The sequence below is a fragment of the Haliotis rubra genome, unplaced genomic scaffold (genome assembly GCF_003918875.1).
Source record: "Haliotis rubra isolate DU_JTF1 unplaced genomic scaffold, ASM391887v1 Scf185, whole genome shotgun sequence".
Taxonomy (NCBI): domain Eukaryota; kingdom Metazoa; phylum Mollusca; class Gastropoda; order Lepetellida; family Haliotidae; genus Haliotis; species Haliotis rubra.
Genome location: NW_025765836.1, coordinates 965158 through 1037246, shown reverse-complemented (window position 1 = coordinate 1037246; position 72089 = coordinate 965158). Strand labels below are relative to the sequence as shown.

The 72089-nt window shown below is 39.8% G+C and overlaps 2 protein-coding genes and 1 long non-coding RNA gene across 3 annotated transcripts; 2 read left to right on the top strand and 1 right to left on the bottom strand.

The window, feature by feature from the left end:
- The first annotated feature begins 14892 nt into the window (after nt 1-14892).
- LOC124273865 lies at nt 14893-32398 on the top strand. The gene is made up of 3 exons (XR_006897761.1): nt 14893-14981; nt 30607-30616; nt 31956-32398. It is a non-coding gene; the product is annotated as an uncharacterized LOC124273865 (long non-coding RNA).
- On the bottom strand, nt 25373-35968 carry LOC124273863. The gene is made up of 11 exons (XM_046709185.1): nt 35892-35968; nt 33606-33688; nt 33113-33217; nt 32410-32529; nt 29842-30044; nt 29476-29621; nt 27516-27670; nt 27088-27163; nt 26833-26983; nt 26295-26424; nt 25373-25969 (listed from the first exon to the last, which is right to left on the bottom strand). The coding sequence occupies exons 1-11, from the start codon at nt 35951-35953 to the stop codon at nt 25806-25808; spliced, it is 1395 nt and encodes a 464-aa protein (XP_046565141.1). The 5' UTR covers nt 35954-35968; the 3' UTR covers nt 25373-25805.
- Nucleotides 35969-40380: 4412 nt separating this feature from the next.
- Nucleotides 40381-69438, top strand: LOC124273858 (protocadherin Fat 4-like). The gene is made up of 23 exons (XM_046709178.1): nt 40381-40444; nt 44242-45237; nt 46311-46376; nt 46620-47878; nt 48320-48427; nt 49274-49396; nt 50024-51487; nt 51981-52170; nt 53119-53207; nt 54251-54391; nt 54817-54940; nt 56245-56580; nt 57475-57620; nt 57825-57993; nt 58968-59197; nt 59880-60059; nt 60876-61011; nt 61186-61310; nt 61636-61760; nt 64904-65080; nt 66156-66321; nt 66472-66539; nt 68238-69438. The coding sequence occupies exons 2-23, from the start codon at nt 45213-45215 to the stop codon at nt 68350-68352; spliced, it is 5562 nt and encodes a 1853-aa protein (XP_046565134.1). The 5' UTR covers nt 40381-40444; nt 44242-45212; the 3' UTR covers nt 68353-69438.
- Nucleotides 69439-72089: the final 2651 nt, after the last annotated feature.

The following is a 72089-nucleotide window of genomic DNA, read 5'->3' as shown; positions in this document are numbered from 1 at the left end:
AAAACAGGATACAGATTGCCAACCACTGAAGGTAGATCACCATACTAGGGACCATGGGGACTTACAGTACATTGGCTTCCTGCATGGGCCCTAGCTGGATTTGCATCATCCCTTCAGCCGTTAGCTATTGAGACAAATTTAGCCATATATTAAAATCACACATATTCTAAGATTAAAAAGTGGAGTGCTTCAATTTAACTTGAATGTTTTGGGACTTACGTACCCTCTCAGGAGGTCAATAAATTTACAGCACTTTAACCCCGTTTGAGGATACAGCCACTAACAATCTGAGTTAATTTAAACTTCCAATCATAAAATATTTATCTATTTACGAATTATTCAACAAATCTATTTCGTTTAAACATGCTAAAACAAAATGAGAACTGGTATTATTTAAAACATCCTTCATAGTTCGTGATTTGAAATAGTTATCCCTTATGGTGGAATATTTAATACAGTCAAGCAAGAGATGCTTGACGGTGACTCTTTCATCACAAAGGATACAAAATGGAGGGTCCGCACCTTTTAACAGGTATTCATGAGTATATCTAGTATGGCAAATACGACATCGTCGCATGATGACCTCTTCAAATCTGGACTGACAACCCAAGTAGGTGTAACCAATAAAGGGTTTTATTGCATGTACTTTATTGATACCTACTTGGGTGTACCACTTCTTCTACATCACGGATGTAAGTTCTAATGCTAGCTTTGTAATCGGAGTTTAGAATAAGAAGTGGTGTCACAGATTTGTTGAGTGCTGCCTTAACAGTAAAATCGGCCATTGTGTTCCCAGAAATACCAACGTGACTGGATAACCAACAAAAGACGATGTCGTATTGGCCAGTCGCAAGATCATTATATAATTCAATAACTTGGATTTAAAGTGGATGTTTACAAGAAAGATTTTTAATAGCCTGAAGAAAGAGAGTCGGCAAAGATTATATATTGTTTGTATTTAGGGTGTGTATTAATATATCTTAAGGCTGTTCATATGGCTTTAGCTTCTGCTGTGAAAATAGACCTGTTATCAGGCAATCGAGAAGATATTGTTCTGGATCCAATGACAGAGGCACAAGCTACTGCGCCACCATCCTTGGATCCATCTGTAAAAAAGGATTTATATGCATTATATTAATTTCTTAATTCACTAAATTTTTGTTTATATTGTAATTCAATAGTTTCTGATGTTTTAAATGTGGTTAATGTTAGGTCAACTTGAGGCCTAACCAATTGCCAAGGAGGAGAAGAAAGAAGGATGGAAGGAGCTATATTTTCCAGCGCATCGCGGGCAGCAGAAATTAATGGTTTAATTTCTTAGCCCAAGAGGCGGAATTGAAAATTAACACCACTTTACTAAGGATCATGGGAATTTACAGTGCTTTTGCTTTCTACATGAATTCCAAGCAGGATTTACGCCATCCCTTTGGTTATCAATGGCTGTAGGTTATGCTAGCCAATATTTAAAAAAACTCAATCAAACTTCTAATACTCTAGACAATATTATATATTTTGATCAACAATAGACTTATGTGTCACAGGAAGAAAGACACTATTTGTACACTACTTTAAACCCTCTTAATGTCACTACCATCTACGGTCTCAGTTGATGATAATATTAATCTAATTTTTTTAAACACACATCGATGTCCAAATTTAGTTGAATTTCTCTAAAAAGTTCCTTTAAAGTATTGGAATGATAATATAGATCCCTATTAATATATACTGAGTCAAAAAAGAAACTTCACAAAATGTAATTTGAAAAATAATGATTAATTTTTCTCTGATGATACATCTATGTATCCGAAATGGGATCCCTATCTTTCGACTCTAGAAAAACGGTAGCAAAACCCACTCAAACCCATCCATTCGTCGTGCAAATGACGTTAGTGCCAAATCAGGTTTTGCACGTGCAGTCGATTATGGCAAGAATTGAAAAAACACTTTTAAACCACAGTTCTAACGGTACTTGAAATGCCACGATTGTCAAATGTGCAACGTGAACGTGTTGTTGGCATGTTGCAAGCAGGAAGATCAGTTATTGACGTCGCAAGAGCAATGGGATGCAGCCGTCGTACTGTGTATGACTTGCGAGGTCGTCTACAACAAACGGGCACCACTTCTGATCGCCCAAGGTCGGGTCGTCCACGTGTGACGTCACGAGCAGAAGACCGTCAGATCGTCCTACGTCACCTACGTGACAGATTTCTGCCGGCTACACGAACCAGGACTGAGATGTTTAGAGGTCGACTGTCCTCACAGACCATTCGAAATCGGTTGCGGGCTGCCAATCTCAATTCTCCACGTCCATATCGTGGGCCAATATTGACGCCGTTTCATCAACGTCAACGTCTGCTGTTGGCCCAACGTCACCTCCGATGGACCCAGAGAGACTGGAATCGAGTCGTCTTTAGCGATGAATGCAGGCTTACCCTCAGATTCGCGGACGGCAGGCATAGAGTCTGGAGACGACGTCGTGAACGGTATGCCCAATGTTGTGGACAGGACGTCGACAGACTCGGGGGCGGAAGTTGCATGGTGTGGGGTGCTTTAGGTGGGAACAACCGTTCCCGACTTCTGGTCATCCGTGGAAACCTCACAGTTTCTGCTTACCGCGACCAGGTGCTCACCCCTGAACTCGTTCCTTTCATGGCGGCTAATGGCCCAGGTCTACAGTTCCAGCATGATAATGCGGCCGAATACCGCGATGTTGACACGAAATTTCCTTCAAAACGCTGGAATCAACGTCATGGACTGGCCATCGAGGTCCCCTGACCTTAATCCAATAGAGCACATTTGGGATCCACTTGGAAGAAGGCTTCTTGGTCTTAGGAACCAACCTCAGAATTTGCAGGAACTTGGCGCTGCCTTGCAAGAGCAATGGCGCAGAATCCCCAACCACGTGTTCACAAGCATCAGGCAGTCGATGAGGAGACGGTGTTTGGCAGTGGTGAATGCGTGGGGTGGCCATACACTATATATTGAACTGAGAAATTTCGCATTTTTATTCTTGTGACTTGACATTCTGTATACCCATGTTTTGGAACGGCGGTGTAGCCTAATGGAACTGATTATGGCACTGTCAGTGTATCGAGTACATCACACAGATCTCAGCAATGAAATAATAACAATTTAACCATCTTACCATCTCTTAATCTTTTATACTGCCCTGAAGAAAGAATGTGAAGTTTCTTTTTTGACTCAGTATAGTTAGACTGACTACTTTTTGAACGCCCCTCGTATCTTCAGAGTTATGTGGCCTTATTTTTATACTTTGAATAGTAACTGACTCTCTAGTCCCATCGGTAAGGGTTCATGCAGATAAATTACAGGAATATGCGAAGAATCTCAGCCTATATGAACGTCCTCTGTGACCACAAAGGAACAAGCTCCCTTGTCAGCTGATCTGTTTGCATTTTCCCCGGAATGTTTGGGTACATGTATGTGGGGATTCGAATGACTCATTTTTACTACCTATCAGTTTATGAAAATACTTAAGTGTTATATCCCTATTTGGTGTCCATTTCATAATCATACTTAGAAAAGGTGACTACCTTCAAGTTCAAGGTCGAGGTTTTGGAAAGGTGGATTGTTATGTGTGATATTTGGTGTTGATGTTGCTCGGGTGAGAATTATGAATGCATCCAACATAGAAAATGCCAGGTAAAAACAATTAATGGTCATATCACTGTCATATCACTTTAAATATGGATTATGTATACAGTAACAGTCTGGATCGGCTTAAGGAACTTCATATTGCAATTTTGTAGGCGTCCGGAGAGGGGAAAGTTACTGGTTTCGTCAACATGCTTTATATGAAATGGCGTTACAAGAAAACCTTTGCGGTTACCCAACCTTGTGCACGGTAGTAGGGTCCAGCCGACTCGGAGTCAGTAGTATGTGTCTGAGAAAGATAGTCGGGTTAAAACTGTCATCTCAGTGGGACGTGCTCATGCAGACGTGTGTCGTACAAGGACGTTCTGGTCGTTGGTTCGAAGCCCACATTTGTCCTGACTATGATCTTTGATTTGTTAGGACCAAAGCAGCGTTTGTGGCTTTTAGAAATGTTAAACATATCCTCCTACTAGCATCAAGCTTACACCGCGTGTTTTATGTAAGTATTGCTCAAATTTTCTAATTCCTGAATGCATAGCAGACTTCAGGACAGTTTGTCAGCGCAAAAATACACGTCACCTGATGTTCACTGAGAAAATAATCAGAGAGGGGCTAATAATAATCACACTTGAAATTGGGCCTAGTGGTATTTACTTTGCTTTTTGAAACGTTTTTTCTCCCTTTATTTTATAGACCCACCGACCTCCCACATTGATCCCATTTATTGGGAGAATCACATATCATCTTTATTACCTTAAAAATGTTTCCGGTTTAATATCGATTACCAATATACTTTCAACAGCAAACAACCCAATAACCCAATGTGGCACAATATACATTTTGTAAGTGTTAGGCTTGAAAACATACATATACGATAAGTTCGAAGCTCAAAACGTAACCAACAGATAGGTAGTATCTATTTATCAGACATGCAGATTATATGGCTCTGCTAAATTCAAATTAACAACCGAACGTTCACACGTAAAATTGATTCTGGTCCGACGACCAAAACATCTTGTAGTTGTAAACAGAAGCTTAGTGGTTGAATATACAAGCGATCGCTGGTGTATCTTTTAAGCCGTTCATAGAGGTCGATGAATACAGACATTACCATGAATACTTTTGATGTTAAGCGCGAGTTCGTAAGTGGCTGTGATGCATCAGTGTGATTGCTTAGTGAAGCTAGATAACAATCAAAGGGCGACAGCGTAAGAGGCAGTGTAAAGTTTTCCTCATTGTACATTTTACATTTATCGCTTTAACACCTGGCTGATGGGACCATAACATTTATATTTTGTTGTAGAGAGAGGCACACCCACACTGCAAATATACAGGTTTTGAGAATGCCTTTATACATCCGTATATATTTACAAGGACATAACAAAGTATAAAGCTATATTAGAGTGTGTGGGAATGTTGTGTAAGTTTTCAGTTCAAACGGTTTATTAGTCATTTGATAGTGGTCTGTGAGAACTCAGTTTGAATCTAATCATAATCACAGAATAACTAGGTGCTATTAAATTGAGTGATTAAATTCGGACCTGCTAAATTCTTCGTTTTCATGAAATGGAGATAGACGACACGGGTTGGTTATAAGTAGTTTTATTACAAGGTTTTCTGACAAGGCTGATGTGATGTACAGTATGAAGCATGAAACTGGACGATTCGAAATCGATGCTGATTTCTTGTTGCCTGAGGACTTCATGGCGCCTAAATGAATCCTAACGCCTAACGCGCCCCCAAAAAACTTCACAACAACCTCACAGCTGGACAGAAAGTTCAAATTTAATAATAGCAGTAATGCCAAGATATAATTGTTTTTGTTCTCTTTGGAACTAGTGGTTATTCCGCGCTAAAATTGCTATATGTTCGTAGTTCATCATCATCAAATCTCTATTACGTATGAAGGCCCGAGGCTCATACACAGATTAATATACATATTCCAAATATGTATGAATGGGTTATCGGATATGGGGAACAATTTCTGAAAATTCAGAGCATTTACCTGTCTACCTGCATAGAATATTTTACACCCCCAATAAAATATATTATGCTGCGTTTACACTAGGCCACGAGGGCCACGATTCGGATTTTTTAAAAGTCGTAACTCATCTTATAAAGCGTGAGAGATCGCAGATCGCAACAGATCTCCATGATCGTGAGGCATCTTGAGAATCGTGGCAAAATATTAAACATGTTTAATATTTTGCCACGATCATGCCGATAGTTTTAGCCATCGTTTCAGAACGTGCAACTGCGTAGTAGAGTGTGGGCATCGGAATAAAACGTGTAAGAGGGTGAGAAAGCGTGAAAAAGCGCAATGGAGCGTGTCGGGATGATCGTAATAGTGAGTGAGTGAGTTAATATTTAACGTCACATCGGCAATATCTCAGCCATATCGTGACGAGGACATATTTCACATTGAAATGGAATATATGTATATGATAAAAACCTATCTACGAAGGACAGTAAAATAACTAGTATATTACAATTACAACTAAAACTAGTGTGGAAAGTTAAAACTAATAGCACTATAAGGACAATACAATATAAAAACTGGCTATAGATGATCGTAATACATCGTAATACATCACATGTTCGTTCCTATGTCCCACGATTCTACCAAGATCTAGTGCGATTCTATAAAGATCTATTACGATTCTATTAAGATCTCCTTCTCTGTGTCACGTTGTACACAATCTATCTCGATCTTATACGATTCATTTCATTTCTATGAACTCTTTAACACTCTCTATTTCGCTCCCTTGTGCTGCGACACGTTCTTCTGCGTTTGTTGTGCTTTCCTATAAATTGTGCCACGCTGCTAGACGACATTCACAGTGATCAAACTGCAAGCCGTATCACACTATTTTATTGTCATTTTCATTGTAGAATATAGGAGATGGGATCGAAAAAGGGCAAGGGCAAAGGAAAGGGCTCCAACGTGGTTTAAACATATTTCTATTCATAAAAATTAATTGGGATTGGTGAACAAGCTTTACAGCTTATATTAACACCGCTCCCATACAACATATAATACAAAGTTTAAATGAAGCATGTGCCGTCATCGATATTGACTATCATATAAATAATATATGTATACATATTGCATCAGACCCGTGAAGGTCCGGGTTAGAATGAGCCTTCAGTAACCCATGCTTGTCGTAAGAGGCGACTAATGGGATCGGGTGGTCAAGCTCGCTGGCTTGTTGACATGTCATCGGTTCCCAATTGCGCGGATCGATGCTCATGCTGTTGATGACTGGATTGTCCTGTCCAGACTCGGTTATTTACAGACCGCCGTCATATAGCTGGAATATTGCTGAGTGCGGCGTAAAACTAAACTCACTTACTCACATTTTTCATCAAATATAAATACAACTATCATCTAAGTAAACATAAATAGAGAGTTACGGTTTAATGTGTCTACCAAGCCATGTGTAGTAATATAGAACAATTAAGAGAAGGTTATTGTTAAGTTAAAAAAAATTCTGTGAAAAGTTAAAGCCTTGTGTCTTGATGATAAAATCGTGGACGGATTCACCAATTTTCTGGTTTTCACAGTAAGTGCTTTATTTCCGTTCATAATGATATCCAGGTTATAACCGGTAGTATAATAATATATATTAGTTCTTATCTGAAGATAGTTACCGCAAGTAACAAAATAGTGTAGGGCGTTTTCACTCTGATATCCACAAGAGCAACAAAGACTGTCTATTAAATGCCTTATATACTTATCGGCGTTTAGGTCGCTACAACTGAGGCGGCAGTGAACGATTTGACAAAATCGAGTGCCATGATTAAGGTCAAAATAAATCATTTTTTCGGTTTTTTGTAATTAGCTTTTTATAATCTGAGAGACTACTTGACTTTTTGGAATTTGGTAGACCATTCCATAAATTTATTGTGTCTGGTAAAAAGGAACGCATGCTGTCCGAGAATCGTGTTAAAATCTTGTTTAATCGCCCTTCTTCGTCTAAACAGAAGGTAACAAAAGGTAGCATATCGTTATGAACGTCTCAAAACGTACGGCGTAAAACTAAACTCACTCAAAACGTACAAAATCGCAACACATCGCATACTCAAATCGTGATGGTCGTGAAAAGTCGCTACAGATCGTCAAATATTCGCAACAGATCTTCATACAGCGTAACTGATCGGATATCCAATCCTAAGAATGGGTAACAGATCCGGTAAGAAATCGTAAAAGAGCGCCAAGAAAGGGGAAAATATACAAAATGCTCCACGATTATGAAGATCTACTAAAAATCGATCACGAAGTTCTTTATAAGCCGGACATTTCAGCAAAAATGATATTCATCTGCTATATCTTCTTTACATGCAGGACAATTTCTTGTGCATCAATATTTTGCCATCTTCCTTTCTTTATACTTTACAAATAAGACACCTGCTCTGTATTTGATCAATATTTTACGGAATTTCTATTCCAGATTGATGAGTAGACATCCCTTTGTAGCTTGCTAAAGGGGGGCTCTTATTTTCTGACTATAACTTATATCGTGAACTGTTTTCAAGAGTAGATGTCCAATAAAAGCACACTGATCACCTCCATCTTGTGAAAGCCTGACAAATCCGAAACCGGGTCAGCATAGTAGATTGTGGATGTCAGACGCCAATGTGTGGTACTCAGTCGTATCTAAATAATATAACATATGTCTTTTTCGGAATTCGGCCACCATGCATTGTCGTTAATTTAGACAATTAATATAAACTGGAAACCCTCCACATTCTCATATACTATTGCATTTGGTGTTTGCGGACCGGCATTTAAGAATATTTTACATCCTTGTAAGTTAATCTTTTCATGTAACTATATATTTTAACCCACCTAAACTTCTGACCCATGCAAATATTTAGGCTGAATTCAGGCTGTCAAATATTTTCAAAATACTTCCTTAGGTACTAGTCCCTTTTTCCTTAAGTTAATAGGTAATTCCATTAAAGCCTTCATATTACGAACTGAAAGTTTAAAGACTGCTAGTTTAGGACTAAAATTGAACACAAAAAGGTATTTCGTAGGTGTTTCAATTTTACTCCCTATATAAAGTTTTCCTAAGCAGCTAATTTTCTACTTATTCTAAACACTAGAATTGTAGATTTATCTAAATTTACAATTAACCCCCACAGTGTTTAGCTGGAAGTGAATACCACCAATAGTATCTGGCACAAGAATTACGTCATCCGCAAATGACAGAATTAGAATTTCAAGTACATCTGGAAACAATTGGACTCCACGTTAACCACAATATGCGATTTCTACAAAAGGTTCACTCATAAATAATGAGAACCTCAATGGACTCAAAACACATCCCTGCCACAAACCGAATGGACATCTAAAATGTTCCATTAACTCCGTTAACTCGGATTATACTCTGACACATAATTTCAATGTTTTATATAAGCTTAAGCTTGTAACGTTTACGCCATATGATGAGATCAATGTCCAGAATGTATCTCTATTTACAAAAGCTTGTTTAAAATCAATAAAACAACGTATATATGTTTCCTTCTTCTACGCATACATTTTCTCGATGATAGCATACAATGTATGAAAATACGGTCAACACCTGAATAGCCCTGCCTAAATCCAGCTTGATATTCAGAAACTCTATCTATAACATCTGCCAGTTTTGTTAGTCTTTCGTGCAAAACACAAGAATATATTTTTCAGAGTGATAAAGCGACTGAACTGAATAACTGATTAAGGTCAGTTTCATGGTATACCGCATTTGTTTTTATAAATAGTCATGAACATCCAACAATGCAGAAATTCAATCATCTGTTGCTAACTCCCATGATGATAGCGCGATTACATGATTACAAGGAAAATTATTTATTTGAGGATGACAGAACTCTGAAGCGGATTCTTCTAGATAGGATACTGTGTACCAAAAGTAAGGTTGACGGACTATAAATCGTTTCCATATTCAAAAGAAATATTTTTTAAAACTGATTTACAAAGGTACGTGGCAATACCTATCAAACAACAATGATAGCAGGTGTTCGTGCAATGGCGTGCGTATCCTGCTCCACCGTTGGCATCTGCCCCAAGCACACGCAACAGCTAGTCCGTTGTTTGGTACAAAACGATGTTTTTTGTAAAAGGAGGTGCGATGTGATTCACGTCAATTGTCGTTAAACGTAAACAAGTTATTAAATGTGAATATACACATGATCACATATCGCTTTACATAAAATGTGGTATCACAATAGATTTCACTTTAAACTTATGTTTAATATCAGTTGCAGAATCACGTTAAATACACTTTTCCAGTCACACATCCAGACACTGCGCATAAGCATTCCTACAGAGATCCGTAAACAAAGGCGTATCCAGTCATATACACAATACACACATTTTATTACTTTGAGATTTTTCACAAGATACTCCATTCAGTAAAAACGTTAAAATTATTCGCAGATATCTCACAGGGATTTCCTCTCATTAACATACCTTTCTCGTCTTCAAACAGGCTTCAAACATTTGTATTCAGAAGCCGCTGTCACAGGGCGACAAACAAATACTTCTTATTATGATGATTGATGGTCATTAAAATGTTTAATAGGTGTTCTGCCCATTGTGTAAATGGGCAGAACACCTATTAAACATTTTAATCGGCGAGGTGTACTCGCCGATCACAATCTCATAAAGTAGGAAAATATAAGGCCGAATAAAATTCTTAACTTCATGGTGAACGATATGCCTTGAACATAATAGTCCAGCCAATGAGAGGTGAACATTTAGAGCTGTGTAAGATTCCACCATTACCTTTCGTTAATTGACATACTTTTGGCAATTCATTTTATGTAAATTAGAAGAGTGGCGGGTGCTATCGATAGAGTAGGACATGCTTACCCCTTTCACGAAAACCTGATCTTATCAATGATTTTAATGATCTATTCAATGATTTTAATGATCTATTCCTTTAATTTTCACCAGGGGCGGTGGGGTAGCCTAGTGGTTAAAGCGTTGGCTCGTCACGCCGAAGACCCGGGTTCGATTCCCCACATGGGCACAATGTGTTAAGCCCATTTCTGGTGTCCCCCGCCGTGATATTGCTGGAATATTGCTAAAAGCGGCGTAAAACTAAACTCAGTCAGTCAGTCAGTTTAATTTTCACCACTATTTTAATTTTCGCACCACTTTTAATAAAATTTTCCCAACACTTTTCTGTCTGGCGAATTATGTGATTTGTTTCTCTCTGGTGTTCACGTTTTATATGTAAAAAAATATGCAATACTAATTATCTGTTTCACATCCTGTAATTGTTTTTCATAAACTTTGTATTCATCCCATGGCATATACATGTACAAACATTGAATATGAATATAATACACATTAATATAGTTGTAATAGTTATGCATATTCAAATAGTAATAGTACTAATGTGTGTCAAAGATGTGCACTAAAGCATCCCCTATCTGTAGAAACAGAAAACTGTTAATGGTCTGGCATTTACATGTACAGAGGGTGAATATGAAACACACGGGTATCTTGGTAATAGTTGCACATATTCAGATAGCAATAATACTATAAGGTGTGTCGAGTATGTGCACTAAAGCATCCACTTTCTGTAAAAGCAGAAAACTGTTAATTTGACAATACCTAATTTAGGAGTTTGATCACAATTTTGAAATCAAGTGTTTGTGTGAGTCGTAGGCCTTTTCTTATATTTTGTTCAATATGGACCTGAAGTTCTTTCTATTCGTAACCCGCCATATAGCTGGAATATTGCTGAGTGCGGCGTAAAACTCAACTCACTCACTCTATTCGTGACCTTTTCTCATTCATGCCACGTGGTAACTTAATTCATATGTAGAATGTCACTAACCACTTGTGATTCTGTGAGAGGCTGTATCCTACCTTGGAGTTAAGAAGAGGAGGATCCATATTTGTTTATCTACAAGGAAATCAACTGAGTTGCTAAGTGTTGAGCTTTAATATAAAAACAGTTTACTGAGATTTGATATTTGCTGAATGGCGGGGTACACGTATTTCACCTGCTGTTCGCCTTTGATAGTACCAATGTGGATGTCTGAAATCAATATAAGGTGCGCCCGAATGGTCACAATAATCAATTATTATGATATGAATATAAAAAGGTATATGTTGGCTAAAACTTATAGGTGTCACGGTACTTTCTTCCATGTATATATTATTAGTTACGGTGTTTGAAAGGGTGAACGGGACTGTAAGACCCTTGTAAATTTCGTATTCCCTGAGCGCAGTCGTAGGAAATACCTAATTTACAAGGGTCATACAGTACCGTGCATCCTTACAAAACACCGTGTAACGAATTTATTACCCTTAAGACCTCATTATTTAGCTTATCATTAAAACCCAACATTCATCTCGGCAGAATGAATCGCAAAACGTTTAAAGGGAGAGAAGTCGGGATGGCTTAGTTTATAATGAAAATGATCGAATTTGAGGTTTTGTTAAACGACAAGTGAAATACAGAAACGTTTTAGTTTTGAGATATTTTCATTGACACAAACAAATAAGTAATTATGGCAAATTTTTTATTACAATTCCATCTAAGGTAAAAGTCATTTGTACAACCAGTGTAGCGTGTCACTCGACAGATTTGAGGGGTGTACGGTACGGGTGTATGGTACGTACACCCGAGCAAATCCGCCTACATGGTTTCGTTTGATTTGGCTACTGACCAACCAGAATTCGACAAATTCATGACAATATGCTAATATATAAAAATTTGAAAATGAGTTCCGAAGAGTGTATAGGCAAGTGATGTAAGGGTTTTCTCAAGATTTGTCATTTGTCTCGAACATACCTTCGTATAGTGAGTACAGTGGTTGATATCGACTATAAAAATAACAGAAACATCAGTCTCCATGTCATCGACATATACGGCGTGTTTAGTTAAAGTAACAGCATCAGACGAAACTTTGTTTACAAATTCAGATTCCAAGAACTTTCAACAGTTTCAATTCCTGTATGAACACCATTTCAGCCTAGTTGTTCAATAAAAGGGTTATGCATGTTGCAGATGTCCACGACTTCTGACTGCCACTCGTCATACTGCTACCACACTGTTGGTCACACAATCACAGGTGAATTAATAAAAAAGGATACACATGTCGGTTACTTGTATCACAACGTTTGACTTGTAATCTGATATCTTGTCCCTTTATCTTCTGTACTGTATTCTATGGTCAGTGTGTGAGTGAGTGAGTGATGGGTGAGTAGAATTAAACTATTCAGGTCTTAGACGTTTACTACTTCCGATAACCCAAATCTCGGGCCAAATCGGGATTCACACCCTATTAGAAGAGCTGTTTAGGAGGGCCACGCAAATGTACAAATGTACTAGCCAATCCTTTAACGATTAACCTCAGTCTTTCACGCAATAAATTTGCAAGGAATTAATGATACAGTAGGTATTGAGACATATTGAACTGAAACCATGGGGATTCTCAAAATAACGCGGCATTTGCTGGAGTTTTTGCAAAAGCACAACCAACATTTGATTTTTCAACTTTCAATAGCGCGGTGCCACATGACAAATTTGAGGATAACCTTAATCTATGGGATATTTTTTGCTAATCGTAGTGGCCTTACATATAGTTAGATATATATCTTCAGGAATCAGGGCTTCACAGACAACATCAAGGCAAAATTTCGGGAAAAACATTCAAACATGAAGAAGGCATCCCTATGGTCACCAACTGAGCTTCTTGATGATCTGGGTATTTTTAGCTGATGAATCTGAATATCTGCTCAAATTGGAAATTGCAAACACATCAGCTTGGCTGAGAAGTTTAACTTAATCCACACCCATTTTCTAATATCGTTAAACCGCAAAATAGCAACTTTACTTCCACTGACTTTTAGCTAAACCACTCCATCTGTTTCAAACAAGGTTGTATGGCAAGAGGGAACGCTATAACTTTCCTGTAGTCAAGTCTCCCCTCCTTTCGAGCAATATTCCAACGGCTTCAGGCATTGGTGTCTCGCTTTCATTACGTTAGAGGTACAATCGAGCATGGCCTCAGTTTTCAAAGTGAGGCAAAAGTACTCAAAGTGTAGAAGAAGCTTTTAAACATTCAAACTTTAGTAAAGATGTTATTAAAGACATGTGGAGAACATTTCCACATTTCCCGATTCCGACTTTTGTTTATACCATATGTTAACGAAAGTGTGTTCCTTTCCGGTGAACAAGTGAGAGCATTTGATTTTGTTTGTGAGGGTGAAACCAGGCTGGCAGGATATGCTCAACTTTTTCGTGATATTCATCCATACATGCAAAAGCCCTATAATATAGTCGACTCGGACAATCGCCTCTCATTTGAAATTTATTATGAATATGGAAGCATCTATTTCATTTTTCGTAGGAAACTAGGAATCCTTTTTTGTCAAAATACCTGGTAACGTCTCTGATACCATTCATGTAATTGTCACTGCTACTATATCATCCATGTGGCATATGCTTCGACACATCATTGTGATTCATTACTCCCTGGCGTTATTTTCTTTTTTTTCTGCTATTGGAGGTCTGGTTGAATTTCAAGCGTAAGTAAATATACACAGCTAAAGTAACGCCCTCGTATGAAGATCAAGATTCACACTTGAGAACTGAAATGTCTGCGACGACTGAACAATTGTGTACCCATGCTAAAGTGCAAACAGTCCAAATGGTTCCAACTTTGTGGAGAATATGGTAATAAACACGTTTACTCACGGTTTTGTATTTGTGTGGCAGTGTTGTGATATTACACGTTATTCACGCACAAGAAAATTCAAGGCCAGATGTTATTCTAGTCAATAATATGTATACGTCAGTGTAAAGTAGTATGCAGTATGTTTGCGCTTACATCAAGAGTCATAAACCCATATTTATCGGTTACAAATCCTTGTGTTGTCTCGTAGTCAAATTATACAAATACTGCAGCTGTACCTGACTCTCGTTCACCCTCAACGCGTGTTGAATAGAACATTATCATATGAACAGTATTATCATGTAACATTTACAACAGCAAAATCACCTCACTCATGAGGCCAGATCCTGTCGGAGTGTTACAGTGGTGTACAGGAAGATTGTAGTATGGAGGTCTTCCATTCCCCCCAAACTCGGTGTCGGCTCGGTACTCAAACCCACCGCCCTTAGAATATGAGAACCCTCAGACTAACTTGGTATCTTATGACATGCCTGTAGCACTCATTTTAACAAATTCCTACCGCACACCTGCATTGGCAAAGGGAAAAGTATTTTCATGAACAACACAAAAATTATATTTTAACCATTTATTGAATCCCTCGGTTGATTAGATATTCCACATACATTTATAACCCAAATAATAAGTCACATGGTGATCACAAGAGAGTGAACGTTACGAACGTAAATTGCGCAGATGTACATAGCGAACGAAAATAAATGACATTTCTTTGTTATTAATAATGTACAAGGTTATCTGAAATGTTTCATATACCATGACATATCTGAAACAGAAGACTGTAGTATATTTGAATAACTATTCAAGTTTATATTTTATTCAGAAAATGAACGATGTGTTCAAATGCAAGAATGCAACATTTCTGTAGCATGATTTTGTCTGTGAATGCACAAAAGAAATCCAGGGCCGAAACAAAAGAATAATTTAACAACACACGGAATTTAGAAGCCTTTATCAGAAAACTGTGAAAATACAAGAGCTGAAATAGTTTTTATTCTTAGCGTTAGAAAAGTTATTATATTCGGTATTGGTAAAAGAAACAGTCCGTCATGTTATCCTTGCATGTCCATAACAGGTGCCCGCCTGTTGATGAGCCAAACGCCAAGGAGAAGACAGACTCCAAGGAGGACGAGGACAACGACAGCCAGACCAATCACTGCGGCTGTTAGATTGATGGCACTAGTCTGGGCAACAGCATCTTGAGCAGCACTCTTCACTGGAAGGAGATAGTTTCATACATAATAATTTGTGTGAATAAGATTGATACATTCAGGGTGTTATGGGCCCTCTTAGCAAAAAGAATAATGTTTTAGATTTTCCTTTTCGAATGATGTTTACAAAGAATACAAACAATGTAATGCACGTCTGGAATAAACAGTCTTGATTATACAGAGAATATTCAGTCTAGAGTGTCTGCCTCACCGATTCCATTGAGTGTAAAAGGCAAAGTAACGGTGAAATTTGTATGGCTGGATCACTGAAAACAAGTGTTCTCCAAGCTACTGAGCATGCCCTGCTCTTCTGATATTACCATTAACTGATTCGTCCGCGTTGATAATGACTTACCCTCCGATGCTGCAAATGGGTCGTTGACTCTGATATATGTCACAACCGTATTTTGTTCATTTGAGTTATTTCTCTCTTTTTACGCCCTACACCGGAACCTCCCTCACTACAGGTTACCTACAACAAAAATAAAATTAAAAATAAAATTAGAAAGTCAATAAAAACTGTTCAATCTGTATTTTACCGACACAATCGTTATATACTAAGAGAAACAAATAAAGGATCACAGGAAAATTCAAGTGTTCATTTAATAATTTCCAGTTTTCATTACCAGCTTTGAATAGCGCTGTGGTCATGAAAACTGGAAACTATTAAAGGAACGTTTGAATTTTCCTGTCATCCTTTTTTTAATTTTATCACTTGTAGATATTCTTGTTTAGAACAAAGATTTAATCCATGGGTGAGTAAGACACGGTCACCCAGATTACACATCATACACTTTGTGTCGTCATTAATCTGTTTCCATGACATTATCTGGCTCAGAAGCCCAGTCATTGACTATCAGTTTCCGTTTTTAATCCACTTTACCCAATATAACAGTAACTTCGTATCATGTACATGTGCACTTATAATACCGCTGCGCATTCGGTCGTTCTGCATCAAGTTAAAATTTAGGTTTTGGCTGCGAGCAATGAATGTTATCGATAGTAAAATTCATTCATTTGTTCATTTTTGATCTAAAACATACCGGTTTGCAATGAAATCGACTTCATTAGATCCGCTGTCTTTGGCTTTGCACGAGAGTACACATATTGCAGCAAAATCTGTTTGTAACGTTGTAATTTAGGAGTACCATGATATCAGCATGTAAGATATATCATAAGATATATATCTAGATTTCTCAGATGATAATGAGACATGGGCCCTCATTAAAGGCATTTCAATCTTTCCATAAATTGAGAACAAAATATTAAACTCGGGCTTAAAAACACGTCGGTATTTCTATAAAGTTACGAAAACAATAAACTTCTTCAGGGCCTTGGATGATGAATATGTTTTAACATATACAGAAGTATTCCTGTGTTACTAAGCAGAGAATGACATTCAGAGAGGTTGTGATGATGTAAATATACATGATATTAAATAACGTATACCAGATGGCAGAATCAACTGTGAATTCCATAACCCTCCAGATCCAGTAGACCCAGTAGCAATAGGGGCGTCAACACCGTTCTTCATCACAACTGTCACGACATTAGCCCCGGCAGGGTCTGAATTAGCGTTCGCTGTAAGCAGTCCACTGAAATGAGGACGTTTGAAAAATTGATGAATACAAAGTTCTAATATGACTTATGATTAAGAAATGTCCTACCCTATTAACATTGGCATACGCTTTTATCTTTCGATTTGTGTGTATCCGGTCAAATCAGGTTTCAAATGTAACGCTGTTGTCTTGAAAGCCAGAGCAGGGCTGACCTGGCTGATTGTGTGTCACTGTTTTACAAAACTGTATATGGTTGCTCATCTAAAAATCCACCAGATGGATTATCATAGGTCGCCGTAGTATAGGTGGGACAATGGTGATTGCAGCCTCAACCACTCATATGAACTGGAAACTAAGAAAAACTTAGCTTTGTTTGTGTTCATACGGTTTAGAAATTACCGTGACAAAAAGTCTTGTGAGACCCCTTTAAACCAGCAAAATAGAACACAGACAAGTCTCTAATATTCAGTTATATGCTGAATAAAACAAGGTTACAATGAATGACAGTACATATTCCTAATACAAATCAATTTGGGCACAAATCAAAAATATTGGGGCACAAATCTAAAATATAAACTAACCAAAGTCTTGATATTTCTGGTAAACAGATGTACGGATTGAAGATTGTTGACACCTGTTGAAAGGTGAATGTAGACGAGTAGTAGGTCAGATCAATGTAGACGAGTGGAAGGTCAGATCAACGTAGACGAGGCCTCGAGGTTCCTCGGGGAATGTCGAACGCGTGAATATCCGACTTAGAATTGATCTTCAGGAATCCATGCTTGCCATAAGAGGCGACTAACGGGATCGGGTGGTCAGGCTCGCTGACTGAGTTGACACATGTTATCGTATCCCACTTGCGTAGATCGATGTTCATGCTGTTGATCCCTGGATTGTCTGGTCCACATCCGATTATTTACAGACCGCTGTCATATAGCTGGAATATTGCTGCGGCGTAAAACTAACTAATTCAGTTAAAACGTCGATGTAAGCAGACAGACGAGCGTAATTCGAATGTAGTAGTCCCAACGTACATCTCAACAACCACCGCTTATATACCTGCAACACAGTTCTGGAGAAATCCAGAAAAATCTACGCCACAACACATTGATCGAATCGCTTCTCGATGCTTTGGCGGAAGCATAACAAAGGGCAGGTAACTAAACGGGTGAAAATACACAGCCTAGAAGTTCATATGCGAGTTCAAATCATACTCGGCGCTTTCAACTTTTGTGACCCATAACAACCAAAAGCTAATTAATGTGACATTTGTATTAACAAAAACACATCCTCATAACAATGTGTTGTTTAATTTCTCTCTCTTCAGCTATATGACGGCGGTCTGTTTGGAGTGTGTCAGGACGTAATCAATCCATTGATTATCATCTTGAGCATAAGATGCCATGCAACCCGTGAAGGTTCGGATTAGAATTCAGCAATTCCTAAGATGCGACTTACCACGACTGACTGCTTATCCTAAGATGCGACTGACAGCCTCGGCAGGTCAGACTCGCTCATTTGGTTGATAAATGCGCCGTTATGATACAATCACCCCCTCGCTCATACTTGTCAGAAAGAAGAGAATCCACCTATTTCATCGTTTTTTCCGGTACTTATGTTAAATAAACCTTGCAATGACAGGCTCATCCACAACTGATGGCCACATTTTTTGTAACATTGAAGTATGTTAATAAGACAATGAGAAGAAATTATACTCACGTTTCTGTAAAGGACAGGAGTTCGCTGGTAACTGTTTTCTTCGCACCGCCGCTGCAGAATACGACCAGTCCAGTCGAGTCCAGTGAGATACAAGGGTTCGCACCGGCAAATCACTGTAAAACACTTAGTGGCCACGCCATCGGCATCCTGAAATGTATTATTATATGACCTCTTTAATTTATTAAGAAATGGCAAATGATTAATATGCATTTTTCAGATTCAGGAAGTATGGTGCCGTATACATATGCATTACTACATCACGTTGTCATTCATCTCTATGAATGATAATTATTTCATGCGAGCATAATAGCTACAACAGTCGTTCCAAACCGTTGTTTCTGTCGGCGGTTCACAGTTAGTGGCATCTGTCAGGGATGCTTCCAGGAAGTCTCCCGTCCAGCCTGTTGGTCCACCGGTGGGCACAGTCGCAGAAAAGCTGTAGGTGCTCCAAACCCCTTCACATAACACGTTGGGGTACCCGCTACGTTGACGTTCAGAATGTGTAAGCCAGCTGCCGAACAACTGAAATCCACTGCAATTCCACAGGAAAAGACTGAGTAAACGTTCCTGTGACTGGTCGTTAGTCAATAGATAAATCACAATCCTAATTATATCACAGCGTACTGTCATTCAGATGCCACGTCATGGAATGAATTGAATACTGTTCACAATGGCAGTAAAACCCGAGCCTGTTAACGTGAACAATTGATGCTTCCAGTGACTGCATCAGGTTTTATCTTTGCCGTCAGAACAGTGTCTGTCAAGGAAGCCATTCGACTAGGTCTCATAAAACCACTTGTTATCCCTATTGCTACACAACCTAAACTAATTCACGCTTCGACAACACTTGGAAGTGATGGGTTATTCAGGCTTAGAATCTACCATATGTGAATCGCTACAGCTTTAATTTATGAAGCATATATTTCGTTCAACACCTGAAGGGGTGAATAAACGAATGTCTCATTTAGTAACATATTCATGACCAAGGTGTACAAGGTACAAAATGTTATACATAGAAAGTCATTAGCTATGTATTTCTTATCAAAATTGTGTCTTATTTATCTAAAACATCCAAAGCAATTTCATTGATAAGCAGAAGATGAAACGTGTTAACTGTCTGATGTTTACGTTGTTGACAATGTGAAAATGGTAAGGTCGTTCATGCTCTGACGCAAAAGACTTTGGCTGTAAAGATATAATCACTGTCATAATCATGTACCGTGGTTAACTGTTCAAGTGTAAGATATATTGGCGGAAGGTGTACTTACATGTTTTGTACTGGCAATTGGGTCCATAGAACCTCTCCGAGCAAACACACGAGTCATCGTGAAGGCATATTGACCCGTTGTTATAACATGGACATTCCAAGACAATAGTTTCAATTAGTCTAACATCTGAAGAACAATGTTTCAAATATTTAAAACTTTTAACCTACAAATAGTAAAAGAAAACCATTTCTGGTCCCTCCAGAAGATAATCATTGAGTGATATGCCACGATGCTAGGCACTACAGTCAAATACTACACGTATATTGTCCCTTTTCTTGGGGTGGTACACCCAATGGTGAGGTATGTACCAAGAACTTCTTGACTCATTTCTCACATCATACACTTCGACTAGTTCAGCATGGTGATTCTTGAGAGGTTTATCGTTGAAACTCTTATAATCACTCTGAAAATGTTGGTCTCTCACAAAACGTCGCTTAAGCTGTTGGAGTCTATTTAAAGCAATAGTTCTATTGTTTGGTAAGATGGGATCTGATCCCTTGAACGGCAAAGGCATTTCGTAATGTCCATCAGGTCCTTGATGTATGCCATTCTCCATTGTTGACAGAAATTCCTTGTCATCTAATGACAATGGGTCACCTGAACACTTTCTGTCATTGAAATCCATTTCCATCATCTTGGATACATCGGCTAGATATACCGGTACTTCCTTGATTGAATTCTTGTAAGATATACACACTCTCTTGGTTTTCTTCTCTGGTTCAGACTGTAACGCACATGGAACGACCACGATGACTGAATCCAACCACTCCACAGTGGTCAATATCCTTATGATGAACAGTTCCAACTATTCCCCAACCTAAGTCTGTTTTTTCTTTGTCCATAGGGATCTTCGTCATTGACTGGTGGAACTACTTCCTTTGGCATGAGTGCACGTGGGCAGTTGTAGCCTATCAACAAACAAACCTCTACATCACATAGAGGTTCGCTTTCCAGATGCTGCAGATGAGACCACATTCTCACTTTACTTGGACTTGGCATGTGCTGTCTATTTGCTGGCATAATGTCTCTGGTGTATGCCGGAGCCAAATTGATTTGCTCACGCTGATTAAAACCACGAATTTGTAGACCACTTATCTTCTGACTGTTGATAAGCTGATCTTCTGCCATCATTGTGGACAACATCAACTGGCAATGACTTACAAGTTTGTCCAGCATGAATGCAGTGTCCGACTGGATGTCCAATAGGGCATAGACTAAACGTTCATATTCAGGCCTATCACGATGCGATACCCACACAGGCAGTATCACAGAACACTGATCAACTTGTCCGCTGTCAACATGACCACTCGCATGACTATCACTGGATTTTGTTGACTCACTTTCAACCTGACTGCTTTGTGTTGTTGTTTCCTTTGCTTTGGTTTGATGAGAGCGTTGAGGCAAAGATGATTCTTTCTGACGGATATTTCCATGAAAGGGTGTCGGGTGGTACCTTCCACAAATGGAGTATTTACTTCTCTTTTGGACAGTTTATAAATCTGTGTCCTGATTTCAAGCAAGCAAAACACAAGTTTCTTTCCTGTGTAAAATCCTTCCTTTGCTGCATGGATATAACCATATATGCTTTACAACTGTCAATATCATGATTGTTCTTGTTACAGCACAGTCATGCTGCGCTAACTTGTGAAGTCTGAAAAACTGTCCGTTTCCTAGATACGGACACAGGATACACGGGATAGTGTGACAGGGTCACACATAATGTCCGATTCTTTCCTTATAAAGGAAACAACTCCTTGAATCGGGGAAGAGAATGCCTCTGATCCCTCCAATTTGCAACAATTCTAACGATAAGTTAGCCACTCAGGTAACAATTCCAACGATAAGTTAGCCACTCAGGTTACCTTGTAATAATCTTTTGATTTTCTCTCTCATCATTCCAGATGTTCAGTGTATTCAAAGACTGCATGGCGATCAAGCACTGACCAAGGCAATCCGAGAGTTTTCGCAAAGCTAAACCGTCTTTACCCTCAATCTTGGGCCATGTATCAAGTTTGTCTCCGAATGCATTGGCGATCACAAAGGGGCTGCCAAATCGTTTCTCTAACAAAGATTTTGCTTCTTTGTATGACTCACTAGTGTTCAGTAACAGAAATCCTCCAACACACTCCTTTGCAGGCCCACCTAAATATTTCTGTAGATAGTAGATGCGTTCTGCAGGCTACACACCTCTACTTTCAATTAATGTCTCAAATGCACGTTTCCAACTGACGAAAGTGATTGGATCACCCGTAAATACCTCAGGTTCAGGGATAGGAAGCCTTCCAAAGGGAGACTTGATCAGCAAAAGGTTTTGTGATTTCTGCAATGTTCAATGAATTGTCATCATGTCTGAATTCAGGAGATAAATGAGGAAGTCTAGTGGACACAGGAGGTGCAGGGCTAGGTTTCCAATTACTCTCTCTAGTTCTAGCTGTAGCAACATGAGGTTCTATAGTGGGAGTCTCGACTGGATAAGAAATCAGGGGATTATTTTCTATATAATCTTTCACATACTCTTCTGCACTTCGTTCTTTCTGAGCCATATTAACGGCCCTAAAATGTATTCCTGGGTCAGATATTGTAGAACATTTCAACGTTGTTGTTTTTTACCGAACTTCATGGGTATGTAAATCTAGTCTTGGATTAGTGTATTCCAAGAAGTGAGCATTGAAAAGGGGGGCAGGGGGGAGAGAAAGAGGCAAGATCCAATTAAACATTGATCAAGAACGAACTCAACTAATCCGTTTATGGATGATATTTGTGTTTAGTCAGCATGTTCGTGTGTTTTGTGTGCTCTCAGTCAAACCTGAACCTATTCGCAAACACCTGGGTTTATCACTGACTTTCAGTGACCCAGTCTTATAATTATCATCTGTAATTTGCCTATGAATGACAGCTGTCGGTAAATAGTCTAGTCGAGACCAATTAATGAAGCTATAATTGAAATCATGGGCTTCGATCTGCGCCACTGGGATACGTTGGAATGCATCATCCAAGTCGGTGACCCTGACCACCCGATCACCACTTACGCCCAGCAAAGGGTTGCAGAAGGCCAATTCTAACCCAAATCTCCACAGAGGGCTATTGGACAAACCAATGTTTATAGTTACACAGCATGAATCTGATATTTATAACCCAATGTCGAGACGTCAACCATTTTGAAGTTCTAATCATCCGATTATTTAAAGTACTGAAAAAGTGAGGATGAATGTGTTTATGAAACAAATATTTGTATTGCTCCTTGGAGATAACTCTTCTTCTTCATAACTCGTCAATTCTAGTTAATAGAGTCGTTCCTAAAATCTATACGTTTGTCTTCGATGGTAAGAATAAAGGGATTTACTAAAATGTCCATTTTCACCATGAAGGGCCATTCTGCCACATTTTATACCAGTCCTTTAAACGAATAAATATCGCTGTCTTGCTCGTTGGCACTTAGTATCAACACACGAAGTTATAACTTATTTTCAATTAGTCCATCCATATGTTTTGCCTTTGCATGTGGATTCTGTGTTGACAGACATCCGAGAGTAATAATTCTTTGGCGCTGAACGTTTGAATAAATTCTTGTGAAAAACTATAATATTTCATATTATAACACAAGGTAGTGTAAATATACATTGGGCAAAAGAGATTTGTACAAAATCAGGAGGATAGAGACGTAGTATAGAGCAGCGGTCACACAGTAAAAACCCTTTCGTCCGGAGGCTATATCTTTGGGACATGATGGAAGCGTTTGTTGGGGCCGACTACTTTGTTGTGGGGGAGGGGCGGGAGTGGCCTGGGTTACGTATATTGTCAGCTACAACTGCAAATTCATCCTATTGTCGTTTATCAGCTTCGTATCACTGATTTTGGGAACCTGCTTAACTAAGGACTCTCTAAAAAAACTGAAGCTGGCACGTCGTGAATAATAAAATACTGTGGAAATTAAAGCGTCGAAAGTCTTTCCACATTCATAGGAAGTCTCTGCCAAAAGCATAGTCGATTGTACAATTGTGACTAAAGCAGAGCAGATATTTGTTTCAGCAGTATTGTGATGTATGATGTTGTTTGTAAACAAATCGGGTCTTATCCAGACAATCCAGTGATTGTCACCATGCGATCCGATGACAGAGCATGGTGACAATGAAATAGTGATGATACCAGGTGTTTGCGAAAAGGTGAGCGTATCCCCAAGCTGATCTTTTGGCTGGCTGGCACGTCATCGTTCTCTCAGTACAAAGGTCTATTAGGTACTATGCCGCATTTAAGATGAATATTTCAGGGCTTTATTGCAACTAAACGTGCATTCATTTGAAAATGTAACCCATCAGAATCGAGTGTGTGATTACCACTGTGAGCTGCCGTGCTATATCTACACTGACACAGTTTTCACTCCCAGTAGTCAGGAATGTCTGTGATCTGCAAGGCTAGCTATAGAGTTTCAAACGCTTACGTAACATGTGGGCTTGATTATTTAATCAGACATCTGTGAATACGATTTTATTGGAAACGGTATCCTCCAAATCAACCCGGTTTTATGGTTATCATTGCTGACATGTGTCAGAACATCGGAAACTATACATGTAGTCGTCTTTCAGGACAATCATCGTGCTTTCTTTAAAGCACCCCACAGGCTTTTGATGAAAAGGATTCTGGTAGGTTAGTTATGCGGTGTTCAGGACCTGGAGGTATTGTGTTATCCTCACACCCGGTGTTTAGGTTATGTGACCACAGCACTAGGAAACATCTTTAATGTTAAGAAGAATGGTGTTTTATGAGTGAATGAGTTAAAATTTAACGCCACATGGGCAATATTTCAGCCATATAGTGACGAGAAAGGTTTTGCATAAACAATAATATAAGTTGTTAAATAATCAGTCATCGAAGGACCGTAAAATAACTAGAGTATCACAGATGGTGTCTAGAACTAGCATGGAAATCTATCACCATTACAGTTATAAAGACAATAAAATATAAAAACAGGCTATAGTTCGCCAACAACCGTAGGTAGATCACCATACTAGGTAATGGTGTTTTATGAAACTCCTGAGTGAATGGGTATGGTTTTACGCCGCTTTTAGCAATATTCCAGCAATATCACGGCAGGGGACACCAGAAATGGGCTTCACACATTGTACCCGTGTGGGGAATCGAACTCGGGTCTTCGACGTAACTAGCGAACGCTTTAACCACTAGCCTACCCCACCGCCCCATGAAATTCCTCAGAAATTGTATGAATATCCACTACCTACACAAATTGGTAAAGATGAATATAATTGTTAAAAACGACACAACATTCCATTTCCATTGATTTAATCCCTGATCAAGCATTTCACGTACATCCACAGACCCATGAGGACCACAATTTGTTTAAAATACATTATGCTAAAAATATAAATGACGATAATCACCTATGCATTGTAAGCAAACAAATGATTAAAAATATATGATAGGTATAGCTTAAAATATTGTACAAATACATCTCCGGAAAATGTATCACGCTTATACAGTGACAGATGAACCAAAATTACACTTTCTAAAGTGCAGTCGAGTTTATAAATGTTTCAAGAAATGTGTAATGAGATAACAAACATGCTGTTCTATTCCCTTCTTTACCAGTGACTATACAGGCAGAGAAACCAATATGAAGTAGCTTCAGCTCACGGTAGATTTCGCATATTATACGTATATTCTATATATTCACAGCTGGCATAAGAAAACAGTCAAACATGTTATCCTTGGATATTCTTAACAGGTGCCCGCCTGTTGATGAGACAAACGCCAAGGAGAAGACAGACTCCAAGGAGGACGAGGACAACGACAGCCAGACCAATTACTGCGGCTGTTAGATTGATGGCACCACTCTGTGCAACAGCGTCTTGAACAGCACTCTTCACTGGAAGGAAATAGTTTCATACATAATAATGTGTGTGAATAAGATTGATACATTCAGGGTGTTATGGGCACTCTTAGCAAAAAAGAATAATGTTTTAGATTTTCTTTCTTTTCGAATGATGTTCATAATGAATACACACAATGTTATAAGCGTCAGCGTCAGAGAATTACCAGTATGGATTATCTGCCGCACCGATTCCGTTGAGTGTAAAAGGTAAAGTAGCAGTGAAAATTGTATGGCTGGATCACTGAAAACCAGTGTTCGCCAAGCTTGTGAGCATGCCCTGCTCTTCTTAACAGGTTCGTCATTGTTGATAATGACTTACCCTCCGATGTTGCAAATGGATCCTTGACTCTGATATATGTCACAACCGTTTTTTGTTCTGTTGAGTTAGACGAGGCGGTTATTTCTCTCTTCTTACGGCCGAAACCGGACTCTCCATCAGTACAGGTTACCTAAAAAACAAAAATATAATTAGAAAACAATAAAAACTTGATCGATCAATCTGTATTTAACCGACACAATCGTCATAGTTTGATGTATATATCTACAATCTGGAAAAATAGTGAGGAACCTACATAAGCAATGTATCAAAGAGTGCTGAAATATTTTTCTTGTCGTTTTACGAATTTTCAGATATGTTTGAAGCTTCGACACATGTATATTTTCGAGTTTAGAACAAACATTTAATCCATCGCTGAGTAAGACAGTCACCCAGATTGCACATCATAAACCTTATGTCGTCATTAGTCTGTTCCCGTGACATTATCTGGCTCAGAAGCCCACTTACTGACTATCAGTTTCCATATTCAATCCACATCACCAAAAATGACAGTAACTTCGTATCATGTACATGTACTTACCAATGCGCATTCGGTCATTTGTCTGCAGATAAGAACTGAACACTCGTAAGTGACGGTGATACTTCCTGTGAATTTGATAGCTTCTGTCTCAATTATGACTGGACTGCCACCTGTACGCGAGGTGCCTTGAACAAAAGTCTTTGTGGGACAACTGCAGTAAAAGAATTCAAGTGAAAATTTAGGCTTTTGATGCGAGAAATGAAAGTTATCGATAGTAAAATTAATTTATTTGTATACTTTTGATCTATAACGTACCTGTTTGCAATAAATTCAACTTCATTAGATCCACCGTCTTTGGCTTTGCACGAAAGCACACGTATTGCAGCAAAATCTGTTTGTAACATGTTAGAATCATCGAGGTAGTCAATGAAATTTAGGAGTACCATCATATCAATATGCAAGATATATCATACTTAATATCTGGATTTCGCTGATGATAATAAGACAAGGGCCCACATTAAGGTCAGTTCAATATTTCCCTAAAGTAAAAAAACCCGTATTAAACGTAGGCCAAAATACACGTCAGTATTTCTATAAAGTTACGAAAACAATAAACCTAATCTGGGCTTGGGGTGATGAATATGTTATGACATACACAGAGGTATTCCTGTGTTACTAACCAGACAATGATATTCAAAGAGGTTGCGATGATGTAAATATACATTATATAAAATCATGTATACCAGTGGCAGAATCAAGTGTGAATTCCAGTTTAACAGTCGAACCGATATCAACTGCAGACCCAGTGATGATAGCGGCGTCAGTACCGTCCTTCATCGCAACTGTCACGACATCAGCCCCTGCAGGGTCTGCATTGACGTCTGTTGTAGACAGTCCACTGAAATCAGTTGAGTTTAAAAAAATACTGAATTCGAATTGTGTTGACACCATGTAACCTTTTTTAATGAACAGTTCATTACACAAAAATCGCTTTAATAGTAGTCAACTATGATATTGTATTGCCAGGGCTGCTTTATATTCATTTATATAAAGAACAGTATATAACAGTTCGGTTGATCTTTTATACAAATTGTGTAAATCCAGCTAGGGTCCATGCAGGAAGCAAATGTACTGTAAGTCCCCATGGTCCCTAGTATGGTGATCTACCTTTAGTAGTTAGCAATCTACAGCCTGTTTTTATATTGTATTGTCATTTCTAGTTCCAATATTTTAGATTTAATTGCTAGTTTTAAATGGATATCTGTGATACACTAGTAGTTTTACTGTTCTTCGTCAACAGGTTTTTTAATTTCTAACTTTATTCATCTTTAATATAATTTTAAAATGTTCTCGTCACGATATGGCTGAAATATTGCCGATGTGACGATAAATATTAACTCACTCACTTTTATACAAATTCTAGATTTATTATAATTCAGTTGACTGCGAATGTATGTCAGTTTTGTGTGCAAGTCTGCAGGTGAGGAAGGATTGTGGTTTTGTTGAGACATGGGGCTGCTACAAATGCACTATCTTTTACGAATACTTTATGGTTACTATCTAGGAATTACAATAACAAGCATGTCATGCAATTTGCTTAGGTTGAAACATTTAAATGATTGCTATCAAACACACACACACACACACAAAATGTAATAAACAATTCCGCTTATCGGCTAATGACAGTGTCGCGAGGGGTCCGCTTTGTATAGAGTGGCTCAATGCATTCTTAAACAATTTTTTTACCAATGTATAACGCTGTATTTTTTGCATTTAAATGTAATGAGGTGAGACTTGAATAAACTGTCTGCCTGTTTTCAAAATAACAGAAGTCACGTGCATGGCGTGGATATATTTCATTTTTGCGTATCTCACTCAGATAAATAATGAACTGTTCCAAGTGAAAACACTGTCTTCAACACATTCGTAAATATTCCACTCCAGTGACCACAAACAATGCATTAAATTACAGAATACGCGAATGAATTGTAAGAGAACTAATTTTAACAGAAGAAATCGTAAAATGTGGGCCACATCAGGACATCAGAACCAAAATCAAAGAGTGGACATTGGATCAGGATTTTACAGGTCGGATCCTCTCGGTGATGCATCATCGTGCACCGACAGTGTTCATTGCTGATCATGCAGTTAACAACTGGGCGTGTTATTCAGAGGTAGCCGTTTTGTAGTTGGGCTGTTGCTTGTGGCGGCTTAAAACAACATTCACAAACTCACGCCCTTCTGTCAGATGATACTCTTCACGACGATTAAAGAATTGATGAAGTTGTTAATGATAAGGCAGACAATATTAGTGATAAGTGAACACTGCATAACATATTTTGTCGGTAATACAGCAAGGTACTATGTTGAGCAGTTTGTACAACATCTCTATGTACTTATCGAGATAATGAAAACATATATTGTTCGGAGGTTTTTCAACATAACATAACTTTATACTTTACAAAGCATTAACTTTGGAATATATTATATATTTTAAAATAATATAAATGTGTAAAGGTTTGTAATTGCGAGAGCGGCGACAAGTAATAATCACTTGCTCGCTCGCTTCCTATTTGGCTCTGATCCGGTACTTAGGTTTGACTCTCAACAATAACTTTGCTGTGACGTATTAGTTCTCTTGTAACTGTTGATTTTGTTTCTTTCAAGTATGTTTCTAAGACAAAAACACGAAATCACACTCACTTTTCTGTCAAGGACAAGAGCTCGCTGGTAACTGTTTGCTTTTCATCGCCGCAGCAGAATTGGGCCTCAAAGTCGACTCCAGTCAGATACAGGGGTTCGTACCGGCAAATCACCGTAAAGCACTTAGTTGCCACGCCATCGGCATCCTGAAATGTATAATTATATGACCTCCTGTTGAATTTATTGATAAATGTATTATTATATGACCTCCTGTTGAATTTATTAATATGCATATTTCTGATTCAGGGAGGATGGTGCTGTGTACGTATGCATTACTACATCACGTTGTCATTCATCTCTATGAATGATAATTATTTCAGAGTATTATAGCATGAGAGTATAATAGGTACAACAGTCGTTCCAAACCGTTGTTTCTGTCGGCGATCCACAGTTAGTGGCATCTGTCAGGGATGCTTCCAGGAAGTCTCCCGTCCAGCCCGTTGGTGCATCGGTGGGCACAGTCGTAGAAAAGCTGCAGGTGCTCTCAAACCCCTTCACATAACACGTTGGGGTACCCGGTACGTTGACGTTCAGAATGTGTGAGCCAGCTGCCGAACAACTCACATCCACTGCAATTCCATATGACTGAGTTAATATCTCATTAACCCCACTATATCACAAGGTTTTGCGTACCATATAAAGCTGCCATGTCTCTGAATAACATGCATTTATAGGCTGAACTATTATGTCAAAATACATTTAGGAAAGATCATTCAAAATTATATGAAAAAACGAATCAGATTCTAACAGTTAACGTATTTTGTTTGCTAACACAAACATATTTAAGCTGTTCTATGATGTTAGTAAACATTTCAAAACATACAAAGTTCACCTTTCTCTGAAGGAAGAACCACAATCAATGTTTATTGACGGCATTTCGGGCGCAGAACATTTAAGACATTTATAGATAACCCGACACTGCAGTTGTAGAGTCACCTTCATATTTGTGAACAGGGAATCTAGGAACTCCTATCGTCATGTGTTAGTGTTCGTCACGGAGAGTCCTTGGATGGATGACCGTGCCTGACAGCTTGACTCCTGAGAGTATCTAGGACTTCTGTCCTGCCCCACATTGAAGCACCTAATGTGGTCATAGAGTGAGTTTGTTCAAAATTGCCTCTGTTCATCCAGCAGAAAATCGGTACCCGGCGGTATAAGTCATATGAATTTTAACTTTCTAGCGCCTCGCAGGCAGCTTGGGTTATTCGGGGAAATTGTGTCCATCATGTTGTATGCACTTAGAGCATGTCCCTGCGTCGTGGATGTCAGCGCTATATAAGTTGCCAATTATGTTTTACAGATTAAAGATAGTATGCTGCAGAGAGGGTTCATCTGATCCTGGCACCTTCAGGCTGGTAAGGCTAATCATCAGGTGTCTACAGGCTCTCTACACGCAGCCCAGACAGCGACTTCTCCCAGGAAACACTGCCCAGTCGAACCCACCAAAAGCTTTCCGGAGAATATGTAGACTCCCCAACACTGCAGCCTTCTGCATTACACAGATCGTCAGAAGGGCTGTACTCCCGGTGGAGAACCAGGGCACCAAACCAAAGGCACCGAGAACAATGTGGAGCCTGACGATAGTGTACCGAGAACAATGTGGAGCCTGACGATAGTGTACTTAGGAAGCAAGCGAGATATTTCAAAGGCGATGTACGATAGTGTACTTAGGAAGCAAGCGAGACATTTCAAAGGCGAGGTCCGCATATTTAGCATGCTTTTCCTGAATCTTGCCAATCACGTTGCTGTCAAAATGGACAGAAAATCCATTGGCCTTATCAAAAAAGGACAAGATCAGGTTTGTTGGTTGTGGTAGTTACTATATTTAGACTGGGAGTCAAACTAATGTGAAAATCCTCTACAGCAGCCACGATATTCCAGCATAGCCTAACCCAACATATAAGGGAGTGTTTCTGAATAGATGTATATTATATCTAAAAGAGACATACTAGCCTTGCTCCAACGCTGAGCCCATGGATGTATAGTAATTTTATCCTTCCAAGAGGCAAGTCTAGATAAGCGGATCCCTGTGCTATTTATTATTTTTTAGAATGCATCATTTAAACTATTAATTGTTACCTTAAAGACTTGTGCAATACTAGGGGCGTGCTTATATCATCTCGCATTACATGAAAACCAACAGACTGTGAAGATCGCAATTTTCACCCTGGACAGCACTCTTACCGCCTCTGTGGTGTAGTGGTTAGAGCGTCCGCCCGGAGAGTGGAAGGTCGCGGGTTCGAGACGTTAAAATGTGGTACTTGTTGGTCCCTGCCTGGCGCTCGGCATAATGGGTACAACAAGGACTGGTCGGCTCGGAGTCAGTATAATGTGTCTGAGTGGGGTATTCATGCTTCACTGCGGCATGGTATCTCAGTGAGCTAGCACTATAAAACCAGCTTAAGTGTGGGCTAGTACAAGCAGCCGCGCATCCACATACACAAGCATGCACGTCGTCATATGAGCGAAATATTCTCAAGCACGACGTTAAACCCAATTTCACCTCACCTCACCTGTCACTCTATTTTGTTCTACCATTGTAATTCATCAGCAGTAATGTGTCTTGATTTATAAACTTAGTTAATTTTAGAATACAATTGTTAATTGTGTAGCAATTCTTTGTGGTTTGTTGGTTTTGCGCCTCGCCCTTTTACGTGCAGATATCGGGTTAACGTATTGAATCAACAGGTAACGATGTCAATGATCAAAAGCAATGATGGAAGCACATGAAACTGCCAGACATATATTTAGAAAATATGGAAATGTATACATTGTTTTTGCGAAGGTGTAGAGTAGGCTAAATTACGATATTGTCCTGAGATGACAAAACCCTGTCATAATCACCCAGTGTTCAGCATAACTAGTAAACAGGTGAAGAGTTTTCCTTCTCAAGTTTAATAAAACTTACAATACAAAGGCGGAATGTGCACCTACATGTTTTGTACTGGCATTTGGGTCCGTAGAACTTCTCAGTGCAAGCACACGTGGTACCACCTGAATTGCATATCGACCCAGTGCCCTCGCATGCACATCCTGTGCCAAAGGTAACAATATCTGAAAAAAACAAACACTTTCTAGTATTCAAGGTCAATGCGCAGCTCTGCATATAATACAATATTTCATTGACTGGATTCACAACTGACGTAATTTCTGTACTGTATTAATCCGTTGACGAAAAGGAACCCCATGAACGGAATTAGAACTTGAAAATGTGTAACAGTTCGTGTGAGTTTGGAGGATTTGTGGGCGTCTTTACTGATTCATAACGTTTATTAGGGATAATCATTAGGGCTCCTCTCCTTCTTAAACGCCCCGCATATGGTCATCTGTTTGTAACTATGGTTACAGCATGTTTCAGTTTTAATAGTTTCGCCAACGAGTGTCTAATGTTTATATATGCTATAATTTCATATTTAGTCATTTACAGTTCTTTACGAGTAATCACCAAAATATTACTATTACATTTTGAAAAGTTGTACTTATTGTTACCATGTCTGCCTTTCGGTTTTAAGGAATAAACAGTGACAGGTTCCCCTGACGTCACTATACCGAATCTTGATTGGGATGCTAAAACACATTAAAATGCAACTCTCCCAACTAGTCTGTGACTTATATTTATCTGTTTATGACCACATACCTGTCCCACAGTTATACAGCCCATTGGGAGATACACATTCACAGTCTCCCGTGGCACCACACGTGTCAGCTGCACAAACATCACTAGTCCTTAAACAGTTGAATTCTGAAATAAATAGTATGGAACAACTGTTATTGACAAATGATACTTCCCTCAAAGTAAATAACGTATTATAAGTAAATTATAAAGATAGCTGTCTCTTGATTGTGTAAATGTGATGTTTTACTTCAGTTTTACCATATATGAGCCCCCTTCTATCATTCATAGTCAAAATGTCACTAGTTTGACCATGAAAGTGTTCTTTTCATGACAATAATCAATCTACTATGGATTTTACATTCATTCCATTTAATCCCCGCCTGAAGATTAAATAGACAATACCGCGGCTGGATCTTACACGTTTGCCAATGCAATTAAACTTCAAATCCATGCATGCAGTGGAGAATGAAAAATTAATTAAGTTGGTATACGAAACAACCAATGACAAACTTACCCACCGTGGACTGGACCTGCACAAAAGCAATTCCAATGATTCCTAAAAGTTGCAGTAGTCTTGACATCGTGTTATGATGATGTCTGTATAAAGAGGGAACAACAACATCATGCACACCACAGCATTCTGTGGCTAACAACTTAACAAAATAGAAACTGCTCTATTATATGTTACTGTTTTGATACATCATAAGTTGTCCACCATCCTCGAGGAGAAAAGGGGGGCGGGGGTATGTAAATTAGACAGAGCCCTCAACCCGCGTCACAGGTAACACAGCATGTATGTTTCTGCATACCTCCTACTGTGATCAGGCACTGTAAATGGTTTCCATCATGGACATTCTACTGTGAACTCACTGACATATTGCTGATTTCTGCTAACGTCATTCACTTCTATATTCTATTTTTCACTATCTTTACGAAGCAAGGTTTAGTAATAGTCTATTTCGAGGAGAACATTTTAAAAGAAGGCTATCATAGATGTATACGGAAAATAAAATTTTAAGATATGAAAGTGAGTATACAAAACCAAAAAGGACAAGAATTGATTTTCGTTTGTCATTGGGAACAATACCCGTACAAATGAAGACTGCACTGGTACCCCGTTAGGACGTTTTACAGGTTAGTTCGTATTGGGTTAGATTGTTGTTGCATCGAAGTCTCCTGTGTGTGAGTGTACACCTAGCATTTGAAGACCTGTACCTTCTCTTTGATGTATAGTGTATTAATAAATAGTTTCCGTTCTGAAAAGATTTTGTATCATATCTATGGCCATGTTCAAATATTTGTTCCTATCGTAAATTTAATATTTATATAAAAGAGAGGCATCACTTTTATATGTTCTATTGAGTTGAGTTGTCTGTTTCAATTTCCCATACATGATAACTTTCAGTACAATACATTGGACAGACATGGCACGATTACATAACAAACTCAACACAGTTCTCGTGTAACATATACAGCGATCAACTGACAAGAGGGCGATCTTGGCAACATAATGATTCCATGAGTGCCCAATGGGTCTGAGCAGTGTTATCGCTGTTCTATAACTCAAAATGAGAATAACCTCTGCTCATCGACTGGTGGCGAGTCATTCATCTAGTGTATGAGCCATCCATAAAATCACCTGGTACAACCATTATGTGGCACAACGAAAACAGAATCTTACAGTGCAGCATGCTTATTGTTGAATTATTGAACATGGCGGAAACGTCTACTATAAGAAGCAATTGTATCAGCTGTATCAACTTTATATGTTAAATATCACAAAATAACCCCCTGAATGAATGCGTTTTGATTAAGTGGGTCAAATACACATATGTAGTTTCTGATATACATGTGTTTTATATGTGTTTTATGTGTGTGTGTGTGTGTGTGTGTGTGTGTGTGTGTGTGTGTGTGTGTGTGTGTGTGTGTGTGTGTGTGTGTGTGTGTGTGTGTGTGTGTGTGTGTGTGTCACTCCCAGGGGATCGTATTTATAAACATGATTGGCTATAGATTGACAAACACATCGAGCTGTGTTATGTTTTGAATAAATACGTCATGGTCCCAACAGTTAACTCACATCATTAAACTCGCTGAAGCGCTCCTTATATACCCAGCAAATCATGTAAATTAGACGTTAAGTATTCATGTTATTTGTTTAGCACGATAACCAGTAGGATACACCTACACACGAACATAAACGGACACGCGCACACACACACACACACACTGACACGAACATAAACACTCACACACGAACATAAACGGACGGACGGACACACACACACTGACACGAACATAAACGGACACACCCACAGCAAATAAACTCTCTTCATAAAACAAAAAGTTTCCATAATCGTAAAAGCACACAGTAGATATTAAGCAAGCGGATGCGCATCGGATCAACGGCATGTAACCTGGGCTGCTGAAACTTACCTGTATGTAACATTAAACCATACATTAACATTACTATTTACAATATCACAAGGAAACCAACCATACTTAACGAAAGATCAATTAAACTAAAGTTTACAGTCTGCGAGCTTAAAGTCTTAATGAGCACAGAACCCGCATTTGCTGCAATGCATGTAAAAACAAAACACATTGTCATAAAATGATGGAACATATATCTTGTAGCATCAAATATATCGTACATTTTATGTTTCATCATTGGTTATTACTTTTAAAAAAATAGAAATAAGCTGCGTTATCCAAATGGATGGAGTTTATAGAAAATGATATAATAAAGATACGAATAATAGCATAGCGTAGAGAAAAAAAATACAAAAAGATGAAAACCTACCTGTAGCTTCTAACGTTGGCGTATTTTGAATCGTCTTCAGCTATACCTTCAACTTGTCTCATCCTCGACCGAACCCTTACCCATTTATATGGAAAAAAGAAAACCACGCCCCAGTCCCACAAAAACAAGCCCATGCTGTTCCTCTCTACTGCCTGTTGAGAATACCCCTCACGACTATTGGTCCATGCCGGGGTGGGGACGCATCTCTTTATTATGTATTATGACTGTATCAACCAATTGTGTATTCCACTGCAACAAAGAGTATATATTTGGAACCCTATAAAAAGGAAAACACGTTATAAAACATTCACAGACCAACTTCAAAGGTTATGTTGATTTCTACATACATTGTCGGACAGACACAAGTGAAAACTGATGTTTAAATATTGCTGATGTGAAACACGTTAACAACAACAATAATGGTTATGTTTGTGATACAGGTACAATAGTTGTTTCTGACCTTAAGTTTCCTGTGTTACGGCAGTTTTCAACTTTTAAATCCTGGTTTTGGTAAAATTGTACTATTTCGTCAAAATGTCAAGTGTGTAATGCCCGGCAACTAATTGCAAATTTTAACATTTCTTTTTAGCCAACACTTATTTCAGTACAGGGATGGGGTAGCCTAGCGATTAATGCGCTCGCTCGTCTCGCTAAAGCCTCGGGTTGATTCCCCACATGGGTACAATGTGTGAAGCCCATTTCTGGTGCCCCTCATATATAGCGGTGTAAACCCAACCCACTTCATTACTCACTATTTCATCACAAGGCAACGATTTTTCACTACATATTTGTCGAGACATTTCTTTTTAGTATCTTTCAAAAACTGTTGGACACAAAGGTATGTGGCGATGACGTTGATAATGACGATGGTTCCCCTTTAATTTTCAAAAGGTTTTATGGGAGACACATAAAGGACACTTCCTAATTCGACGCATATGTCCTGTCCAATTTCTTAATTTGTCTTGTACCATACGTTCCTGTAGTTCAAGTTGCCTAGCCTTTGCGTGTGTTTATGACGGGTGTCACCTGTGAGGCACCAGGTATCACCTGCGAGGCACCAAGTGTCAGCTGTGAGGCACCAGGTATCGCCTGTGGGGCACCAGTAGTCAGCTGTGGGGCACCAGGTATCACCTGTGAGGCACCAAGTGTCAGCTGTGAGGCACCAGGTATCACCTGTTAGGCACCAAGTGTCAGCTGTGAGGCATCAGGTATCACCTGTGGGGCACCAGGTATCACCTGTGAGGCACCAAGTGTCAGCTGTGAGGCACCAGGTATCACCTGTGGGACACCAGGTATCACCTGTGGGGCACCATGTGTCAGCTGTGAGGCACCAAGTGTCAGCTGTGAGGCACCAGGTATCACCTCCTGTGGGGCACCAGGTATCATCACTGTTAGCTAGTGATTCATGAACACTGGTTCATGATACAGTCGTATGGAATCCTGGAAGGGACATTGTCGCGTTGTCGCATTGTCGCCCTCTCAAATACAAGCATAATTAAACAAAACGCGACACGCGACATCGCGACAACGCGACATTTCGCCCATTTGTCGCATTGTCGCGATATCGCGTTTCGCGTTTTGAATAATATATTTTTTCATTCCTCCAAAGGGCGACACGCGACATAGCGACAATTTCAGTCGGGATTCACTAATCCCTTTTGCTTTTCGCAGATGTTTCTTGAAGATGTGGAAAAAAGTTGTTTTACATACATGTAAAGCAGGGTGAAATGAAGTCGACAAATATGCAACTTGTTTTAAAATTAGTGTCAGTCACTGCATTGTCTGGTCCAGACTAGATTGTTTACAGACTGCGTCGTACCACTCTAATAATGCTGAATGTGCCTTCACACAAACGCATGCTCATGATAAAGTCACAATTGCACAATCGACTCGCGTTAAGTAGAAATCTATTACGAAATTGGAAACAGTGTTGTCGTATGACTGTGGGTTATCCCATATTTACCGATATATGTATCCAGTTTTGTCAAGTTACAGACCTATACGACTTCGGCTAACCTCTTACCTCCTACTGAATGAGTGTTCAAAGACAACTTAAACAAACTCACTCGCATGAGAAGCATTACGTAAATTGCGGAAATTTCCAATAATGGTAATGGAACTCTCACTTTGTACTCTGAAGTACTTTTTATCACTTTGCTAGCGGCCTCAGAAGCCACCACTCACAGTAGCAGATTAAATCTTTGTTTTGACAACTAATAAGTTGTCCCACGCTGGCCCCCACGTTCACACCTTCTTAACGAGTTCACCCGGAGTGTCCTCTGAATTTGGTTAATACATAACAGACAGGGGGGCCACTCTGGGAACACATCGTCAGTATTACATCTGATGAATGTGTCCGTGGTGTTCATGAAACAACATTTTGTGAAGGTCCTTTCACCCACTACTCTAAAGAGTAGGTTCGATACTCTCAACCTCTGCCTCTAAACGGGATGTGGAAGGAGTGCAGGCCCACAACCAGTAGACTTCAGGTTCATACACCGGTACTACACACTCGTCCGAGAGGGCAAGTCCGACACTCTCAGTCCATGGTGCTAGTGTTTTCAATCTTACACCGGCGCTATACGCTCTCCCGCTACTCGATGTCCTAATTTGGTTTCTTACCTCTCCCTCCATAGTACTATACACTCTCCCACTTCCCCAAGAAAGCAGATCCGACACTCTCAGTCCACAGCTCAATGTCCTGATTTTGTTTTTAACTTCTCCCTGCTTTCTTATCCCTTGTATGTTAGCCGTTTAGTAACATCAATGATGACATATACATGTACCTGCATCTTTACGCCTTGTAGGTAAGCCCTTCACTGACATCGCTAATGACATATAACTGTATCCTTACCCCTTGTAGGTAAGCCCTTTACTGACATAATCTATGACATATAACTGCATCCTTACCCCTTGTAGGTAAGCCCTTCACTGACATAATCTATGACATATAACTGTATCCTTACCCCTTGTAGGTAAGCCCTTCACTGACATAATCTATGACATATAACTGTATCCTTACCCCTTCTAGGTAAGCCCTTTACTGACATCGCTAATGACATATAACTGTATCCTTGCCCCTTGTAGGTAAGCCCTTCACTGACATAATCTATGACATATAACTGTATCCTTGCCCCTTGTAGGTAAACCCTTCACTGACATAATCTATGACATATAACTGTATCCTTGCCCCTTGTAGGTAAACCCTTCACTGACATAATCTATGACATATAACTGTATCCTTACCCCTTCTAGGTAAGCCCTTCACTGACATAATCTATGACATATAACTGTATCCTTACCCCTTCTAGGTAAGCCCTTTACTGACATCGCTAATGACATATAACTGTATCCTTGCCCCTTGTAGGTAAACCCTTCACTGACATAATCTATGACATATAACTGTATCCTTGCCCCTTGTAGGTAAGCCCTTCACTGACATAATCTATGACATATAACTGTATCCTTATCCCTTGTAGGTAAGCCCTTCACTGACATCGCTAATGACATATAACTGCATCTTTACCCCTTGTAGGTAAGCCCTTCACTGACATAATCTATGGCATATAACTGCATCCTTATGCCTTGTAGGTAAGCCCTTCACTAGCATCATCTATGGCATATAACTGCATCCTTATACCTTGTAGGTAAGCCCTTCACTGACATCATCTATGACATATAACTGTATCCTTATACCTTGTAGGTAAGCCCTTCACTGACATCGCTAATGACATATAACTGTGTCCGTATACCGTGTAGGTAAGCCCTTCACTGGCGTCGCTTATGACATGACGCTGTGTAAGTCCTGAGTTTATTTCATTACCCAGGGGCTGTATTTCCTGTACCTGCATCACTTTCCCCAGTGTGTTGTACTATTCATGGTAAAATTCGTGAAATTAGTTACCGTCCGTCAACGAGATGTGCGTGAAGGATTTAACTAAACGAACAAAAGACTCCATGGAAGGTTAAAATATTTCTACGAGTATTATGACTGCAAACCAGTAGTTGATGAAAGTGTCTTTCCACAGTGAGTGAGTGAGTGAGTGTCAGGCGGCAGTAATTTTACGTCGCTTTTAGCTGTTTCCAAGCAATATAAAGGTGGGGGACTCTAGAAGAACATCACCGCCACAACTGTTATGTAAACACTGAGAATTTGTAGCGGGTAATGACTTAGTTCTTCTGCTCCTTTTAAACAATACATTTGTTGTCAAAATGTGTTATAAATCAAATGTGATATGTTATAAGGATAATTATTTTGATGCTATCTTTATGATAAATGTTTACCCTTCTCATATAACCACACTACTAATCAGTTTTCCTCCTTTCTTTGTCAACAGGGGACGTTAATTTCCAAACGCTTAACAGCCTAAGCACGTAACATTAAACTGCTTATCGCCTGTTTGCGCCGGCATACCGACCTCACACGGTCTGGCATGTAGTCAAATATATTACACCACGTGATCAGCTACGTCATATCTCTTCCTGGTTTCAACATTGCACCTCACTACCACATTCTCTGCAGAAGCAGTTGATTACATCAGCTCCCATCACAGGTAAGATACCTTCAATATAGCTGCTAAGTAAAACAAAGTGACGTTTCAAATTCCCATGAAACATATAGTAGGATATAGCTTTTATGCATCTTTGTTCTCAGTAATACTATATATATAGATATAGATAGATAGAGATAGATACATAGATAGATAGATATAGATACCCGGTAGATAGATAGAGATAGATAGAGATATAGATATATATATATATATATATATATATATATATATATATATATATATATATATATATAGGTATACTATTAGATATATACGTTAAATATGCAGATACCAAAATCTGATTAGGTAATACGAGATATTTCGTATTGATACCTATTGGTTGTATCGACCAGTATATTAGAGAATCTATATACGTACGCATCCTACATCTGACCGTAATATTTATTTACACTTGCGCTCCTTTCTTGGCTTCCTTTGAATCTGGCCTAAAGACCCAACTATTTCATTATCACTGACAATTGTTCATCTCTAAAGATGCTAAGAGCGTGGTTGCGGCGTGAATTTTAGCGTCATGTAAGTGTCCTTATACTGTGAGATGTCGTGTCGGATTCAGTATTACGTACGCACGTACGCATCAGTGGAACCCTCTGGTTTCATGCTGAAGCTAAGCGGGTCAATGTCTGTTCGACTTGTCCCCGCACCTAAACGTGATATTCAGTATATGTGTTGGGCGCTGCACGTCGGATCGACGTAAGTCAACAAAGTGAGACAGCGCAAACTCATATCTTATTCAATGTGGAATTACATATTATACCTTCAGCGACAACTCAGCCCGAATTGTCAGCTTGGTTTACTTTGATCGATTGATCTTTATGGAGACGGTGATTTATCGAGTGTTAGACCTGCCTTGTGTAGCGATAGGAGACGACCAACAGCATTATTTCGGAGTAGAACAGGTTTCTATCGGATCACAATCTGTACACCCTAATTCGTTTGGGGGTGGTAGTTATGTGTGAGTGTTGATGGTAGTAGTCCGTGTGTGTGTGTGTGTGTGTGTGTGGTTGGTATGGTGGGTGGGTTGCTATGTTAATTCCCCGTGCACACTTAGGCGTCCAGGATACCGGGTGTCAAGGACATCCTAACCTTGAACCTTGATGTGGCAATTATGTTCATGTCTATCAGCAGAAGTAGATGATCAATATTTATCAAGGCGTTTTCAGTTGTTGGGCATGATATGTATTTCAATTGCATACGGACGTATCATATATCATGTCGCGTTTACAAATGTAAATAAAAGGTGAATGTGAATATAACGACAAAACCCTCTCCACATCCCTAAGAAATTTCTGCTAAAGGAAGAGTCGATTTACAGTTCGACTACATCACAATCACAATCAACTAGTGTCGATACCAGATGTTTGCAAAACGATGAGCTTATCCTGCCCCACCGGTGGCGCCTGTCATAAACTATGAATGCAAAGGCTAGGCAACTGTTCAACTGAAGATATCGACTGATTTCACCACATATACCCACCTGTGTGTTATACTAGTTGCCCTTTTCATGCGCGCATAAATGTATTAAGTATATGGCGTTCCCGCTATTAAGGAACCAAGTAAATATGACAAAATACATTTGCCTTGTGTTTTTCATGATACTTAAAGGCAACAACGTGATATACACTTTCACATACAAGAAACGCATAGGTGATATTGATATGTGGAATTTCAAACAATAAGACTTTAAATTATTGTTATAATTTCGCCTTTATAATGCTGGTTTGTGTACATGGGACGCATGGCATGGTATGGCATACCGCAAAAAACGCACGTTTACGTTCGAAAGTGTCAATGGTCACAGGCATTGCAAGAGGAATGGGCCAGAACTTCACAAGGCGGAATTCGAAAACGTATTTAGTCCATGCCGAGACGGTGCAGAGCAGTTTTGGGCCTCATGGTGATACCATGAGATATTGAAGACAACGTTACGCCCAAATGGGAACGGACGCCTTTTCGTATTGAATGTTTTTATAAGCTATGCATGTTCTTTAATACTGTGATATTTGGCTGCAACTGATCCAGCGTTGCATGTGTTATCTCACTTTAAAGTAACCAGATTACATTCGTGAAAATACACCTGTAGGTTTCTTTTTTTGGGATAGAAATGTGCATTGCAAAATATGTTATATCGCAATTTCATTTTGCCGTACATCTTGACGACTTTTGCACACATTCTAGATAGGCAATATTACTTGTGCAATGTTTACATATAATGCATCAACATACAGACATATCTCCATTACGAGGTATGAAATTATTGCTTAACGATTAGGAAAACAATATGTATCGCATTGTTGCTGTACTGGAAAATTTGAGTTGAACTTTGTGTCAGATACTTATAAACATACTTTCATTAATTTCAGCCTAAAAAACCCTGAAAAAACCCATGAATTCTGAGCAAAAGCAGAAATTCTCGGCCATTTTATTTTAACTTTGAGTTTTCGAACAAGGTTCCTTTTTCATGTTTTCATCCTTAGCATATGTTCATGACAACTGTATCTTGAATTATGTAAATCCTTTGTCAGAGGTCACAGTGCGGAGAGTTTCGGGACTTTTGGGTTTCCATAATTAAATTAAAGGCATAACATGGTAAATGACAAAGGTCAAGTTCGTCAGATGTCAGTTCATCGTGTGACCACTAATATCATCACACATTGCTGCCACGTACTTCTTACCTTCGGGCTCAATAGTGCATGTAAATGTGCCTCTCTCATCTTGACATGCCATAGAGCCAAACAGCTCCCAATCGGACAACAGTGCACGTAAATGTGCCTCTCTCATCTTGACATGTCATTGAGGCAAACAGCTCCCAATCGGACAACGATGCACGTAAATGTGCCTCTCTCATCTTGACATGTCATTGAGGCAAACAGCTGCCAATCGGACAACAGTGCACGTAAATGTGTCTCTCTCATCTTGACATGTCACTGAGGCAAACAGCTGCCAACCGGACAACAGTGCACGTAAATGTGCCTCTCTCATCTTGACATGTCACTGAGGCAAACAGCTGCCAATCGGACAACAGTGCACGTAAATGTGTCTCTCTCATCTTGACATGTCACTGAGGCAAACAGCTGCCAACCGGACAACAGTGCACGTAAATGTACCTCTCTCATCTTGACATGTCACTGAGGCAAACAGCTGCCAATCGGACAACAGTGCACATAAATGTGTCTCTCTCATCTTGACATGTCACTGAGGCAAACAGCTCCCAATCGGACAACAATGCACGTAAATGTGCCTCTCTCATCTTGACATGTCACTGAACCAACCAGTTTCAACTGTAGCGTATTAACATGTGTTCCTTATCAGGAGACTCTCCTGGTTCATCTGCTAATGAACCAAACAGTTTTCAGTCGATGAATAGTCTCTAAATATATATAAATTTGATTGTAACAAAAAATCATCTAAACTGAAAAAGAGCCCCGGGGAGACCACAGATCCTGTGGGGAAAACTGGACTTACTTCATTTAGGGCTTTAGCATTGTAGGGAGGGCTGGGCTGTATGGAAAATAGTATGGTTCACAGGGACGGTTACAGCTTTTTGAGAAAGGGGGTGAGGGGGTGCACAGTTTATTTTCACCCGTTTTCACGAGAGTTTCAATGGTCATTTAATAAATGTTCAGGACAAAAGGAGTGGTGGGGGTAGGGTGGATCCGCATAGGGTTCGGGAACTGTGAGATAGACTATGACACACCGAAGAATAACAAATCTAAATGTTGTATTTCCAGGTTACGTTTTGTAAAGTATTGAATCTCAAACAATCATGTTCTTTGCAGATCCTGTTCCTGCTTTCCAAGATGTGGCGATCCAATCACAACAAGTTCATTTATGTCGGTATTGTTTCGTTAGCTCTATATATCTAATATTTACAAAACTAGGGACAGACATATTGTCTACCCTCTTTCTCACTTTTAGACACATTCAAACTGCAAACAAAACACACGATCACCAATCGCACAGTAATCTATGAGATAATAAAACAAATCGATAAATCCATGAAATACATGAACATGTCATCCGGGTGTATATAACGAATTGTTTCCGCGGGTCGACCCGCAAAGCGCCGAGGCCTGACGAAAGAGGAGGGAGCATCGGTTCGCGATATGGCGTCGTCGGGCAAAGGGTATCGCTTCCGTGACCCAAGTGGTATAAATCACAGAGCACCCATCTCCTCAAGAGTGATTCAAACTTTGCCCCCGTGAGGGTCTAACCTATATGCAACATGCACACATAGTCTCTACCAGTTTGTCAAACTGAAGGTAAGTGTCCTAGATCCGAGTCCAGGCATTCAGCAGTTGAATAAAGGTAAGCAAGAATGATTGGCAAAGTGCGAAGTGTGAATGCACGAATGAAAGAACAACTCCGCGATGCCTAAACAACAAGAGACATGCTGTTTGTTAAACTACGTTTACAAGTACTACATTTAGCGGTGTAGCAAATAGCATGTGTCTTCCGGGTGTATAAAGTATACAGCAAGGTCTTCATTCCAGCAACGACGACTCCAGCACCAACACCTGCAACAACAACTCCAGCCACAACACCTTCAACAACGAATCCTGCATCAGCAGGTCCAGCAAGCGCACCTCCCTCAACCACGACACATGCCCCGACAGCTCCTTCCGGTCCTCTCCCGGAAGTGAACCTGGGACAAAACTGCAGCTATGCCCTCTGCGCTCCTGTCAACAGCGCATGCGTTACGAAGGTGGACAGCGTCAGAACCTGCGAGTGCGTGAATAAACATCTACAAATGAATTCAGCATTCTGCAAAAGGGGTACACATTATAATTTATAATTATTCATGTTACCTTTATTACATGAGCGTTTCGTTATTAATATTTTTGTTATTACTGGAGCACTGTACATGAACTACTTACAGTTACTTACGCAACAACAGAATTTTTGTTCTTTACTCCAAATGGGTCTTATTCGTTGTATTCCAGACCTTCCAAAAAACACATTTATTACCGACGACCTAATGATACACTCGCCGATCAAACTAAAATAATTGTCCTTCACATACGAGCAACCTTTTGCTCAGGGGCGTAGGAACGGTTTTCGGCGGGGGGGGGGGCTAATTTATGGAAAGTATTGAAAATCAAAATGAAATTGTAGTTATGGTCAGGAGACATGGTTTCGTCTTGAAAAAGATGGGGCCCAAGCGCTCCCCCCGTTCCTACGCCCCTGTGGCTGAATAAATGTAGATATATCTCGACCTTCACTTGCCGTGTAACGGTTTGGATAGTTCACCAATGTGCTACAATTGCCATTTTTATAATGAATCGGAGGTCACCTTCATATCGCCGTAACAATATCCCCTACCAGTGGGTGGGTGTCATGGAGTTTAACGCCGATTTGAACAACACTTCGGTTATTTCACGCTGTGTGTCTTCAATGTGAGAGTATCCAATTTGGAGTAAATCCCTACTACTCTTGTCTGTTGAATGCGTGTCATGTACATAGGTTTGTTTTGGCTGCTTGTTGTTTAACGCCGCACTCAGCAATTTTCAAGCTATATGACAACGGCCAACTCTTAGATCAATGGCCAATCCGCTTCCCATTTAATGACCGGGGAATAATGCCAATGCCACTTCAATCTCTTTTATTGCACTACTGCAAGTGCATATTCAACTTCGAGCTGTGTTGTTTCATCCACATAGGCTGGTGATCATATCTGTATACAATATACATATGTTATCAAATACAGCTGTCGATCTGGAAAACATAATGTCGAAACACACGTTTTGAGAAAAAAAAGCATTCTGATCGTTTAATGCCATGGGTAAATACGAATTCAATATGACCGTAACCACTATCAAACATCATGAACTACTTTTATATTCTTCAGCTCCTGATGAAGTCACCAAGGCAGCCTCATTCACCTTCAATGTATCCACAGAATTTACTGGCGATGGTACCTACCTTTCAAAATAAAGCCGAAACTGGTTAAAATCGCTTAAAACATGGTCAGATTTTAAGGCACCATATTTATTGTTCTTTTACAAACCTACAGCATTTTGTATCAGGTCTTTGTTAATTATATAGATTCAATTAAACACTAAAAAAATGTAATTTCAACATTTATTCAGAAAAACTAATGCTTAAGATTTTCTACCGATGTTGAAATGAAGTTACAGACATGTTTTTTTCTTTCTAGTGGCAGCTATATCCTTTGATGGCCTCTTGGAATTCCCGCGTAATTTTTTTACCTTGAAAGTTGATATAATCCCAAGAGACGAAAATCTACTACTGACCACATCATCTGATAAAGTAACGCTTACACTCACGGCTCCCTTGCAAAAGTCAACAACATCAGCTCTGACCATGACTGCTTCCACTGCGAGGCATACCGTCACAGATACTGACACTGTCACCATAATGGTAAGCAAAACACTAATACAACGAGCACGGAACATTACGATGTTCGTAGTCCAGGGCACAAGAAGAAACACTTTGATCGCGGATGTCAGAGCGCAGGGATTCGAGTTTGAAAACGGAGCATATACTTTCTCTATTGAATCTTCAGATGAAGCCAAACTGTTTTTTAGTGTGGATGAACACAGTGGCAGGGTGGTATGCCGACAAGACATCATTATACAGTCAGAACAGACAGTTGCACGGGAGTACATATTGAAGGTTGTCGCTACATCTGGATCTGCACCCGTGGATCTTATCCGGGCAAATATCTTGGTGCTCAAACATCAGTTTGAGACATCTGTCAACGAGAACGAAAAGGGCGTTATCATGCGGTATGAGCTCCAAAGTGATAGTTTTAGAATAACTTCACATGATTTGCCATCTGACATCAACAACGCCCAGGGTGTTTTTCAGCTGACGTCCTCTAGAGACTATGAAGGGGACTTTACAAGAAGTACCTTTTCTCTTCATGTCCAGACGAGCGAAACAATACCTAGGCAAACATATATTTCAGTTACTTTGAACATCAATGATTTGAACGATGAAGCGCCGCGGTTTCATATACCTTCCTATGAATTCACAATTCTTGCTGGATCCTACGCTGGTACTATTATCGGCAGCGTGAGCAGCAACGACCCCGACAGTGTTGGCCGGACGCATTACACCACAGAAGGAATGTACAAAGACTGGTTTCATGTTGATCCATCAGGTACAATTAAATCGAAGGTGGAGCTAAGAAAGGAACAGTTTGGGGAAAGGTTTAGTATAAGCATTACGGCCAACGATGGACAACAAACATCTCGCTCTAAAGCCGTTGTCAATGTCAACCTTATCACTATTTACCAAGAAGCTGAAAATCTGCATTTGAACTTCACTGTTCAAATTCCTGAAGAGGAACCAGCTGGACGTTGGGTAACTGATGTCAACACTACTGACTACAGCAACTATCGTTTCAACAGTAAGCATGCTGAGCAGCTGTTCAACCTCAATTCAACAACGGTGAGTCATTTACATTCAGACGCTATAATGTCAGTGTTGCATCGCTACTTGATTTTCATTGGACATTACTAATGAAATCATTCTACGTTCCAGTGTTAAGAAGGACATGTAAACATCACCTGTTTAGGCAAACCTTTAAAACCCATACCTTTACCATTTCTCCGTTTGTAGTCACACAAACCATTCATTATAGAGTCTTTTTAAGTTTGACGCAGCACTTACAGATGTCTGTCACTGTCTGATCAGTCATCTTGTATAATGTATATCAAAACAGTTAATACGTATGCTTATTACACATTTCTCCTTTACACTAAGGGGGCACGAAAAGCGCAATCATCTAAGGTGCGTTGGAGCAACTTGACCTTAAATTTGAATAAATCGTAAGGTTCGCCTAAGGATGACTGAATCTATTCCAGTTGTTAATTAATCCTTCTTTTACAGGGACAAATAACAACAAAACGACCGCTTGACAGGGAGAGCCTTGACGCTTCGTATGCCTTCTTTGATATGCAGGCTAGCAAGGACAACGAAGATCAATGTACTCTTGTGGTAAGGACAAACCTTTGCTTTATAGCTTGTTGAAATAGTTAATGATGGCCCTAATTACCCACATGCCATTATTTATATCATGTGGACTGAATATGCATGCTGCATTATTAAGGACAGCGTACATAAGTTCAGGTCGAGGTATTTTTGTAAACACTTTAAAAATACGCCAGTGAGTTAATTGTAAACTTAGAAAAGCTTCCAGAAGATACATTTATATGTGCATATATAGAGATTATTACACGAGCAAGTAGGTTATACGACTTACACGAACCGAGTGTGGAATTTTGTATTTCGGGACATATGCACAGGGCACACTTTGCATTGAAATTAGAACCTCACTGAGATATTTGAACATAAACTTGTTCATTTTAAGATTTTCTGTTCATTCATATTCTTACCAAGCGCACCAACAATACACTACGATCATCGGACTGTTCTATAAACAGAGCTACAGACACATTCCATGACCATAGCAAATGTCTGCTTAAACAGGATTCAGATTTTATCATGAACGTGTGTTTATGAAACAGCTGGTGATGTTACCAGAGCGTATACTACAACACAGTAGACACCCGCAACAAACACATGCAAGGCAGGTCGATTATTCACCATTAAAACGGGAACATATGCTACTCGTCAAATTATAGAACTGCATCTGAAATATTGTGTCACTGATTCGGAAATGTCTACCACACCTTACTGCGGCTTCCAATATTATAATGTTACCAATAACGTTTGTCCTTTACAAGATATACTGTTGAAATGTTATGTCTTTCATATTACCACAAGTCGTTATAAGCATGTATTTTTAAGTAGGCATCTATGAAATCACACAACTATTTGCAGACACTTGGGCGACTAGTCTACGAACTGCAAGATATAAACGACAATTATCCAATGTTCAGTCGTACGAGATACAGCGGGGAGGTTCCAGAAAACTCACAACCTTACAACGATGTATCCGGTTTGGTAGAGAGATATTATTTTATATTTATTGAAGTGTATTAATTTGATATATTAAGTGTTTAGTCATATCTCATATTTCTCTTATCCAAGAGGTAAATGGTGTATACAGTTAAGCTGAAAAAAAGCCAGGCACCTTTGAAATACGTATAACTGTGCTATATTCTTCATTACACAAGTGATGAAAGTTACTTAGTGCTGCGTTACTCGTCTATTATCTATTACTCTGGCGTTGAATGTGAAACTTTTGATAAGACCAAATACCTTTATTTACAATCGTTAGCAACGCCATTTACGTTCCGAGTGGCCTATATCCTCTAGAAAATGAATGAAATATATTAAATATACATTTAAATAAAATGAACTTTTTACTTCCAAGTAGATGGATGCAGACGTAATTTAACCTAACAGGAAAAACACAATAGTTTACAACACAATATACGCGACCCGTTTCAAAAAGGGATCGTAGAGCTAAGGATATCTTAGCGCGCCCATCTATAACATATACTGAGGACATTGGTACATCTAACATCGTTTTGCGGAAATCTATTACACCCATGATTGTAATTTGAACCATTTTTTGTGTGCATTGTGGCTTTTTCAAATATATATACGATTCCAGTTTCTTTTCAGATAAACCTCCATGCCTCTGACGCTGATATCCGTGAAAACGCAAGACTGACTTTTACGCTAACCGGCAACGGAAGTGACTATTTCAATGTAGTTAATTATACAAATAATAACGTCAAAGTCATAGTGGGAAAACCTGGTCTCGATAGAGAACTAATGTCTTCTTATCTTATTACTCTTACAGCAACTGACAATCCAGTCGACCCAAACGCCAGGAATAGTAATTCTACTCTCCTTAATATTACAATTTTGGATGAAAACGATAATGATCCCGTTTGTGATGACTGGCCCACTACGTTGTACGTCCTTGAAAACGTTGGTTCCGAATTACTTACGACCCTAACTGCTACAGACAGAGATGAAGGACCTAATGCTGATATTATTTATAGTGTACATGGGGGAGGATGGACATTTTCTGTTGAACGTCAAGAAGGAAAGGTGTACAAAAACCATCCAATTGATCGCGAAAGTTTCGATGTAATACAGTTAACGTTTGAGGCAAGGGATAAGGGCATTCCTTCGAGAAGCTGTGAAAGGAACGTCACAATAAACATAAATGATACCAATGACAACGCACCTATGTTTGAAAATGGCATCAGTTATATTGTGATTAATAGACCCGAGGAACAGGATTGTTCCAAGTTAAATATAATGATTACAGCAACAGATCCTGACAAAGGATTAAACGGAACGGTTGAATATTCGCTTAACAACACAAAGTTTTCTATTAACAAAGTTACCGGAGATATAACATGTAATTCAGCTCTTGACTATGAACGCGAGAACACCCACGAGCTTGTAGTTATTGCCACGGATAAAGGCGATGAGCCAATGAGCTCTTCTCTGACCGTTGTGATTCAAGTCCAGGATATCAATGATAATGCCCCAGCTTTCTCAAAACAGTTTTACAATGTCAGCATCCTACCTAGCGAATGGGTTGATGGCAAACCGATTCTTGTCATGAAGGTATCGGATAAGGATTCTGGACTAAATGGAAACATTGTTTTAAGCCTTAACAACTACAGGGAGACGTTTAATGTAACTTCTGGCACAAATGGCGTACTAAGAATAAAGGGTCTTGCACCATCTGTTGGAACTGTGTATAACTTTAGCATAACTGCGACAGATAAGGGTCACCCCCCAAATACCAACACGACCCTCGTACAGGTACGTGTGAGGCAAGATGAGGGCAAAAATCCCATACAGTTCAATACTACAGAATTTCAGTTTGATTTGGAAGAGGAAACGAACAACACAGGAACCGTTATTGGACAAGTGCAAGCTGAGGTATCCGTAGGAGCTGCAAGTTATCAATTTGTAGAAGGATATAAAGATAACTTTTGGATGAATTCTAGCACTGGAGAAATATTTTGCGACGCCATTTTGGATAGAGAGGAAACCGGATGGTACAAGCTGGTGGTACGGGCCTTACCACGGTCAGGAGGCCAGGGTGGCGACGTGGCCATTGTAAGATGTAGCTTTATATTAGCTTGATGTTCTAAGAATTCCACATTTTGTGTAAAGACAGGGTATACCTTTGCTCAGCAATAGTCCAGTCCTATCAAAGGCCACTAGTGGTTCAAGCTTTTGCTCGTCACGTCGAAGACCCACATGGCTACAATGTATGACGCCTATTTCTGGTGTCCCCGCCGTGATATAGCTGGAATATAGCTAAAACTATTCTCACTCACTCACTGTGATACGATATGACGTAGCTGATCTATTTGACTACATGCCAGACTGTGTGAGGTCGGTATGCAGGTGTGAACTGTTGATAAGCTATGCTGTTAAGTTAGCTCAGATTGTTAGGCATTTGGAAATTAACGTTCCCTATTGACAATGACAGGCAGAAAACTGATTAGTTTCGCTAAGGGTATTAGTTAATTGTATTAACTCACAAATGACCCATATTCATAAAATACAACCTTTAATTAGGATTTCTGTCGATTCTTTTTTCGAGGTTACTGTAAATGTTCGTGACATCAACGACAACCACCCGGTCTTTAAGGTTCCTCAAAAACATTTGGTCTTCCAAATCGCTGAAGATGCCGACATCGACATTGGCATAGCCTATATATCAGCCAATGACCCCGACGAAGGCATCAATGGAACGTTAACATACAGTATCTGGAACAAGGACGAACAGACCCGTAAGTGATCTCCAGACTGTAGTGTTATAGTGCAGTCGATGGCAAGCACGAAATTACATTGATAGGCTGCGATCGTCTTACCATTTGCATCAGGAAGTTCATGTATATGCAATTTGTTTTCAGAAAAAATGTTGCCATATTGAAATACACGTTCAGGAGAATATCCTTACAAAGAAAGTGTAATCCCAAATATAACATATGTTACATATTGAAATAGCTCTGTTCAGATAAATACATCTATTTTACGTGTTGGTTTGACAGTGATAAACGCCTGATTATCTTCTTTGGGTGGCATTGTAGAAGTTGGGAAGTACAATACTGACAATTTCTTATATTTCGTGAGTGCAACAGCTTCTCGTACCTTCTTGTCAAGCAGGAATGTAACATGAAGAGAAGGAGCTGCATATATACAGAGTAACAAAGAAATCAACATAATTAACATAACTGGCTAGGTTGTAAGTTGATTAAAACCAGTGAAATATGAAAGGGAAATGAGATGGAAGCCAGAAATGTACAAATCGAGGTGGTTGTTCAGAAAGAAGGAGATGTTTATACAGTTGATTGGGACTGTGCTTCCGAGGCTAAAATATCCTTGATCTCCACTGATCTCGATTTGACCAAAAATACTCATCCCAAACGCCAAAAACCACCACCAACGAGATCAAGGATATTCCATCCCATCAGCCTATGGTGCGCACCTCAACCTCACTATTATTTAAGAAACCACCTGTCCCTGTGAACGAAATTATAGTTTTTCCAAAAAAATCGACGTAAAACGCCTAATGTGAACTGAACTAAACATGTTACATTCCTGCTTGACAACGATACATGGACCTGTCTCGAAAAGTCACACTCACGAGTCATTGAAATGTGTTAATATTGTACCCCTGATAATCAAATTGGAGTATTCCTTGAGATGACTATTCCAGTGTTCATTTTACATTGCAGCATTTGTAATTGAAGAACTGCATGGTCAAGTGAAGACGAGTGCCAGGTTAGACAGAGAAAGGACACCAAGTTACACTTTGACTATTCAAGTACGTTGAATGGAATGTCTATACATCTATAATCAACCTTTCTTTGATTCTTTCTGACATTTCTAATTTATATTTCTGTGAAGAAAAATAGCAGTCATAACACATGTATACAGTTTTAGCTTCTATGTACAGTATACCTAACAGACGTGTTACGCCACCGAACCGTATTAGGATCCTCTGCTTCTTTGTAAGTACCAGAGTAGCGCAAGTTGTGTTTTGCCAAAATGGAAAACCTCTGCGCTCATCAGGCTTTCGCCACATATTAAAAGGAACTGCTAATACCCTTTTCATAAAAGCCACAGAAACCATTTCTCTAATCATGATCCGTATCTTTCCCCGTGGATGGCCACCGTTACAAACACATGCAAAGGAAAGTCAATTGCACGTCCAAGACAACCTACAGCCACATCATCCAATAACATACATAAAATACACGTTAAACTATGTAGTTACACTGTACATGTGTGTCACCGATGCCTGCAATTTGTAAATGTCCTCATTTACATTCCATTTCAACCAGAAAACGTTTTAATAGCTTTCCCGAGGTCTTGAGCGTTGTAACCTTGAACTTGCATTATTTTTTATCATGAGTACTACATCACTTCGATTATACACCAAACGTTTTTAAGTGTAGATACAAAAGAAATTATCTAAACGTGATCTCGTCTATTTCTTGTTCAAGTAAGGTACATGAGTAGATAGCAATGATTATTTGATGGTTAGAGAACAATATGTTATCGTAAAGCTTCAGCTAAATTACCTTGTTTTAATGTTGTCAATCCGAGCAGAATTTCCGATTCATATGCTTAAAATAAAGGTTAGCAACAAACTCATTTCACACACTCAGTACTGCCATGTGAACTTGCGGTGGAAGAAAACGATTGAACAGGAAGATTAAAACTCCATGGGTCTGAAATCATTCGCCATTTCCCAAGTATGATATCTGTATCAAATAGATCAAAACCAAATAGTTTTAGCCCCCACCTAACGTGTATCTGCAGTCTTCTGCTCAACAGTGTATGTCATTTTATGTCATGTTTCAGGCCAAGGACGGCGGAAATCCGTCTCTGTCGTCTGTTACCAATGTCACAATCCTCGTACTAGACATAAACGACAATGCTCCAATATTCAGCTCAGGATCCTACACCAAGACCATTAAGGAAAATGCACCTCGCAGTACTTTGGTAAGATACCCCACAGTATTAATTTTACAAGTATAAATAGGGGGCAGTTTAGTAGATTAGATTCCATACACTGGATCAGTCGGTGCAGCTCATTTCTGATGTCAACGTGCACGATGTTGCTATAAAGGGGTCAAACTATTGAACATAATTTCACATTGACACAGTGTTAATCAGCGTCCATGTACAGCTTTTACGAACTGTAACTCAACTGTCGAAACCTGGAGAGCTGAACTTATGTAGGCATCCTAGTGACCTTCAAACATCGCTTCATTCAAAGGGCGACAATTCTTGTAATCTCGATATTTTCATCATGAATAAGGAATCGTAGCTGTAATAACTTTTCAAAGCCCCTTGGAACCAATTTCATTCAATTTAACATAATATTTACATATAATGTTTTGACGACGATCGTCATTATGTTTCAGCTTGACGACTCTGATGTTTTTGCAACTGATCTCGACTACAACGACAACGGCACCGTTACATACGTCAGCAAAACTACGCTTGTCAGCAACACGACGATCAGATGTCCTTTCCGTCTGACAGATAGTAGGTGTTTAAACTCTCAGTACGTTGGGTAGACTGAAAAGCTCATGTTTGGTACCTGTACAGATTTATAGGTGACTGGAATACATTGACCACGAATGATTACACATTTCACTCGAAGTTTTATATGAATTGCTGGTCAGCTAAACTTCAGATGATTTTGCAGGAGCAAGTGCAGAATTCTGAACCCATTTCTATTAGAAAAAGAAGATTTCAGGACTATTCTTTTGATCCTTTGCTCTTCCGTTAGTCAGTATATTTGTTTAGCCTTGCTAAACAGAAAGAGTGAGTGAGTTTAGTTTTACGCCGCACTCAGCAATATTCCATCTATGTGGCGGCGGGCTGTAAATAATCGAGGCTGGGCCAGACAATCCAGTGATCAACAACATGAGCATCGATCTGCACAGTTGGGAACCGATGACATGTGTCAACCATAAACAGAAAGAGGATGGTTATCATCCTGAACCCCCAAAGCACATATCCCAAGCACTCTTACTCACCTCCTTCATACGACATTGAACTTGCTAAGAGAGAATCCACACTGAAAGAGCATATTGTCAAACATTTGCATGTCCTTTGGACGCGAAATATGAAACATTGTTCATCTGAGACGTGAGAACGTTGAAGGAGGATCGGTCAGTATTCTTGGGGAAGGAGGTATTGACGATCGTGGATGATTAGAGACAAATTCCAGCCCATATGAAGAACATGTATCCCAATACATGTCTGGGCTTCGCATGGAGGGGGCAGTGGGCCTGAGCTGATGATGGTCCCAACCAGCCTTATTGTGCCAGGATCTCCCAAACCCTCTTTGTTGCATTTATGTATTTTAATCTTTGTGATAATAATATTGATGGTGACTGTGATGAATTTGTAGGTTTGTCAAACTTGATATAACAAAACCACGACTAAAAGCCAGGTCAGTAATACTATGTCTATTGCATTATCATTATCATATTGTATTCAGTTATTATTCACAGTTTGCGTAATTTGTAGACCACGATGCTAGGGATTAAGATAAAATATTACGAGTGTTTGTAAAGTTGTATGTACGGAAGCGTCCTAGTGCCACAGTCTGAATTTTTTTTATCTCCTAATTAGGACTTAGAATCTCCTAATTAGGAGATACTATCTCCTAATTAGGACTTAGCTATCTCCTAATTAGGAGATACTATCTCCTAATTAGCAGATAGTATCACCTGTGGCACTAGGACGCTTCCGTATGTGTTATACGGTACTAACTATTTTGACGAAATGTTTGTTGCATAGTGATATCTTTCTAAATACACGTGCATGGGCATTTTAAGAATATAACAAAACAACGAACGAAGTGGTAGGCGTGATGGCTGTTGACGACTCCATTGACTACGAGACGACCCCTGTGTATGAGTGCTACGTCACCGCGGTGGATATGAGTCGCTGTTCTGGTGATATGTGCAAGTCTCGCTTAACGGGGACAGCAACCGTTACAGTCAACGTCCTAGACGTCAACGACAACACACCCACTTTCGAAGCAGCGCCATACAACACCAACGTGACACGGGACAGCCCGATCGAGTCTCTTGTTACTGATGTCATCAAAGCTACAGATGAAGATTCGGACGGCAATGGCATAGTCCGCTACAACATCACAGATGGTATCGGTGAGTATATACCTACTACGAGTACACACTGCCATCGGAATAGTAATAGTGTCTTCGAAATGGTTGGTTGGTGTGTAACGCCGAAATCAGCAATATTCCAGCTACATGTATTGGCGGCGGTGTGTAAATAATCGAGCCTGGACCAGACAATCCAGTGATCAACAGCATGAACATCGATCTACGCAATTGGGATACGATGATATGTGTCAACCAAGCCAGCGAGCCTGACAACCGGATCCCGTTAGTAGCTCTTATGACAAGTATGGGTTGCTGAATATCACTTCTAACCCGGATCTTCACGGGTCTTTGAAAACGGTACCAAATCAGCGAAAGTAGTATAATCGGTATAGTAGTCAGTGAACGTGTTAAAACTGCTAAAATCATGTTTGCACATTTACAATGAAACATTTATTTCAAACATTTTGTGCATATATTCTAATTAATCGTTCTAGATTTCAACCAAATCAAAACAATTACAGCTAGTGATTGACGGCCGATGAAGTAAAATGGCACCAAAGTTTTTTCAGAAAGTTGTCAAGTGCACAAATATGTTAATTTGGAGATGACAGCTAGTGATTGACGACCGATGAATTAAAATGGCACCAAAGTTTTTTCAGAAAGTTGTCAAGTGCACAAATATGTTAATTTGGAGATGACGCTATCTAAATAAATAAAAAGTAAATATTCTAGTATTTCTATTTTTAAGTAATTGTAGCATTCGAGCCAATAGTCATCGGACGGTAGCTCGATGAATGAACTCTACACAAGCGTCTTTAACAGTTATATATACAAATGTTCATAATCACGGTTGACCTGTCTACAGAGATTGCTATTTTGAATGGGGACATATACACCAACAATTACTTAATTCGCCCTTGTTCTCATTTCTTGCAGGGTCCACTTTCTTCAGGATAAATACCATGAGCGGCGATTTGTACATTTTGAAGGACTTGTCCAGTCTTGACCAAGACATAGTCACCCTCACAGTTGAAGCTCGCGACAGTCCAATCGATGACGAACAACGCCAGGCGACGACCACGGTACTGCAGTTTGAGAACCTTCAGATTGTGCAGATACAAGAACAGCGAATATTATATATCAACCAATTACCTATTAGCTTGGTATCACTATCCTTTTTTAACACAATGTAACATATCTAATTAAGATGAAATAAAACGCAGGAAATATAACTTATAGGTAAGTTTAGACAAAGTTTAATGGTAATTAATATATATTTTCTATAGATCACCATAGAAATACTAGACGACAATCCTCGACCCTGGTTTCCAAAGGCTCAGACCATGCAGATCAGGGAAGAGGAGAGCCCTGACGGAACCAGTCTGAACATGACGGCTTTAGATCGAAAACACGGGGAGGTTACCATTTGCAACTGTACTTACGAGCTGACGTCAGGTATCTCTTTCTACTCTCTAACACGACCTTTTATTATTTTTATGTTCAAGACAAAACAAAACGAGCAATGCTTTTCTTTTCAATGTGTTTTACGTAGAGGGTAATGTCCGAGTAACTCTCCATTCCTACAAAAATAATGGAGCCGAGGCCCGTTATTTTTAATGAATGGAGAGTTACGAGAATATTACCCTACTTAAATTACATTCAAAGTATTGGTAATATTTCTGTTATCAAAATTAAATGTGGACAAAATGAAGTTTTAAATTTGAAACTGGTACACATCGCTCCATTCCTGAAAAGTAATGGAGCGAACAGACAATGAAATGACGTCACAAATGTAATTTAATTTAGGTTGCCTCTAATTATACTCGTTTACATGCGCAGCAATGTGAGATTTCGAGTTCTGTTATCCGTTCAGTGTGTTGGTTTTGCTGTTTTTTCCTGTCAGTTCATATAATCGAGTTTTTTGTCCAAGGGAGACCACAAACTATATCGCTAATGGCCAACCGCACACTGAATGAATGATTTGTTTTTTGTTTGTTTGTTTATTGTTTAACGCCGCACTCAGGAATTTCTCAGCTACATGGCGGCGGTCTGTAAATAATCGAGTCTACACCAAACAATCCAGTGATTGACATCATGAGCATCGACCTACGCAGTTGGGATACGATGACCAACCAAGTCAGCAAGCCTGAACATCCGATACCGTTAGTCGCCTCTTACGACAAGCCTGAGTTGCTGAGGTTTAATTCTAACCTTAATCTTCACAGGTAGTGATTGAATGAAGTTAGATTGAAGTTGTCCCCTGATTGTTCGATACCCCATCTATATCACATCATCTGCCAGACGAAGTAACCTCAGTTGACTTAATGGTCAACCCTCCAGCACTGGTCAGTCCCGAAATGCCCGTAGTTTCAGCGCAAACAATCCCTCATCATGGTAGCTTATTTTGTTTGTACAACCTATATTTCCAGATTTTTCCAGTTTCTTTATTATCAACAAGACAACAGGAGATTTTAGACAGACTGCAAAACTAAACAGAGAGTCTACCGGAAGCACAGTTAGAATAGGGATCAAGGCCTCTGACGATGGCGATCCACCCAAGACCGAAACTGCATTTATCACCATCAACGTAATCGACATCAACGACAACAGGCCCTACTTTAACAAAACATTACGGTCGCAAACTTTTTCCGTTACCCAGGTAGGTACACGTTCAGATGGAATTCAGTTAACGAAAGGTGATGCTTATGTGGACACCAGCTGACGAAGCAGTGTTTAATCGTATCATTCATGTATCACTCGAACCCAGTTTCCTGGTTTGTTTCAAAGTACTAATAAATGTAACCCTGCATCAATTTGATTTGTATAGGGTTGATAGGGTGTAGGGCAATCTACTTTTCGAACAGTTATATACAACGAACTGCTCATTCATTGCCCCTTTCAATCACTTCAGTAATATTTTGTCACCACTGCCAACAAACTATTTACATGGGACATGACTCAACTCGGGCTCATAGAATGTTCCCTAATTGCCTTCTGAAAATGTCATGGCGGTGGGGTAGCCTAGTGGTTAAAGCGTTAGCTCGTCACGCCGAAGGCCCCGGTTCGATTCCCCACGTGTGAAGCCCATTTTCTGGTGTCCCCCGCGGTGATATTGCTGGAATATTGCTAAAAGCGGCGTAAAACCCAACTCACTCACTCACACTCTGATAATGTCCTCTTTTTATACAAGTCATTGTTCAGTGTGTCTAGTAAGTATGTAGTCACTGTGTAAGAATGTTAAATTGAAGAAAATATATATTGTCATAGTCTTACACTACAAAGTCCAATACACTAGTTTCTAAATATCACATTCTTCAGTTCAAACACAAAGCTGTTTTCAGACTGCTCCTGTTGGTAGCCTGATTGGCCACGTGGTGAGTATTGATGAAGATGAAGATCGCAACTCCATCACTTCCTATGAAACCCTTAAAACCGATGAGAGGATATTGCTACATGAAAATGGTACTATCGTCGTCAACAAATCCCTCATCAATCACGAGAAGGAGCTTTATAAAATCGAGGTAGGTATACATGCTTACATGACAAGACTTGGCTAAGCGTAAGATATGTTATCTCAGTCATGATGTATAATCATCCAAGCCATTTCGCCTTTGTCCACTGCCCATCACTCAATAAAGCTTCCCGAACTGACAATCTGCATTTTGATTGTGTGACAGTGAAAATATAATTTGCCTTTCTCTGTATTAACAAACCATGTTACCTACGCCGATAGACTTATGACTATTCGGGTACGACGTGTCTCCAGAAACCCATGCTTGTCGTAAGAGGCGACTAGTATCGAGTGGTCAGGCTCTCTGACGTGATTAATGCATGTCATGGTATCCCAGTAGATCGATAGTCATGATCTCAATCACTGCATTGTCTGGCCAAGGCTCGACTAGTGAGTCATATAACTGCTAGGCCGGTGGTATCTGTGTTTGTGTAAAGCTAACATCTTCACTTCCACATACCTCCCAGAGTGGTATGACAAACTTGACACGTGTCATCGTATCCCAATTGCGTAGATCGCTGCTCATGCTGTTGATCACTGGATTGTCTGGTCCAGACTCGATTATTTACAGACCGCCGCCATATAGCTGGAATATTGCTGAGTGCGACGTAAAACTAAACTCATTCACCAAAAGGTGAACGTCTATGTGAAAATAAAAGGCAAAAGTATTGTTTTTTTACTTAAATCTAATCAACAGTTACGTTATTCTTCCCGACCAAAATAAGTACTGACCAAAATATATTTTAATATTTTCTGCGTTAAAAGCACTATTAAATGATAAAAATAATAAGATATAGCATTAAACATAAATCCTTTAATTGTGCAGTTTTCAGTGAGTGCGAGGGATAGTCTTCCTCTGGAGTGGTCGTCAGATACGGAAAATGCGTCCTACCAGTCTACACTGGTGTCGATATCTGTTCATTACAGAGACCCGAATGAACACCCACCTACATTTATTAAAGGTATTCTTCTTAAACATGGTGACCATGTATCATTTTTGTGATTTCGATCTTTTTAATGTACCATTAAAAGTCATATGCAAAAGGATGTTTGTGGAATGTTCACGTAGAAACACCACCATAAATGATAAACTGATAACATTAATGTGACTTCTCATCATTACAATCCTTTGCCAGCTCTATACAGTACACAAGTAGACTTTACAAGTCGGAAAGGAACCGAAGTAAAACCAGCTGACTTCAAAGCTGTTGATAAAGACGGGGACAACATATCCTATGCTATAATACACGGAAACGTCAGGGTAAGTTTTCTATGCAGTTATGAGTGGCGGGAGCCATCGGTAACATTCCAGTGATCTATACTGAGGAAAACAAATGAAGGAACACTACTTCATGGCAGTGTTCCTTCATTTATTCTCAGATTTCCTCCCACAGCGCTATGCAAAGCTGGTGATGAAAACTGGAAAATATTTAAGGAACGCTTAAATTTCCTTTGTTCCTTTAATTGTTTCTCTCAGTATATTCACATGATCAATCTGTAATTCTTAAACCGGACCAATACTCGAGTAAATCGAGAGTAAGAACGGAGAGAAATATATCATTAGAGTATGTGTTTATCTATTTCAGGATATCATCGTCATGTCCTCGGAATCAGGACTGATGACACTCCAGTATGATCTGGACAGCACAATCGATGAACTCATAAATTTGACAGTTACAGCAACCGACAATGCCAGCTATCCGAAAACAGGGTAATCATACTTTGTGGTGTACACTCGGCTAGTACAGCTTGACTGGACGTGATTGTTTTTACAGCGCACACTCGGGTAGTACAGCTTGACTGGGCGTGACTGTTGTTACAGCGCACACTCGAGTAGTACAGTTTGACTGGGCGTGACTGTTGTTACAGCGCACTCTCGGGTAGTACAGTTTGACTGGGCGTGACTGCTGTTACAGCGCACGCTCGGGTAGTACAGTTTGACTGGGCGTGACTGTTGTTACAGCGCACACTCGGGTAGTACAGTTTGACTGGGCGTGACTGTTGTTACAGCGCACTCTCGGGTAGTACAGCTTGACTGGGCGTGACTGTTGTTACAGCGTATACTCGGGTAGTACAGCTTGACTGGGCGTGACTGTTGTTACAGCGCACACTCGGGTAGTACAGTTTGACTGGGCGTGACTGTTGTTACAGCGCACGCTCGGGTAGTACAGTTTGACTGGGCGTGACTGTTGTTACAGCGCACACTCGGGTAGTACAGTTTGACTGGGCGTGACTGTTGTTACAGCGCACACTCGGGTCAGTAGTACAGTTTGACTGGGCGTGACTGTTGTTACAGCGCACACTCGTGACTGTTGTTAGTAGTACAGCTTGACTGGGCGTGACTATTATTACAGCGCACGCTCGGCTAGTACAGTTTGACTGGGCGTGACTGTTGTTACAGCGCACACTCGGGTAGTACAGTTTGACTGGGCGTGACTGCTGTTACAGCGCACTCTCGGGTAGTACAGTTTGACTGGGCGTGACTGTTGTTACAGCGCACACTCGGGTAGTACAGTTTGACTGGGCGTGACTGTTGTTACAGCGCACACTCGGGTAGTACAGTTTGACTGGGCGTGACTGCTGTTACAGCGCACTCTCGGGTAGTACAGTTTGACTGGGCGTGACTGTTGTTACAGCGCACACTAAGGTAGTACAGTTTGACTGGGTGTGACTGCTGTTACAGCGCACTCTCGGGTAGTACAGTTTGACTGGGTGTGACTGCTGTTACAGCGCACACTCGAGTAGTACAGTTTGACTGGGTGTGACTGTTGTTACAGCGCACACTCCAGTAGTACAGCTTGACTGGGCGTGACTATTATTACAGCGCACGCTCGGCTAGTACAGTTTGACTGGGCGTGACTGTTGTTACAGCGCACACTCGGGTAGTACCGTTTGACTGGGTGTGACTGCTGTTACAGCGCACACTCCGGTAGTACCGTTTGACTGGGTGTGACTGCTGTTACAGCGCACACTCCGGTAGTACAGTTTGACTGGGTGTGACTGCTGTTACAGCGCACATTCGGGTAGTACAGTTTGACTGGGCGTGACTATTATTACAGCGTACACTCGGCTAGTACAGTTTGACTGGGCGTGACTGTTGTTACAGCGCACACTCCAGTAGTACAGCTTGACTGGGCGTGACTATTATTACAGCGCACGCTCGGCTAGTACAGTTTGACTGGGCGTGACTGTTGTTACAGCGCACACTCCGGTAGTACAGTTTGACTGGGTGTGACTGCTGTTACAGCGCACAGCTCGGTAGTACAGTTTGACTGGGTGTGACTGCTGTTACAGCGCACACTCCGGTAGTACAGTTTGACTGGGTGTGACTGCTGTTACAGCGCACGCTCGGGTAGTACAGTTTGACTTGGCGTGACTGCTGTTACAGCGCACACTCGGGTAGTACCGTTTGACTGGGCGTGACTGTTGTTACAGCGCACGCACTCGGCTAGTACAGTTTGACTGGGCGTGACTATTATTACAGCGCACGCTCGGCTAGTACAGTTTGACTGGGCGTGGCTGCTGTTACAGCGCACACTCCGGTACAGCGCACACTCTTGACTGGGACGTAACTGTTGTTACAGCGCACACTCGGGTAGTACAGCTTGACTGGGCGTGACTGTTGTTACAGCGCACTCTCGGGTAGTACAGCTTGACTGGGCGTGACTGCTGTTACAGCGCACACTCGGGTAGTACAGTTTGACTGGGCGTGACTGCTGTTACAGCGCACACTCGGGTAGTACAGTTTGACTGGGCGTGACTGTTGTTACAGCGCACGCTCGGGTAGTACAGTTTGACTGGGCGTGACTATTGTTACAGCGCACGCTCGGGTAGTACAGTTTGACTGGGCGTGACTGTTGTTACAGCGCACGCTCGGGTAGTACAGTTTGACTGGGCGTGGCTGTTGTTACAGTATTGTCACATGAATTCAAATGAACCTGAGATTGACACATCCAACGATTCTAAAACATTATCAATTTATTTAAAACTATTAGGACTGAGGGAATTGGGTATCGTCTTACGCCGTTTTCAGCTATATTCGTCACAACAGGGGACACCAGAAATAGGCATCAATGTACACTGATCCTGGTCTTGGACTTGCCGAATGGGTGAGAGTGAGTGGGTGGCGAGTTGGGTTTAACGTGGCTCTGAGGTAAACCAAGCCATGTCGGAGAATTCTTGAAGTGATGCGAGTCTCAGACTGATGTGATGCAGATCTTCATGCAACTCATGACTATCGTGCTGACAAATCAATGTACACTGATCCTGGTCTTGGACTTGCCGAATGGGTGAGAGTGAGTGAGTGGCGAGTTGGGTTTAACGTGGCTCTGAGGTAAATCAAGCCATGTCGGAAAATTCTTGAAGTGATGCGAGTCTCAGACTGATGTGATGCAGATCTTCATGCAACTCATGACTATAGTGCTGACAAATCAATATATCAATAATGATAATTGACACAACACTCAGGGCCTAGATTTTCTTAGCGCTAAGATAGTCGTAAGTTAATGTTATGGTATGGCCCTTACGACTTTCTTAGCGCTAAGAGAGCTTCGAAAATCTAGACCCTGGTTTCTGGTGTACGGAAGACGTAATAAGACTTGACACATGTCACAGAAATAATGTTCAGATCCACTTCTATCAACGTGTCAATCAATTAATCAATTCTTTATACAAGTATATTAAGCATATTTGCAAGTTTTCAGGTATGTATTTCCTTCTAATTTCATCATAAAATGGACACATAAACGTGAAGTGATATTCGTCCTCTGGACCCTTTCATATATGGGACAATTCATGGGTATGTTTAACACTGACATAACCATTTCAAGAACTAAGAAAAGCTGTTTGTTGCAGCACGTGTCAAGTGTTGATCACACTGAAGGACATGGAAGACACGCAGTGTATCCCACAGAAGGAATACAGTCGGTTGGGGGAGGACAGCGAGCTGAAGACAACGTTCATGACTCTGTTTGGTGTAATGACTGCTCTTCTGGTTCTTGCTGTAATTACAGTCTTGCTCAGCTGTTACAAGTACGTCATCCTCTGCATACACATGACAAACCCGTTTTCACCTCGTCAGTTGTACGATTTCGACTGTATCATGGGCATATGTTTGAGATTCACTATCAAATAATGATGATACCGGGTGTTCTCGATAAGTCCGCATATCCTGCCCCACCAATCGCAAACGACACATGCAAAAGCTAGTCAGTGAAACACTAATGCATACTAATAAAATATTATTTTGGAACTGATGCGTCAAAATTCAAAGTATTGTCAACGTGCTTACCATTAAACATTATAAAAGCTTTACCCAGGCTTTGAACACTCACCCGTGAAGATCAGGGTTGGAATTGGTCTTCAGTAACCCGTGCTTGTCGTAAGAGGCGACTAACGGGATAGGGTGGTCAGGCTCTCTGACTTGGTTGACATGTCACATATCCCAATTGTGTAGATCGATGTTCATGATGTTGATCACTGGATTGTCTGGTCCTGACTCGATTATTTACAGATTTTAGCTGGATTAATGCTGAGGGTGGCGTTAAACAACCAACCAACCTACCTTGTATATTCAACTTTGGCCCATTTTTCTATAACCCTTGTCAATGAAAATTGTTAATAATGGAAAGTTAACGTCGCATCAGCAGTACCTTCGTAAGGCATTCTTCCCTTATGTCCGTTCCGTAAGGCAATCTTCCTTGATTCCATCCTGTTAGCAGAACTAAATACGCATTCCGCTTCAAATATCTCCATTTCGACAGATCATTCTTTTCGTAACAAGTAAAAGTACGATATCGTTTTCAGAATTACACACCAAGCCATCGACCGAATCTGGGTCATCAGTATTTGTTGAAACACAAATTCAGCGAGACCTTATCTAGATTTGCTTTGTGCTTAGTGTCCACCTGTACTTTGAGAATGACGTATTTCTTGAGTGATTGGTGGATGCCCCTGTTTCATTCGGGGCCCTGACGTAGCGGTCCACACACTGCTGTTGTTACAGAAACTGCTCTTCTGCAACAAGCTTTATGTTTCATAACACGGATTGACACAAATTATTATATTTCACATACGAGTATTAACGCACAATGACCGCTGTTACCAGGTGGCGCGTTTCATCGAAGGAAGTTGAGCAGTACAAGCAAAAAGGCAACAGGTACAGTTTGGTCGACAAGGACCGTCAATCAAAGCATGGTCAAACTTACGAAGGATTGCAAGCATATGTCCAAGAAACACAACATGATTACCGACACCATGAAACAAGAGACTTTGTAAGTTCGTAACTGTATCACAAGCACTTATTCTACATCTTCCCGTTTGCATCTTCTCTTGTTTGTTGGATACGCGTTGTCCTGCCCTTAACTATACGATAACCGTCCTGTTTGGTGCCATATTATACATGTTATATGATATTGTTTCAGTCTTCTCCAGATGGCGTGATAAATCCTGCATACGCACGGGCTCCGACTGGGACGAACCTTCGTGGACGGTATGCCCTCATTATAGACTTGGTGATACGTTTTGTCTTATTCTCATTAAAACCTAGCAACACTACCGGGCTTCTATGTTTGGTAACGCCGTTTCGAAAAGCGACAATATATCAGCATTGACCAACCTGTCTGTTAACACCTTTGAGTGAGAGAATGAGATGGATTACACCACTGCGTGTCTGAAAACAAAGAAATGTTAAAGTAAGGTATGACGAAGACTTTTACCATTCTGTTGAGAAAGATATAGTCATAACCATTCAAGGATCATACTTAAAACGAAGCTTGGATTCGAACCCACGATCATTGATACAAACACGACTTAAGCAACCTTTTAGATCACCGTGCCATCCAGACTTTTACCACACTGACTGAAGATGATCTGCACAGGAGTTTACAAACCGCACTCCAAGTGATGCCATAGATGTTCTATCGGGTTAAAACTGGGCTATTTGAAGATGTAAACTGTGAAATTATGAATTTTAGTGATGTGTGCATTTTCAAAAGATGATTGTTCATAGCATCGGTCTAAATGTTGCTCTCCATCGCATGATAATACGACCATTAAGCTGCATTGCAAAACATATCTCAAAAGGTTAAGCCACGGATAAAGTTGACGATTTCGTTGTGTCCACGCAACACCTCTTTCAGCATGTCACTAACACAAGATGGCAACACCTCTTTCAGCATGTCACTCACACAAGATGGCAACACCTCTTCAGCATGTCACTCACACAAGATGGCAACACCTCTTCAGCATGTCACTAACACAAGATGGCAACACCTCTTCAGCATGTCACTAACACAAGATGGCAACACCTCTTCAGCATGTCACTAACACAAGATGGCAACACCTCTTTCAGCATGTCACTCAACACAAGATGGCAACACCTCTTTCAGCATGTCACTCACAGCATGTCACTAACACAAGATGGCAACACCTCTTTCAGCATGTCACTAACACAAGATGGCAACACCTCTTCAGCATCAGCATGTCACTAAGATGGCAACACCTCTTCAGCATGTCACTAACACAAGATGGCAACACCTCTTTCAGCATGTCACTAACACAAGATGGCAACACCTCTTTCAGCATGTCACTAACACAAGATGGCAACACCTCTTCAGCATGCATGTCACTAACACAAGATGGCAACACCTCTTCAGATCTTTCAGCATGCCACTAACACAAGATAACACAAGCAACACCTCTTTCTCATGTCACTAACACAAGATGGCGATCGTATAACTCACTACTAAATGTTGGTCGTTTTATGAACACAGTTGATGCCATAGCTCAAGCTGACTGCATAATTCCTATCAACCAAAGATATTCCCCCGTTGTGCTTACGTTAGTCGTGTCGAGAATTGGCAGTACAACAGATGCTAACATACAACGTTTTAGCAAGCCAAGCATTTCTCACTTTCTCCTGCCTATTCATGTGTGCACGTCCAAGGTCTCTTTCCTGTACTGCTTCCGGTTTGTGCATGTGGTTGTGGGTGCGATTCTATAATACCAAACAACGACATACTTAGATTTTGTAACATATATTTATGACATCATGTCAATGCTTCATATATAGTTCAAGTACTGATATACCTATGCGACTTACTTATAGGCGAGCTACCAGACCCAATCCCGATTTTCCTTACATCCTGGAGTGCGATATCTGCTTATCAAGGCCTATTTTATCTTACAGCCAGGTATGCAGGCCTCCTTCAGAACCGGTGCCGGATTACGACACGCCAGTAGTAGATACAGACTCAGTGGAACTCGAAGATGTGTTTCGTCAACACAGAGATCACAATAATTAAGCAGGAACACAAAGTGAATGAGAGGGTATGGATTTACGTCGCTTTCAACAACATTCCAACAATTACGTACACCAAAAAGGAACGCAAATGGGGACACAGTAGTCGAAAAGGCACATGACGACCAAGAGGACACGATCGTCGAAAAGTAACATCAAGAGGATACAATAGTTGAACGTTAATATCAATAGGATACAATAGTTGAACGTTAACATCAAGATGATCTAATAGTTGAACGTTAACATCAAGAGGATACAATAGTTGAGCGTTAACATCAAGAGGACACAATAGTTGAACGTTAACATCAATAGGATACAATAGTTGAAATTTAACATCAACAGGATACAATAGTTGAACGTTAACATCGCGAGGACACAATAATTGAACGTTAACATCAATATGATACAATAGTTGAACGTTAACATCAATAGGATACAAAAGTTGAACGTTAACATTAATAGGATACAATAGTTTAACATTAACAACAAGAGGACACAATAGTTGAACATTAACATCAAGAGAACACGATAATTGAACGTTAACATCAAGAGGATACAATAGTTGAATGTTAGCATCAAGAGGACACAATAGTTGAATGTTAACATCAAGAGGACACAATAGTTGAACGTTAACATCAATAGGATACAATAGTTGAATGTTAACATCAAGAGGACACAATAGTTGAATGTTAACATCAAGAGGACACAATAGTTGAACGTTAACATCAAGAGGATACAATAGTTGAACGTTAACATCAAGAGGATTAAATAGTTGAACGTTAACATCAAGAGGACACAATAGTTGAACGTTAACATCAACAGGATACAATAGTTGAAAGTTAACTTTAAGAGGGCACAATAGTTGAACGTTAACATCAAGAGGATACAATAGTTGAATGTTAACATCAAGAGGACACAATAGTTGAACGTTAACATCAAGAGGATCAATAGTTGAACGTTAACATCAAGAGGACACAATAGTTGAACGTTAACATCAAGAGGATGAAATAGTTGAACATAACTTTAAGAGGGCACAATAGTTGAACGTTAACATCAAGAGGATACAATAGTTGAACATTAATCTTAAGAGGGCACAATAGTTGAATGCTAACATCAAGAGGACACAATAGTTGAATGTTAACATCAAGAGATACAATAGTTGAACGTTAACATAAATAGGATACAATAGTTGAACGTTAACTTTAAGAGGGCACAATAGTTGAACGTTAACATCAAGAGGATACAATAGTTGAACATTAACTTTAAGAGGGCACAATAGTTGAATGTTAACATCAAGAGGATACAATAGTTGAACGTTAACATCAAGAGAACACAATAGTTGAACATTAACTTTAAGAGGGCACAATAGTTGAAAAGAAACTTAAAAGGACACAGTATAGTCGAATAGGCACATGACGAAGGACATCAAGAAGGCACAATAGGTAATATGTTAACATCAAGAGGGCACAATAGTTGAACGTTAACATCAAGAGGATACAATAGTTGAACATTAATTTTAAGAGGGCACAATAGTTGAATGCTAACATCAAGAGGACACAATAGTTGAATGTTAACATCAAGAGATACAATAGTTGAACGTTAACATAAATAGGATACAATAGTTGAACGTTAACTTTAAGAGGGCACAATAGTTGAACGTTAACATCAAGAGGATACAATAGTTGAACATTAACTTTAAGAGGGCACAATAGTTGAATGTTAACATCAAGAGGATACAATAGTTGAACGTTAACGTAAATAGTATACAATAGTTGAACGTTAACTTTAAGAGGGCACAATAGTTGAACGTTAACATCAAAAGGATACAATAGTTGAACATTAACTTTAAGAGGGCACAATAGTTGAATGTAAACATCACGAGGACACAATAGTTGAATGTTAACATCAAGGGGATAAAATAGTTGAACGTTAACATCAAGAGGATACAATAGTTGAATGTTAGCATCAAGAGGATACAAAAGTTGAACATTAACTGTAAGATGGCACGACAGTTGAATGTTAACATCAAGAGGACACAATAGTTGAATGTTAACATCAAGAGGACACAATAGGATTAAATAGTGGATTAAATAGTTGAACGTTAACATCAAGAGGACACAATAGTTGAACGTTAACATCAACAGGATACAATAGTTGAACATTAACTTTAAGAGGGCACAATAGTTGAGCGTTAACATCAAGAGGATACAATAGTTGAATGTTAACATCAAGAGGACACAATAGTTGAACGTTAACATCAAGAGGATAAATAGTTGAACGTTAACATCAAGAGGACACAATAGTTGAACGTTAACATCAAGAGGATACAATAGTTGAACGTTAACATCAAGAGGATACAATAGTTGAACATTAATTTTAAGAGGGCACAATAGTTGAATGCTAACATCAAGAAGACACAATAGTTGAATGTTAACATCAAGAGGATACAATAGTTGAACGTTAACATAAATAGTATACAATAGTTGAACGTTAACTTTAAGAGGGCACAATAGTTGAACGTTAACATCAAGAGGATACAATAGTTGAACATTAACTTTAAGAGGGCACAATAGTTGAATGTAAACATCAAGAGGACACAATAGTTGAATGTTAACATCAAGGGGATAAAATAGTTGAAAATAACTTTAAGAGGGCACAATAGTTGAATGTTAGCATCAAGAGGACACAATAGTTGAATGTTAACACCAAGAGGACACAATAGTTGAACATTAACTTTAAGAGGGCACAATAGTTGAAAAGAAACTTAAAAGGACACAGTATAGTCGAATAGGCACATGACGAAGAACATCAAGAGGGCACAATAGGTAATATGTAACATCAAGAGGGCACAATGGTTGAACAGTACAATCAAGAGGACACAATAATGGTATCATTTCTGCACAATATTTTCGTTATACTTTTTTAAATCTATGCAATGTATGCATGTGTGACATATAATCATTCCTTTAAATTGAGCTGTGATGTTGCAGTCTATATAAACTAGTACTCAAAGGAAAGTATACGGTGTGTTTGGCCAAACTTGAAAATAAAATAAAAAGTATATATAAATGAACATTTGTTTCATTTCAATAGAATATTCAGTTCTACAGCTAATGTACACAATTTCATTTCATGCAAAGTCGAAAGTACCGTTTGACTGACACTGAAAGACGCGTGGTATCATAGTCTGAACTTTTACGCAAATCAACAAGGCGTTTTATTCTGCAAAATGTCATCAAATGTTGAATCAATAGTGAGTGTGACCACCAGTGGCTTCAATACACGCCAAAACATGTCGACGCGTTGATGACGTAAGACGACGAATGACGTTGGGCGTGATCCGTTGCCATTCTTGTAGGAGACATTGTTCTAGTTGTTGAGCGGTGACAGGTGACGCTGGTAGTCTTCTGATTTGTCGATCCAGGTAGTCCCATAAGTGTTCTATCGGATTGATGTCGGGTGAACATACTGATGCTGTTAACGTTGTGCAGAAAGTCGTTTGTCAGAGGCCGTGCGTTATTCTGTTGGTACGTGGTTGTTGGTGGATAAAAGGTAACACAACTGGTCGCAAAACTTCATCACTGTATCTTCGAGCATCCAGGTTGCCATGAATAGTCTCGTTTTGAGATCGCCGCAGATCTCTCCCCACACTATCACGCTTCCAGCTCCAAACGGTCTGACTTGCTGAACGCAATTCGGCGCTACTCGTCTGTAAACACGCGCCCGACCGTCATTACTGTA

Coding starts and splice junctions, on each gene's coding strand:
- LOC124273863 (XM_046709185.1), bottom strand. CDS start 35,953: ATGAGACAAGTTGAAGGTATAGCTGAAGACGATTCAAAATACGCCAAC. Junction 29,622..29,841: donor GATCGCCGACAGAAACAACG/GTTTGGAACGAC, acceptor TATACATTTCAG/GATGCCGATGGCGTGGCAAC. Junction 26,425..26,832: donor AAATGACCGAATGCGCATTG/GTAAGTACATGT, acceptor TTTGTTTTTTAG/GTAACCTGTACTGATGGAGA.
- LOC124273858 (XM_046709178.1), top strand. CDS start 45,213: ATGAATTCAGCATTCTGCAAAAGGG. Junction 51,488..51,980: donor AGGGTGGCGACGTGGCCATT/GTAAGATGTAGC, acceptor TCTTTTTTCGAG/GTTACTGTAAATGTTCGTGA. Junction 57,621..57,824: donor AACGCCAGGCGACGACCACG/GTACTGCAGTTT, acceptor TATTTTCTATAG/ATCACCATAGAAATACTAGA.